Here is a 53,975-nt window from a genome sequence, read left to right on the forward strand (position 1 = left end):
CTGCTGGGGTCTTTTTGTTCTTTCTTGTATGGGTTGGCTTCTATCCAGTTTTCCCAACACCATTTATTGAAGAAACTGTCTTTACTCCATCTTACGTTCTTGTCCCATTTGTCAAACATTAATTGACTATAAAGGCATGGACTTACCGATGTTCACTTTAGGGTTCACTCTATAGTTAAAATATTTTGGAAGCATGCAGAGAATCAATAGTTTTAAAGGGAAAAATCCAATTAATTGAAGTGCTTTTTGTATATTATTCAGAAAAGCACAATCGTGTATTAATAAAGTTTCCAACGTTAAATCTAGTCTTTTAGAATTATATGTAGAATCTGAATTAATATTTTATTGAGTTACTATATAACTTGCAAATATAAATATTTGTTTATATACAGTGTCTCAGTTTAAATTGAAAATAAAATCATAATTTGGGTTTTATAATATTAATATGGACTTACTGGAAGAAAACTAAGCAAATATCATATAATTAATAAGTTGCATAGTTTGAACTATTGGAAGCATATCTAGGCATTTTGAGAACAATTACCCCATTCTATCAAAGCACTCATCCATAAATTGCTTTATCTTTACTCTGAGACAGCTAATGATTAGATTTGCAGCTGCTTCTGAATTAAGACTTTACCAATAGCCTTTCTAATCTGCTTAGTCTTCACACTGTAGATGATAGGGTTGAGCACTGGAGGGATGAGCAGGAAGATATTAGCCATGATGGTGTGGACAAATGGAGGTGCTGAATGTCCATAGCGATGAACAAGTGACAAGCTGATGAGAGGAATGTAGAAGATGGCAACAGCGCTGATGTGGGATATGCAGGTGTTGAAGGCTTTCCACCGCCCCTCTGAAGAAGTAATGTTGAGGACAGACTGGATGATCAGGACATAGGAAAGCAAGATGCAAGGGCAGTCAAATCCTGTCGTGGAGAAGAGTGCAAACAGACCAAGGATGCTGTTGATTCTGTTGTCTGTGCATGAGAGCTGAATGAGATCAACATGGTAGCAGTAAGAATGTGAAAGAACCACAGAACTGCAAAAGGACAACCTCCTGACAAAGAGCACAACAGGCAACATGACAGCAACATTCCTTATCAACATGCTCACCCCAATCTGGGCTATCCTGGCATTGGTGAGGATGACGGTGTATCTCAGTGGGTCACAGATGGCTACAAAACGATCAAAGGCCATGGCCAGCAGAACCCCAGACTCCATGAAGGTAAATGTATGGAGAAAGAACATCTGAGCAATGCAGGCATTTAAGCTGATCTCTCGAGCTTCAAACCAGAAGACACCAAGGGTAGTGGAAAGTGTGCAGAGGGACAAGCTCAGGTCTGTGGCTGACAGCATAGAGAGAAAATAATACATGGTCTCATGGAGGCTCTGCTCACGGAGGACCACAAAGAGGATCATGCTGTTCCCAGACAGGGCGATGACATACAGGACACAAAGAGGGATGGAGATCCAGGCCTGGACTCCTCTCAAGCCCGGGATACCCGTCAGGAGGAAGGTCAGAAGCTGAGCACCGGTATTGTTGAGGACCAACATAATGAAAGACTGAGAAGACAGCAATATTTGAATAATTGAATATGACATAATAAATATATAGATTATCACTTAGAACATCATAGTGGTACTCTGAGATTCACTTGTTAAGGAGAGAATTTCCATATTATACTACTTAAAATTTTCTTAAGTCTGTAATTCTTTTTGGTGAAATCAAACATTACAATTAAATTATCCCTGACTACAAAAGCCCAGATTACCTAAACAATATGATGAAAAATCTGGTTTCCAGTATTTTTTAAATAAATTATTAATCCTGGAATAAAGCACTAAAAAATCAAGTCACATTTATAATATAAATATTATTAGATTTTTCCTGGGGTAGTCCAGAAAAATGCCAAAGACATTCTCAAGACACACATATTTATATATGTGATAATAGAGTAGTCCAAAGAATCACCCTAAAAAAATATAGATACTCCATTCATAAACTTCTTTTTTCTGGTTTAATTTTATCCCCAAGAACCTTAAATATGAAATCATTTAAGAATCTGCCATTTGTCCACTCTCAAGACATTTAAATAATTATTTTTCCCATTTCCACAGTTTCATCTTTTACTTATTTAATGACAAAATTTTAAAAATATCTGAAAACTAGCTCTGGTTTCCAGGTTTCTGAAAATAGAACTTTCTTCTGTTCTTGCCATATGGATTTCTCATGAATAAATCAAATTCACTCTATTCAAAACCAAATTGGTCATTTTCCCCTATAATTGTTCTTACTCCTATAGATTCTATGCAAAGCTTATAATTTTCATAAAAATTAACCAATTATCTAAGTCAAAACTCTGGGAGTTTTGTACTCATATGTTTCTACTGGTGACCACGCCAATTAATTACCAAGTCTTTTCTAATATCTCTCTTTCTTATTCTACCAATTCTTATTTAAACACAAAATAATCTCTTTCAGATATTATACTGGACTATTAAATTAACCTACAAATAATATTAATTTATTATAAGTACAAAATAATAAGGGCTGCAAAGCAATAACAACATCCATTTATTAAAAATCTTCTCTATGCCAGAAAATATAAATGAGAAAAACAATCTTTTAAACTAAGTAAAAATGACAAAACCACATATCATAACTTGTGAGGCAACATATTGGAGTGCAGTGAATAGCATGAAAGATAGACATTTATTGGAAAACAATCATTCAAAATATTATTTTTGTAAGCTTTCAATATAAGATGCTAGGAAATATTTAAATAAATGTCAAAAAAAAGGCAAATAACAAAAATAAAAAGCACAAATAAATGAGTTAACAATTAAAACCAAAGTTAATTACTTAAAAAGAAAATATGTGAATTTCTTTTCCAGAATGGTCAAGAAAGCTAGAAAAAGCATGGTTAACTGTATGATAAGTTTTTTAAAGGTAAATATAATGGAATAGATGCATAAGTATAATACTTTATTTGCAAGAGATACAAAATGGATAATTTTATAGGAAAATCTCAATCATCAAACCAGTCCAAGAAATTAAATTCAGCAGAGAAAAAGTTACAATGACAGGAAAAGCCACCAATAATCCCAGAATAGTTTCAAAGAAAAATAGGTATAAATAAGGATAAAGAATTTGATGATGATAACACTAGAAAAAAAGAACTGATATGTGATAAAATGATGGTTAAGCAATTTGCTAAAGATCCCTATTTTCCACATTCCTGAATTTAGATTAAGAATTTCAAGGTAAAACACAGACCTTTATGACTCTTTTAGGGAATCCCTTTAGAAATAAGACAAAATTAAAGCCACTAAGTAAATGATTGGTATAGAAAACCACATCAAACTTAAATACTTACTAATTGCAAAAGATATTTGCAAAAGATATCTGTAACAAAATCAAAAGTGCAGCATGCTATGTACATGCATTAGAAGACCAAGACCAAACAATGCTGTTACATTTACTTTAAATAGATCGTGTCTGCTTTAGTTTGAGGACTGTATGTGGTTTGATAGAAGGAAGGGAGTTGGGAACAGGAAACAAAAATATCAAATAGGTTTCCGTGTCCAGAGGTTCTGGGCATGAAGGACATGGTGGCCTCCGGGAGGCGTTATTCTGGTCCAGCAGCTGAAAGTCACAGTCCTCACTCCCAACACTTGATAGGAGGTGGCCCATTCCCATCTAAGACTCCTCATCTATAAACCTTGAACTTTAAAATTATCTCTGCTCTGCCTATTTCCAGCTGTTTCTGTATTGGTCATATGCAAAGATGTATTTGAAGTCCTTCTTTCTAAATATAAATGGGTTCTAATAAGAAAGCTATCAGAGCTCTCAGACTGTGAGGATCCTGCAAAAGGTGGAGCTGATGCCGAGTGAAAGAACTAAAATAGTTTATAATTCTAGAAAATAGGGATATAAAAATCAGCCAAATTTAAAAGCTGAGTGAGACAACCATATATAAGAAATGTCAAATTGGGGTAACACAGAACCATAAAAATATACTCTACTTCCTTGACTTGATTGACTTTGACATTTTCTCCTGGAAAGAAATGTTTGTTTGCAAGCTGCTTATTGATCTTTCACTAATTCTCATCACCCTCAGCCTGTCACTGTGAATCCCTCTCGCCTATGTCTCTCCTCTTCTACCTCTGATTTACAGTCCTTTGCCACTAAGTTCCTGCCTCCCTCTTCCCATGCCTTGCTCCCCAGGTTAGCTCTCACCATTCCCTCTTCTTGGTCTGCTGTTTCTGGCCCTAGCATCTTACCTGGAGAGAGTTTCTTTCCACGATCTGCCAGCCAAGTACATATGTGGGACTCTTGGGTCTGGTTTTTTGCAGGGAGCCCAGAATTCACCCAGGCCTGCTGCCAAGAGACCCTTGGGGTTTGGAGATTTTATAATCAGATGAGCAGCATGATCCTAGTGTGAGAACTAGAATTTCCCTGGAGGTTCACCACACCAGACTAAAGCAGGTCTACATAATATGTTTACCAACTCACTTTGTCATTGTTTTTATTTTCTTTCTATTATTTTTAACGAATATAAACATTCTTTATTTTATCCATTAACTTTAGGTTTTTATTTACTGCTGTGGAGGGTGCAGGCAAGAAATGTCCTTACACTTTCCTCCTCTTCTTTTTCTATTCCCAATTTAGTCACCAAGAGCATAATATTTTCCTGGAAAAGATATATGAATTCATATAGAGCCTTAGAGCTGAGATTAAATAGTATATATTTGTATTTCAGTTGTTTGAACTGTAAAGCAAATACATTTTTATTGAAAAAGGCTTAAGCAAACATTACCCAGCACATATATCATCCTAAATCACTAAGCATATATCTCTATTAAAGGAAGCATTTATTCATTAAGATAAAATTGATTTTTTTTCCTTTGTACATGATTCAACTATTTTAACTTTACTTTTCATTTATAATGGATCATGGTTTTCTAAGACCACTTTCTGTTTTCTCTGGAATCCAGATTATCTTCCATTTTGCCTGCTAGCAGGATAAAGACAGACTTTCTTCATCGTCCCACTCATGACTCACTGTTATTTACTCAGACTGTGAGGACCCTATAAAAAGCTGGAGCTGCTGCCAACTGAAATAACTCAAAAAGTTTATTTTTCTAGAAAATAGGGCTATAGAAATTAGCCAAATTTAAAATCTGAGTGAAACAATAATAAAATCTACAATAGTAAAAGTGTAAATGCTAATTAGACAGGACATCCTTCCAGACAACCTCCCAGATGAAGCTAGGGCTTCGAGGGAAGTCCAGGTGCCTGCAGGCCGCTGGAGGAAGCCTGGGTCCCAGTTGCCAGAGGGAAGCTAGTGCTGGCAGCTGGGAGAAGGAAGACCTACTCTTGCATGAATTTTGTGCATTGGGCCTCTAGTATATAATAAATGCCAAACTTGAGTGACACAGAATCACTATTTACTCCACTTCCTTGGCTTGATTGACTCTGACATTTTCTCCTGTAACTAAAAAGGAATGTATGCATATCATCCTAAATCCCTAAGCCCATATCTCTATTAAAGGAAACATCTATTCATCAAAATAAAATGGGTTCTTTCCTTGTACATGATTCAATTATATCACTTTTTCATTTCATTTATAATGGATGGTGGATTTTTTTCTTTTTTAATATATTTTATTGATTTTTATTTATTTTATTTATTTATTTTTTTACAGAGAGGAAGGGAGACGGATAGAGTTAGAAATATCAATCAGCTGGGGATGTGCCCACAACCAAATTACATGCCCTTGACCGGAATCAAACCTGGGGCCCTTCAGTCCACAGGCCGATGCTCTATCCACTGAGCCAAATCGGTTGGGGCTAAATCGGGGATTTCTGAGACCACTTTCTGTTTTCTCTAAAATTCAAATTATCTTCCATTTTGCCTGCTAGCAGGATAAAGACAGGCTTTCTTCATCATCCCACTCATGACTTACTGCTATTTACTCAGAATGGTAGTTAAACGTTTGCAAAATTTAGTGACTACAAATAACTTCAAGACCTTATTAAAATGAAAATTCTAATTCATTATGTCTGGATGGAGTCTGAGTTCTGAATTTCTGAGTTCTGAATTACTTTACATGGCGCCCCTAAGTAATTTCCATTCATACTTGGTTAGCAATAGTTGAACTTCACGGATATCTGTTTCATTTTGTTGAAGCACACTTTTATTCAGAAGGAAAAAAAAATGGATGCAGAAAATGATAAATTTTCTGTGTTCCTGCTTGTCTCAAAGAATATATTTTCTTAGATCCTATACTTCATTGATAGATTGGCTTTGTATAGAATTGCTAGATTTTTAAATAATTTTCTTTGAACATGTTTTTTAATCTTCACCTGAGGATATGTTTATTGGTCTTAGAGAGAGGAAGAGAGAAAAAGAGAGAGGTATTTATTGATTTTTTTTAAATGTTTTTATTAATTTCAGAGAGGAAAGAAGAGGGAGAGAGAGAGAAATATTAATGGATAATCATTGGTCCACTGCCTCCTTGCATGCACCCTGACCAGAAACTAAACCGTGACCTCATGGTTCATAAATTGACGCTCAACCATTGAGCCACATCTGTTTATTGATTTTAAAGAGAGGAAGGAAGAGAGAGAGAAACACCAATGTGAGAGATAATCATGGATTGGTTGCCTCTTGTACACACCTCTCTGGGGATTGAACCCACAACCTGAGCCACTGGCCAGGGCTTTCTCTGAACATTTTAAGGTTTAGTTCAGTGGTTGGCAAACTCATTAGTCAACAGAGCCAAATATCAACAGTACAATTATTGAAATTTCTTTTGAGAGCCAAATTTTTTCAACTTAAACTATATACAATGTTATTAATTAGGGTACTCCTAAGCTGACCTTTGCTAAAAACTCAAGGGGCCAAAGAGCCACATGTGGCTCATGAGACACAGTTTGCCAACCACTGGTTTAGTTTAACATAACTAAAAAGATTACACAAATGTGAGTTATCTGTTTCTCTATCTGTGTCTTGCCTTTTCATATTTATTATGAAATTGTTAATGAAAAAAACATTGAAATCTGTAAAGAATTTTTGTGAGTTTATTTGAGCCAAACTGTCGAAATATGCTGGGAAGCAGAACCTCAATAAATTGAGATAATGCTCGGAAGAATGGCGAGTTACATTTCTATTTATACACTGCAATCAAAGGAGGGACATAGTTGGCTTACATGAAATTCATTGGTGGTGGAGTAAGGAGAAGGCGGGAGAAAGCAAAGTGGTGGGATACTTCTGGAATTGGATAAAAAGTAAAATGTTGAACGTGTACTTAGGTGAGTGCAGGAACAAATTAACATGATAATGAAGGAATTTAAGGCATCTTTCCTGGCGCCCACCACTTTTGGTTGTGCCCCAGGGGCTCCAGAGAAAGGGAAGTTACAACATCTTAGTGGCAGGAAGGCAAATGGGCTCAGTAAAGAAGATCTAAATTGATCTTTGTCAGGTGAAATATCGGTCTAGGAAATGACTGTCCACTATAACCTGTTTGTAGTTAGATATTTAATTTTCAAACCATCTTTTTGGTTATTTTAGGTCTCTGAGTTTGCAAAACTGCCATGCAGGCCTCCCCTGAGCTTGTTAGGTTAGCATGTGGCTCTTTTCCTTCACAAAATCATTGGAAGTAGACTCTTTAAAATAAGCTTTAATGTTAATTTTTTTTTCTTTTATGGCTAATGTGTTTTATGTCCTGCCTAAGAAATGTTTGCTATCCTCAAGCTTATGACAATATTATGATATTTTTCTTCTTTTAGAATCCTTAGTTTTAGCTTTCAAAAGTAGGTTTATATTACATTTCAAATAAAAAAAAAATCATATTAAAGTAATAGGAGTTCAAGTTCATTTTGTCTTTTTCATGCAGATATCCAGTTGTTCTAGTACCATAAAGACATTTTTTCTGTCACTGAATTGCATTGATATCTCTGCTGAAAATCAGTTATTTCTGATTTCTATCATCTTTTCAATCATGTATTGATCTATTCCTCTATAAACACAAGGCCATATGACATATCAATACACTTTCACATTGCACAAAATATTCCTTCACTTATAAGTGTACATAATTTGACTAACAATAATTACTTTCATAAACTCACATTCGTGTAATCTCAACAACACACCCTCTGACACATGCATTAAATCCCCTAGTTTTGTACTTGTGTACACAGAGGAGAGGGGGAAATTAGGGGTTAATGCTTCCAGCTTTAATGTCTAGTCTCAAAGGAAGCCAATGCATGAGGCCATGGGGCTCAGGAGGAGGAGGACGAGAACTAATGCTTGGGGGAAGGGAAAGGCCAGACTTCAGCAGACCTTTAAATAGATCCTAATCTGAGTTCTCTGCTAATGGCTGAATCTCAGGAGCCAGTAAGAGCTGCTCATGGTCATGAGAAGCTTGGTCAGAGATAAAACAGAGCTCAAGGTGAGTGGTTTTCTGTGCCCAGTTATCTCTGCCCCTCCCAGAGGAAAGTAGGACTCACCCAGGCTCCACGAGGCTGGAAGGCAAGATGTGTTCTGTGAAGAATGGCCTGTCTCACTGGGGGCTCCCAGTCCAGAGATCCATGACTGCTGAGCTTCCTTCTGAGAAGACTCTCTGCTCCAACTATCTCTCGGGGAAACTCCAGAAGGCTAGAAAGACCAGCTCCGTATGCAATCCTTGCACAAAGGTGGCTGGACCTGAACTCTGCTCTAGCACTGCTGTTCTGTGCTGTAGTTTTAGATATCCCAACATGAGAAAACAGAATCTAAATATCTTAGCAAAATCTCAGCCAATTTTATCTTTCATTCCTGTAGGCTTGAGCAACACCATTGAAGTAATGGACATAACTATTTCTACATAATGAGTGCAATCATGGAGGACCCACAGGGCCAGTGGGTACCGGAGCTGGATTAAACTCATACTCGAAGATGAAAAAGGAGCACTATCAGTATAAGAATTTAGTTATAATAACCATATTTCCTGAAACAAAACCCATGCCAAGTTCCCACAAGTTAGAAAAGATAAATTGAATCTGAAGTTCATTGTGTGATCACCCTAGCTAGAATGCTTGAAAAAGATGACTATTTCATCATTCAATGTGCACTATGCCCGTGGTCGGCAAACTGGAGCTTGTGAGCCACATGCAGCTCTTTGGCCCCTTGAGTGTGGCTCTTCCACAAAATACCATGGCCTGGGTGAGTCTATTTTGAAGAAGTGTCATTAGAAAAAGTTTATGTTTAAAAAATTTGGCTCTCAAAAGAAATTTTAATCGTTGTACTGTTGATATTTGGCTCTGTTGACTAATGAGTTTGCCAACCACTGCACTATGCTCATAAGCATTCTAGCCCATGGAAGGAAGGAAGGGAGGAAATATTTAAAATCAGGGAAAGGAAGAAAGAATACTGGGCAAAAAGGAAAAGTATGATACTCTTCCTTTAGAGAATGTATATTTTCATCCTTTAACCCAGATAACCTGTTCTCCACAGGAACACTTTTGAAAACCTCAGGCACTGCACAAAAATGATCCAAGATTATTAACTCCCTGTCCTCTCTCAGTGACTTATATATAACTCTGCTTGTGGAGTTCATAAGTCTGAGATTAAAAAATGATAAGGGAATTGCTGATTCCATGGGATAGCAGCAGAAAGTGCAGAGAGGAAAGAGAAACACCTGTCAAGGGCCCTCATGTTCCACTTCAGACTTGGGTCCTAGGTCAGTTCTACTGCTTTGTTGTTTGCCCAAGAAAGACAATCTTAGAGCAGAAAATCAGAGTCAATGGGATGAAAGCTGAGAAGCATCTCTTATGGGTGAGTTCTAGTCTATGAGGCCATTGGAGAGTCTGGAGTATAGATGCAGCAGAGGAGAGAAACTGGCTTGTAAAAGAGACTGCACGCTGTGAGTAGCTGAAAACAGGCTGAGAAGAGTCACCACTCCCCAAAAAAAGTATGTAGAACAGTTGCGTTTGCCTTTGAAGCTCATAGGCAGAAACTAATAAAGATGACATCTTAGAGAAAGCAGCCCATACCCAGAAGACCAACTTGGGGCATATTCTAGAGCCACTCTAGTGATATGGCAGAGATTCTGGGTTCAAATGAAGATCTGTCTATAATCCAGTATATAATTTTGCAAGTAACTTTCATATATGTCTTTGTTATAATAGGGCAACAATATATGCTTTATTCCACCAGGATGAGTGCCCTAATCAATCATTATCTAGCAGAGACAGTATATGACTAAAAGCACGGATGTGGAATCATGTACAAGGCACTGATTTATTGCATTTCCCAGCTGGCTTCCTACCCTGAAAGTTGTCAAGTGGCTTAAACAAAGGGATAAAAATGGACCTAGGGGAAAAGCTAAACAAATCAGTTGTTAGGTCTAAAGAATAAAAGGGTAATAATCACTATGACATTATTTGTCAATATAGTTTTCCCTTAGTAGATTCTACTTTCAAAAAAAATGTTCTTATAAAAAAGTTACACTTAACAGCTAATATGTTCTGACCCCATTTTGAATGGCATAAATATGAATAAAGAATCAAGAGAAGCATCACTTTATGTTATAAATTTTTATTTTATAAAATAGTTTAAATTATTCTAGTGTATCCTTAAATGCTATTGCCCTATTATTCAATTGCTCCTTCCAAGAGATTATAAATGGTAATTTACTTGACTTATTTGATTATCACCTGCAGAGAGTAGATTACCTTCCCAGTGGAGAGCAACTTAACCATCCTGTGATGTCGGCTTCAGGGAACAGCTCTTTTCATCCCTTGTCCTTCATCCTGTTGGGCATCCCAGGACTCGAGAATTCCCACTTTTGGATGGCCTTCCTATTTTGTGCCATGTATGTGGTGGCTGTAGTTGGCAATATCACTATTCTTCACATAATTCGAACTGACCCCACCCTGCATGAACCTATGTACCTCTTTCTGGCCATGCTGGCTGTTACTGATTTGGTCCTCTCCTCCTCCACCCAACCTAAAATGCTGGCTATTCTCTGGTTTCATGCTCATGAGATTGAATACCATGCCTGCCTCATCCAGGTGTTCTTCATCCATGCCTTTTCTTCCGTGGAGTCTGGGGTGCTCATGGCGATGGCCTTGGACCGTTATGTGGCTATCTGCTTCCCACTTCGTCACTCTAGTATCCTGACCCCGTCTGTAGTGGGCAAACTGGGGGCAGTTGTGATGATGAGAGGGCTGTTGTGGGTGAGCCCCTTCTGCTTTATGGTTTCCAGAATGCCCTTCTGCCCCAGCCAGATCATTCCTCAGTCATACTGTGAGCACATGGCTGTGTTGAAGTTGGTGTGTGCTGATACCAGCGTAAACCGTGCGTATGGACTCTTCGTGGCCTTCTCGATGGCCGGCTTTGATATAGCAGTCATCAGCATATCCTATGCAATGATCTTGAGGACTGTGCTGGGCTTGCCCGCTGGCGAAGCCCGACTCAAGGCGTTTGGTACCTGTGCTTCCCATGTCTGTGTCATCTTGGCTTTTTATATCCCAGCCCTCTTTACTTTCCTCACCCATCGCTTCGGACATCGTGTGCCCCGAGTGGTACATGTCATGTTTGCTAATCTCTATCTACTGGTGCCTCCCATGCTCAATCCCATCATCTATGGAGTTAGAACCAAACAAATCAGGGACAGGGTTATTCAAGGGTGTTGTGGAAAAGACCCCTGAGCCCAAGTGCACAGCATCACAGCCACCCCCATCACCCCACTACTCTGGGACATAAATGCAGAAAGTCTGCCAGGTCCATCATATCTCATCACTAAGTCATTTCTATGAACCACTGGCCCAGAGGTGGGCAACCTTCCAGAAGCAAAAGGAAACAATTTTCAGCATGCCCAGAAGAAGACTTCTCTGAGAAATGCTGTGTTGACCTATCTTCATCATCACAAGAAAACAGTAAAAATATGTTTATCTCCAAAATGAGCGAAGATTTTGGAAAGTATATCATCATCCATAGACCACTAAAGTAAAAATTATTTTTACATTGTTTGTAGAACACTGAGTTGGTATACCTTGTTTGAAAAAGAGTATAAAATTTCCACAAAACAGATTTTAAAAAAAGTACATATATTTTGGAATATTGGAAGCTCTTTATAGAAATAGAATGTTAGGGAAAAAAAGTACAAAGATGTGTATATTATTATATTTATTATTTATAAAAACAAAACCAGAAAAACGTTCCAACATTTATCTATAAGGAACCAGATGATGCAATGAGCAATTGAATAGCATGTGTCATTTAACTATTATATTTGCAAAGAGTGTCTAAGGGGGAAAAGAACAATTGCCCATTAGGTTGATGCCAATAGTAAAAAAAAAAAAAAAAAAAAAAAAAAAAAAAAAAAAAAGAATACATGTGCAAAGAAAAAGACTGGAAATTCATCCAAATGCTAATAGCAGCTACTCAGAGTAATAAGATTTGTGGTATTTTAATTATTTTTTGCTCATTTATGTATTTTTTAAAAATTATCCTCACTTGAGGAACTTTAATTTTAGTATGAAAAAGTAACTGAAACAACAAAAGTGTACAAAAGAGGTTAATTGAGTGCCAAAGTCTGGGGGAGTGGAGTGGGCAATCTGCAAGGATGAAGGACTCTGGAATAGATTAAGTTCCAATAAAACTTGAAAATCTAGATGCAAAATTTCCAAAATCACAAGTTCTTGAGACTGCTAACAGTTGGGATTAGATATTCTGAGTTGGTCTCTTTACAAAATTTCCTGACTTCCTGATGACAATGGTTATCAGAATGAAAAGTTTGGGAAAAGACTGAGGAAGGAGATTCTCTTATGTGATTAAAAATTAGTGGAAAAAGTCACTAGATATTATAATGATATTTATAAATATTCAATTTCCTTTAAAATTAAAACTTTAAGCTATTTTAGAAAACTATGTTCTTTTATTTTTTTCAACTTTATTGAAGTATACTTAACATGCAAAAAGTTGCATACATTAAATATATTTTTGATGAGTTTGGACAATTTCATACACCCATAATACCATCACCTCAAAAAAGGTAACATATTGGTTACAATCCTTACATTTGTGTTTTTATTTTCATTTACCACTCTCCTGTCAAAGTCAATAGTAAAGAAGGTTCTAAAATTCAGGCTTTTATATTACTAAAATCACCATCAGATAAAGGTGCTTTAAGAGGAATCAGCAATATGTTTGCTTCTCCGAAAAGAAATAGCTATTAAAGCCTTAAGTGCCCCTCAAAATTAATGAGTATTCTGCAGGATCCTTTTCATAATTCCAAAATTTAGAGTTGTAAAGGGTCTTTACTCCCTTATCAGCAAATCAGTTAATGATTGTGAGTCTCCCCCATTTTTTTTGTAAAATTGAAAAATTTGAGATGATAAAATGAAAATATTTTTATACATAGTTTGATGAGTTCTGAAACACTTAATGCCTATGTAACTACCAGCCCAATTAAAGTATAGAACATTTTCATTACTTCCATAAAGATTTCTTTTACTTCTTTGTAGCCAATCACTTCCTTCTACCCAAACAGGTAGACACTGATATGATTTCTTTCACTGTGGATTAATTTTTCTTTCAGTAGAACTTTATATATGTATATAAAAATAAATGATACATTTTTAGTGGAGTGTAACATTTTTTTCTCTGTATAAATTTTTACAGATCCATCTATACTGTTACATGTTTGAGTAGTTTATTTCCTATTATAGATGAGTAGTGTATGATATTTTTGCAACATACCTCAATTAGTATATTGTTACCGTTCTCCTTTGCTTCAGCCCCTCTAGTTATTTTTTAAAATATATTTTATTGATTTTTTTTACAAAGAGAGATAGAGAGTTAGAAACATCGATGAAAGAAACATCGATCAGCTGCCTCTTGCCTCCTACTGGGGAAATGCCCGCAACCAACCAACGTACATGCCCTTGACAGGAATTGAACCTGGGAACTTTCAGTCCGCAGGCCAATGCTCTATCCACTGAGCCAAACCAGTTAGGGCAGCCCCTCTAGTCTTTATTTACAAGCAAATCAACCACTTATCTGTCTTAGGGCTTTGCTCTTAATCATCCCATGTTGCCCCATTGTTCTTTTCTAGGACATTCTATCTTCCTCTAATAATTCTTAGGTCTCAATTAAAACCACCTTTTCAGTGAAATGTTTCTTAACCTTATATCTTGACTAGATCCTGCCCCCTTATAATTTTCTTTCAACATAAATACTTCATTTTCTCCCTATCTTGGTACAATATGTAATTATTTAAATTATTTATTTATTACCTGTTCCTCTGATTTGGATATAAATTCCATAAAAGCACAGTATACTTGTTCACTGTTCTATTCCCAAACCTAGTTTACTGCAAAAAACCCTAGTCAACATGAACAAGTGATTGAATCAAATGTGCCTGATATTATTATCCCATCAATTCCACTACTGACCACAAGGTGGTACTTGCGGGTTTATTTTTGTCTCATTTTTACAAAACTTCTTATACCAGACTTCTCAGTTCTAAGGTCTACTTTTATTATTTCCATGGAAATTTTGAAGGATATTTTTAGTCAAATAAGTCTGATATGTAAATAACAGAATATCATTTCAGACACTTGATAGGGGTTCAGGTAGAGCCATGGTGTTTGAATTTAACCTCTCACACTTTCTACTATTCAGAGTTCTTAAACAAGAAAGCATAGGAATAATAGCAAAATAGAAATTAAAGAAAAACAGCTAAATAAGAACCCCATTACTGGTCTTACTGACATCTAAGCCAATCCAAGACTCTCTCTGTCAATGTGGGACTTCTCTATGAAAGATAAACATAATGTTTGGGTGTTGGTCTTTTCCTTCTCCTATGAATCTATTATAGAATTGCTAGACCTATGAAGTAATCAGCATCCATACTCAACTGCTTACATTGACAAGGCTGAACAAATTCTCCCAAGAATCTGGACCGTTCCATTTATTATCACTGGAACATAACAAGTACCAGAGTAAGAACACGTGAGAACTCATTACTCATACACAGTGATGCCAGCCACTAGCAAAATGGGGCCTGATTCATATATCAGGAGCTGGTCCATTGGGGGGCGGGAGGGAGCTAGTGAGTGGCTAGTCAAAGATGGATTCGGGAGTGGATCGATCACCATCCCTATGGATCAATGCGGTAATAAAGAAACAGGGGCCTAGAGAGTGGTTTGCAAATTTCTCCACTCTTTATTGTCGCCATGATTGTCCCAGGAAACATTGGTTTGCTTTCCTATCTTCACAGCATATAGATAATACAGAGACAACAGCCTGCCCTTCTCTATTTATTCCCCAGTGAAAGAGCAGCAGCCATTTATATGTACAATTTGGTTTATGTGCACTTAAGGATCCCAGGAACACATGTCTCTTGAGTTAGTTGCTAAAAGTCTTCCGAAATTATACAACATTGTCCTGTATTAACAGATGGAGAGAGAAAAGCTTTTCAGTTTTTCTCTGTCTGTGACCCCAGGGAGATCTGCCTTTTGCCAATGGTCCCACAGCTCAATCCCACTTTGTATAAAGTCCTTGGATCCAGAACTGTAACTTGTTCCCTCCCTGCTAGTGAAGACAGAAAAGGCTCCTCTTTCCACCTGAAGCTGGTAAGGAGGTAGAGAAAGGTGTTTTATTGTGTTAACGTTGTGCTTTGATATGTGCCTGGTATTCACAAATGTTCATGTGAGCTTGTAGGAAAGTCAGAAAACTTACAGTCACCCCTGTCCTCGGGGATCCATATAACACACAGATTTCTGAACCCTACTAAATTATGGCTAACTATTGAAATGATTTTTCTCATTTCTGACTAGAAACTTGAAATAAAAAGCAACTGTAGAAATAAGCATAAAGGAAATAGTAACATGTATACTTATCACAAGGTATTTGCTCTCAGAAAATAAACTTTACCTAGTATTTTAAAATGTTTAATTAAAAACATATTATTATAATAATTAATATTGCTACTATTTGATTTTGTCTTCCTAGAATTGATTTTTAACAATGAAAGTGTATTCATTTAAATATTTTTAAAATATTAACTGAACAAGAGTTATTTGTAACATTTCTGTGTGGATTGATTCAACTGTCTTTCCTCTTTTCTGCATTGTCTACTGAAAACCTCTACCTTATCTTCAAACTGGCATCCATCACTTCATACTCCTAGCACATCAGTAAATATCACTCAAAACTCATGTGGGGCAAAGAGTAGGCATGCACTGGTTAAAAGGGAAGGAAATATTGACACATGCTACAGCATGCCTGAACCTTGAAAACATTATGCTAAGTAAATAAGCTATCACAAAATAACAAATACTGCATTATTCAATTTATCTGAGATATTTAGAATAATCAAAACATAGGGAGAAAGAGTAGAATGGTGGTTTTCAGAGACTAGCAGGAATTGGGAAATGGGGGGTACTGTTTAAATAGCTATGAGTTTCAGTTTTACAAGATGAGAAGAGATGAGGTAATTCATGGTAATGTTGCACTATGGATATATGAACTATCATTAAATTATACACCTAAAATGGTTATGATGATAAATTTAATGTTCGGTGTATTTGACTGCCATAAAAAAATTATTTTAAAGTAGCACTAGCACATAAGGCCCTCATATAACCCTCCACTAATCTACCTTTTTGCCACTTACTCTCTAGTGTCAGTGGAAATTATGATCATCACCTTTTTTAAATTAAATTTAATGGGTGACATTGGTTAATTAGATTATATAGACACATGATCTGTATATGGCATCATGTTGATTTATTTGATGGCTAATTACTATCATGTTCTAAATCAAACACCTGGTATTTTCTTTAAAATTTTTCTATACCATTGTATATTTTCAAGCTCTCATTATTTACTATATCTTTTAAAAAATGTTTTAATTGATTTTGAGAGAGAGAAGAAGGGCAGGAGAGAGAAACAGAAACATTAATGAAACATCGATTGGCTGCCTCCTGCCCTGATGGGGAATGAACCTCTTGGTGCATAGGACCATGCTCAGTCTTTACAATATTGCAAAAATCCTCCAGCTACCTTAGTCATGGCCTTTCCCTTTGCTCACACTAACAAGTTTCCAGAAATAGTATACACTGTGCCTCCACTGCTTCTTCTCCCATTTACTCCTCATGCTACTGTAGCAGGTTCTCAGCTTTCATTGGGGAACTTCAATTACTTTTTTAGGGTCACTAATATAACCATTACATGGGATATCATTTAAAATTTTTGACCCTAGCCGAAACCGGTTTAGCTCAGTGGATAGAGCCTCGGTCTGAAGACTGGAAGGTCCCAGGTTCGATTCCAGTCAAGGGCATGTACATTGGTTGAGGGCACATCCCTGGTAGGGGGCGTGCAGGAGGCAGCTGATCGATGATTCTCTCTCATCAATGTTTCTAACTCTCTATCCCTCTCTCTTCCTCTTTGTAAAAAATCAATAACATGTATTTTTTAAAATAAATAAATAAATAAAAATTTTTATCTTTAGTAAACTTGACTGCATTATCAATTCTATGCTATTGTTCATATAACACTGAGTCATGACACCATGCTCTTTTGGTTTTTATACTTCCTATAAATTGTTTAAACTCACCTGACTTTAGAATATAAACTTTTACAGTAAATCTGCAGAGTTCCATTGTCACTGGTTTTCACTTATAAGTCCATTCTTATAAATGAAAGAGATTGTTCTCTGAGATTGTTCACCCATAATGTTATATTAAAATGATTCACAACTTTCAAATATATAAAGAGCAAAAATCTGAGTTTTTATCTCCAGTTCAAATCTGGAAAGTTTTGCCTGGAGATTCACATCTCATGGACACTTCATATTTAAGGATACCTTTAAGTGGGTTTCTCTTAGTCATTTCATATATTATAGACTTAAAATTGAATGTAATTGTTTTTCTTGGCTATCTCTATTCTCAGAATCTAATGACCTAATGGAGCTTAAAATTATGTCAATATATAAATAATAATAATAAAATGAATAAAATTATACTAGCATCTTTTCCTTGAATTTAAGACTTAAGATGTTTATATATTTTGCTAAATATCTGATATGAGTGCAGATAAATGTCAGAGTTCAATTTAGAGTTTTCTCAATGGTAGAGCACTTATTTATGAACTTAGATACTTCTCCTAACCCAAAGAAAATTTATCTAGATATTTTTGTGTAACTATGTACTTTCTTATTTCTATAGGATATGAGCATGGTGAGGACAAATGCTACAAATCTATAAAACATGGAGATCTTCAGTAACTTCACTTCTAAGTTTCCAACTTTCTTGTTGACCGGCATTCCTGGCCTGGAGTCTGTCCATGCCTGGGTCTCCATCCCCTTCTGCTGTCTTTATGCCATTGCCCTCTCTGGGAACAGCATGATCCTGTTTGCCATCATCACCCAGCACAGCCTCCATGAGCCCATGTACTATTTCCTCTCCATGCTGTCAGCTGCTGACTTGGGCTTGACTATTTCTACAATGTCAACGACATTAGCTATCCTCTGGTTTAATGCAAGAGAAATCAGTCTAGATAGCTGCATTACCCAGATGTTTTTTCTTCATGGATTTGCTGTCATGGAATCTGGGGTGCTGGTGGCCATGGCTTTTGATCGCCTTGTGGCAATCTGTAACCCTCTAAGGTACACTACTCTTCTCACTAATTCCAGAATTATTCAAACAGGCTTCTTCATTATTTTACGCACTCTAGTAGTAATAGTGCCACTTCTCTTGCTCCTTAAGCCCCTCTCCTTCTGTGAAGCAAATATCCTTTCCCATTCTTACTGCTACCATCCAGATGTAATTAAATTAGCATGTTCAGATACTCGGGCCAACAACATCTATGGACTAATTGATCTCATTCTGACCACTGGAGTGGATACACCATGCATTGTCCTGTCTTATATCTTGATTATTCGCTCTGTGCTCAGAATGGCCTCCCCCAAAGAACGGCACAAGGTCTTTAGTACTTGTGTCTCTCACGTTGGGGCGGTTGCCATTTTCTACATTCCCATGATCAGCTTGTCCTTGGTGCATCGCTATGGCCGATCAGCCCCCAAAGTGGTCCATTCAATGATGGCCAATGTTTACTTGCTTTTGCCCCCTGTGCTCAACCCTATCATCTATAGTGTGAAAACAAAACCGATTCGCAAGGCTATACTTAGTCTCTTCTTACAAAATAAACAGAGATTATTAATTTTGAGAAAAATCTGATAAAAGTCACTTTCACTGTTAGGAATATATTAGACTGGCTATTACTTTTTCTCATTTTATTCATTTATTCAGCAAATATTTAGTAAGCTTTTTATATTTGCTAATTCATTAGATAAAATAAGATATACCTCAATTACTTGTGGTTCACCAAATAAGGGAAGCAGGAAAATAATAATAAAAATAATATACATAATAGTTAACATTTACTGAGTATTTATTTTATATTGTGTGGTCTACTAATAGCTTTTTTAAAATATACTGCTTTTATTTCTTTCAGAGACAAAAGGAGAGAGATAGAAACATCAATGATTACAGAGAATCATTGATCAGCTGCCTCCTGCATGAGCCCACAATGTAGGAATGTGCCCTGACCGGAATCAAACTGTGACCTCCTGGTTCATAGGTCAATGCTCAACCACTGAGCCATACTGGCCAGGCTCTACTAACAGCTTTTTAAGATCTATTCTATTTTATCCTACATTAGTTCAATGAGATATATAAAATTATTAATTATACAGGAGTGGGCAAAAGTAGGTTAAATTAGCAGCCATCATTTCCTAAAAAATAAATCATAAGTAAAGATATGAAATAATAACAGAAAGAATAATATGATAAATAATACAAATAGTACAATAATAAATAAATAACAATACAAGAATAAACTCTGTGTTTCACATGCTCACAACTATAAACCAACTTTTGCCAATCCCTGTATTTTAGAGATGAAGATGCTGAGGCCTAGAGACATTCAGTTCACCAAAGGCCAGACATCTAACAGAGAAGGACTGAGATTTTAATCCTTCTGCTGAAACCAGTTTGGCTCAGTGGATAGAGCATCGGCCTGCGGACTGAAAGGTCCCAGGTTCGATTCTGGTCAAGGGCATTATACTTTGGTTGTGAGCACAACCCCAGGAGAGGATGTGCAAGAGGCAGCTGATCAATGATTCTAACTCTCTATCCCTCTCTTTTCCTCTCTGTATAAATCAATAAAATATATTTTTTAAAAGAGATTTTAATCCTTCTGTATCTTACATACCATTCTCTTCACTAGTGTATTGCATACTATGCCCAGAGCATCTAGGAAAACTATTATAAGATCATTTGTAAGAACTTTATCTTTCTTAGTGTATATTTTAGCTAGTTTTCCTCATTCATAATTAATAGTACAAAAGATAGAAGGAAGCCGAAACTGGTTTGGCTCAGTGGATAGAGCGTCAACCTGAGACTGAAAGGTCCCAGGTTAGATTCTGGTCAAGGGCATGTACTTTGGTTGTGGGCACATCCCCAGTGGGGAGTGTGCAGGAGGCAGCTCTTCGATGTTTCTAACTCTCTCTCTCCCTACTTCTCTGTAAAAAAATCAATAAAATATATATATTTTTTTTAAAAAGATAGAAGGAATGGCAATACTATGTGTGAGCCATATTCGGTATCCAGTACTAGTTTGGAGCATTTGCTAATTCATTGGAGAAAATGGAAATTTGTGAGAACTGGAAAAAGTCATGAAGTAGAATGTAAGGACATTCGGGTCAATGGCTAGCTTTGGAATCTGAAGCCTTTTCCAAAGAAATATCACATATAAATACACACATTATTTTTCATAAATTTCACAAATTTCACAAATGTCATGAAGGATGATGCCATTCTCTTACCCAACCAAAGAATCGAGGTAAATAATTCATGGTGCTCAGCTACAAACAGCTCTACATAGTTAGATCTAAAATATTTGGTCTCTTAAAATAGACTCAAAGCAACTACATGAAACCTAACATTTGGTTTATAAAATGCTAGAAAACTGAGATGAAAACCTGGATTTTACTGTTGGAAAAGTGATTAAAAAGAATAAGAGATGCTTCATGTATCCCACTAACACTGGGAGAAGTAATAATCCATCTTTGAAAAGACCATTATGTGTATCTCTTTTAACTGTGTGTTCAATGATGTTATATTGGCAGCTCGAAATCCACACTGATACCATGAAAATAGGCACTGCAAAGGTACTCTTTTTCTTCAGTGAATTGGTTTACCAGAACACCATTGACTAGGAGCCTACCTTGTGTAGGCCTTGTGAGAAGTAATACAAATGAAAAGATCAATAAAACATATTTAAACCTAGCTGCTTTGGCTCAGTGGATAGAGCATTAGCCAGCAGAGAGATGAGTCCTGGGTTTGATTCTTGCCAAAGGCACATATCTCGGTTGCTGGATTGACCCTGGCCCTGGTTGGGCACATGCAGAAGGCAACTAATCAATGTGTCTCTCTCACATTGATGTTTCTCTATGTGTCTCTCCCACTCCTTTCCACTCTCTCTAAAAATCAATGGAAAAATATTCTTAGGTAAGAATTCACAAAACATATTTAAATTCAAAAAACATATTTAAATAAAACAATTATCAAAATACCTGACAGAGAGTACCTTTGACTCAATGAAATGTTTAATTATAGGAACTTACTGAAGGGGAGTGCTATTTTATGCAGGCACTGTGCTACCCATTGGTGACTCCAATCCCCCAACTTTCTTCGGCTGGAGTTATAGGACTAGCTTTTCACATCTGGTTTCCCATCCCTGTTTGCTGCCTTGTGTGGTTCACCTTTTGGAGAACAGCACAGATTCTACGTCATGATCACTGGCTCCAAATTCCACAAGCCCATTTGCTATTTCCTCTTCATACTCTCCACCACTGGCATGCATCACTATTTCTTTTCTTCCCACAACCCTAGGTGTCCACTGGTATAATGCCAGGACCATCAGCCTAGATGCCAGCATTATACAACTGTTCTTTCTGCATGGATTTACCCTTATGGAATCCTCTGTGCTTTTGGCCATGGATTTCAACTGGCTTGTTGCTATCTGCAACCCCCTAAAATATGGCATTTCACACAATGTTTCTTTCATAGTTCATTTTTGTTGTTGAAGTATCAGTCTGGACATTTGATAGGGGTTTCTGATAGAGTTATAAAACTTGAATTGAACACTCCACTCTGCCATTAAACATACTCATGCAAGGAAGCACAGGGAGAGAAAAAAAAGCCAAATATAAATTAAGGAAAAATAGCCAAATAGAGAACATTTTACTGTTTAATTGATATCTGAACAAATGCAAGACTCTTTGCCAACGTGAGACTTCCCTATAAAGGAAAACATAATATGTGGGTATGTATCTTGTCTTTTCATATGAATATAGAATTGCTAGGTCTATAAAGTAATCTGCACCTGTTACTCAATTACCCAAGGTACACACCTAACCGAAATCGGTTTGGCTCAGTGGATAGAGCATTGGTCTGCAGACTGAAAAGTCCCAGGTTCGATTCCGGCCAAGGGCATGTATCTTGGTTGTAGGCACATCCCCAGTAGGGGGTGTGCAAGAGGCAGCTGATCGATGATTCTCTCTCATCGATATTTCTAACTCTCTATCCCTCTTTCTTCCTCTCTGTAAAAAATCAATAAAATATATTTTTTTTTTTAAAAAAAAGGTACACACCCAACTTTTTGGACAAGATTGGCCAAAATCCCCCTTGTGTCCAGGATGTTACATTACCATAGGGAAACAGTAATTATGAGAGCAAGAACACTGGCATGAGAGAACTCATTATTCACCTTCAATGACCTCAGCCATGATGAAAATGGGTCCCATTTAATTGATTAGGGACTAATCCATTTCTTGGAGAAAAGCTAATGAGTTATTGAAAAGAGATGGATTCAGGAGTAGATGTCATCCTTCCTATGGGTCATTGTAGTAATGCAGACTGCAGTACATATTCCTTCCATCTTCATTGTCACCATAATTATTCCAGTTAATACTGGTTTGCTTTCTTATCTTCCCAGAACACTGATAATCCAGAGACTATGACATGCACTTCTCTATTCCCCAGTGACATAGCAAGATCCAAACATTGGTTTATTTGCTTTGCATTAAAGATCTCTAAGGGCCACTTGTCACTTGAGCTAGTAGCTAAAACCCTTCTGAGATTACACAACATTGTCCTGTATTTATAGATGAAGAGTAAAGGTTTACTCTTTTTATGACTCCAGGGAAATTTAAATTTGCCAAAGCCCCAGAGCTTAATACCTATTTATATTATAAAGTTCATGGCTCTAGAACTTAACTTGTTCTTGCTCTGCTAGTGAAGACAGAAAAGGTTCCTCTTCTCATATGAAGCTGGTAAGGAGGTGAGAAAGGTGTTAATTGTGGTTGCCAAGGGTTTGGAATGGGGAAAATAAGAAGTTATTGTTTTATACAATGAAAGATGTATGGAGATGAATTGTGGCAATGTTTGCACAACATTAAGAATGTGGGGGGGGGGGCGCACAATGGGGTGATAAGGTCAATATGTAATACCTTAATCAATAAAGAAAAAAAGAATGTATTTAATATCACTACACACCTAAAAATGGTTGATGGTAAAATATTTTTTGGTGTATTTGATCACAATAAAAACTTTTGTGGGGGGGGAAAATTGCATTTGGTGATATTTCCCTCCTCTAACCCTCCACCAACTACTCATTTAGCACTTACTAGAAATGAGAATCCTCATCTTTTTTAGAGCTAACTATCATCATGCTGCTTATTCAATTACCCACTACTGTCTTCAGTGATTTTCTACATCAATTAATCCCTAGCATTCCATATTTTCAGTTTCTTACTATGTATTGTTTGTATCTTTGACATCAGTTTATAAATATGTTCATTTGTCAAAAATCTTACAATCTTACAAAAATCTTACATTCCCCTTACAGTCTTCTTTGGTCATTGCTTATTTTTCTCCCTGCCTTCACTGATAAGTTTCAAAAATACTAGACACTGTGCCTCCACTACTTGTTTTTCTACTCATTCTTCAGGTCTCTGAGGCAGATCTTAGCATACAAATATATATGAGTGGCCAGATTATTATGATCTCTGAACACATAAAAATCTGGCCACTCAGTGTATATCCTATATAACAAAAGGCTAATATGCAAGTTGTCTCCTCGACCAGAAGTTAGACCAGCAGGCAGGCTGGCCAACTGCTCATATCCCCTCCCCCTGGCCAGGCTGGCCAGGCTGGCCAGACCTACCCATGCACGAATTCACGCACCGGGCCTCTAATATTTTATATATATATATATATATATATATATATATATATATATATGTGTGTGTGTGTGTGTGTGTGTGTGTGTGTGTGCACTGAGTGGCCATATTGTTATGTATTCAGAGTAGCCATATTATTATGTATTCAGAGATTATAATAATCTGGCCACTCAGTGTGTGTGTGTGTGTGTGTGTGTGTGTGTGTGTGTGTGTGTGTGTATGTATTGATTTCAGAGAGAGAGAGGGAGAGAGAGATAAAAACATCAATGATGAAAGAGAATCTTTGTTTGGCTGCCTTCTGCATGCCCCCAACTGGAGATCGAGCCCACAATGCAGGCATATGCCTTGACTGGAATCAAGAATCCTACAATCTCAGGCTTATGCTCTATCCACTGAGCCAAACCAACTAGGGCATGTCTTCAGCTTTCAATGCTGGACTTCAGCTATGTTCTTTCTAGGATCACTACTGTGTCTTCAGATGTATTTGAAGATTTTAATCTTTAGAAGACTTGACCTCTGAAGCAGTTTAACACTGATGTGCATGCAACACCCAGTCATGACACTCTGTCCTCCTGATTTTAATGTTCCTGTAGAGCTGCCTAGTTTCATCTTGATTTATAGTATATAGACCTTTCCAATAACTTTCTCATCTTCACCAGTTATTTCTTGTAAATCTAATTTTTGAGATTATTGATCTACCAGTGTTTCCCAAACTTTTGAATATGTGTACCCCTTCTATAATTTTCATAACGCTGAGTACCCCTTGTACTCATGAGAAGGTAGAATTAGGTGCAGCTAAGCACGGTGCAGTGCATATCCCCACCAAAGTCTTCCCGTACCCCTGGGGGTATGCGTACCACACTTTGGGAAACATTGATCTATACTGATTAAAATGGCACTTATACAATGATAGCTTCCAAATGTATATTACCAGCAAAAATCTGAGATTTGTATCCACAAGAGCACTGCCAACCCATAGGTATTTTTAAGTGGACTTCTATTAGTCATTTCATTCAAGTCATTAAAAATGAATGCACTGATTTTTTAACTAAGTCTCTAATCATTTAATATTGCCATTGAATGGAGCTATAAGTTCTGTCAATATAGAAAATAATTACATTTCAATATGTATAAAATTATCTATATTGACATATTGATCTTGAATGTAACAATAAACACATCTGTGTATGTATGTATAAAATAGTGTTTGATTTAGAGTATTCTCAATAAGTACTTACTGATATCTTGAGATAACTTTTCTTATTCAAAAGAAAATTTATCTAGATATTTTTGTGTAACTATGTACTTTCTTAGTTCTATAGGATATGAGCATGGTGAGGACAAATGCTACAAATCTATAAAACATGGAGATCTTCAGTAACTTCACTTCTACATTTCCAACTTTCTTGTTGACCGGCATTCCTGGCCTGGAGTCTGTCCATGCCTGGGTCTCCATCCCCTTCTGCTGTCTTTATGCCATTGCCCTCTCTGGGAACAGCATGATCCTGTTTGCCATCATCACCCAGCACAGCCTCCATGAGCCCATGTACTATTTCCTCTCCATGCTGTCAGCTGCTGACTTGGGCTTGACTATTTCTACAATGTCAACGACATTAGCTATCCTCTGGTTTAATGCAAGAGAAATCAGTCTAGATAGCTGCATTACCCAGATGTTTTTTCTTCATGGATTTACTTTCATAGAATCTGGGGTGCTTGTGGCCATGGCTTTTGATCGCCTTGTGGCAATCTGTAACCCTCTGAGGTACACTGCTATTCTCACTAATTCCAGAATTATTCAGATGGGCCTCTTCATTATTTCACGCACCGTAATATTAATAGTGCCACTACTCTTGCTCCTTAAGCCCCTCTCCTTCTGTAAAGCAAATATCCTTTCCCATTCTTACTGCTACCATCCAGATGTAATTAAATTAGCATGTTCAGATACTCGGGCCAACAACATCTGTGGACTAATTGATCTCATTCTGACCACTGGAGTGGATACACCATGCATTGTCCTGTCTTATATCTTGATCATTCGCTCTGTGCTCAGAATGGCCTCCCCCAAAGAACGGCACAAGGTCTTTAGTACTTGTGTCTCTCACGTTGGGGCGGTTGCCATTTTCTACATTCCCATGATCAGCTTGTCCTTGGTGCATCGCTATGGCCGATCAGCCCCCAAAGTGGTCCATTCAATGATGGCCAATGTATACTTGCTTTTGCCCCCTGTGCTCAACCCTGTCATCTATAGTGTGAAAGCAAAACAGATTCGCAAGGCTATACTTAGTCTTCTTCTTACAAAATAAACAGAGATTATTAATTTTGAGAAGAATCTGATAAAAGTTACTTTCACTGTAAAAAGCAACCCTGGTAAGTAACTGCCTGTCAGATACCTTTTCTCATTTCATTCATTGATTCAACATTTAATAAGCATTTTTGTATTTTCAGTTATCAAATATATATATATATGCTATACCTCAGAAATTTTGTAGTCCAATAATGGAAACAGGAAAATATAATAATAAAATAATGAAAATCACATCCCATTGTAATTAATATTTATTACGTTATATTCAGTCCCCTGTTAGCTGCTTTTGAGATATACAGGGGTGCACAGAAATAAGTTTGTAATTGTACATTTGAAAAAGACATGCAGGTTCAATAAATAATAATATTAAAGAAGTGTGGTGTTTTGTGTACTTACAACTGTAAACCTACTTTTGACCACCCCTGTATTCTATTTATTGTTTTAAATGACTCAATGAAATTAGTAATATTTTTAAAGATGAAGAAACTGGAGCCTAGAAACATTCATTTATTCATCAAAGTCCAGACATTCATAGAGCAGAGTATAATCTGAATCCACGCTTTCTGTGTCTTAGATGCCTGCATACTCTGACAAAAACATCTAGGAAACATGTTATGAGGTCAAAGGTAAACACTAGATCTTCAATTCTATAGATCATGGTTTAAAAAGTCATAATGGCTTCCTTAGTGTATTCCTTAGTTTTACTTCGTTAGTTAGTAAGAAAGCAAAATATAGGTTCATATATGCTCAAAAAGTAAGTAATCAATCAGTATCTAGTACTTGGTAGTCAATAGTTAAAGCTTCAAGAATTAGGGACATTTGGTAATTCATCACAGGTAATGGGAACTTTGGAGAACTGAACAGATAGTGTAGTAGTAAAATGTAAGGAAGTTAGGGGCATAAGCTCTTTACCATTTTCTGCACAACTTGGAATCTAATAAAACCCATTTGCCCTTTTCCACAGAAAAATCACATTCTATCTCCCTTGAAAGTCAGAGATTTTACAAATGCCATAGAGGACCTACATGGCTCTTCTAACCAGCCAAAGTAAAGAATTCATTGCTTTCAGCATATAAACAGTCATTCGTAGCTAGACTTACCGTATTTTTCGGACCATAAATCAGCATTTTGCATATACCATGGGAATCAGTAAACTGCATTTGTTTCTTTGTTTTCAGAGACATGGTTTACCAGCACACCAGTGTCTGGGCGTCTACCTTATGTTTGGCCTTGTGAAAAGCAATAGAAAATAAAAGTAAAAATGTATTCCTCTACACTCAAGGAGCTTAAAGTCTAATGTGTGAAATAGTGACATAGACAAGTTCTAAAATAATGCATTAAAAGTTTTGATAGTTTATAATACAAAATTATACCCCTTGTTTGCATTGCCATTTGAGTTGAAGTGGTTCCAAAGGTTATTGGAGAATAGCATTCTGGCAGTTCTGTGGAAGAATGTAAGTATTATGTCACCATTTTACTTTTCATGGAAAAATACTCTCATGAGTTTTAAAATTTATAGTCTTAACTAAATTTAGCACTGAAAAATATGACAACCAAATCTTTTGTTATTTTTTTGTTTGTTTTCTTTATCCATTAGTTTTTTCCAAGTGAATCAGATGACAATATTTGTATTGAATGCTTAAAAAATGTATTTTGCTTGAACAATACTATTTTATAAAGGAAGTGATTAGATTTGGTTTAGAAATGTAGTTGTGCTTCCTGAATTTTTATGTGGGAGACTTTGGTTCTGATAATTCTACATGCCTGTTAGCTCTTTGGAACTTCAAAAAGAAAAAACACAGAATATTAAAGAAGAGGGACTTTTTAAAAATATATATATTTTATTGATTTTTTTACAGAGAGGAAGAGAGAGGGATAGAGAATTAGAAACATGGATGATAGAGAACCATTAATCAGCTGCCTTTTGCACACCACCTACTGGGGATGTGCCCACAACTAAGGCACATGCTCCTGACAGGAATCAAACCTGGGACCTTTCAGTCTGCAGGCCAATGCTCTATCCACTGAGCAAAACTGTTTTCGGCAAGTTGAGGGACTTTTACTTTCAGATACTTAAAGAGCTATAATTGCAAAGTGTGTTCCTAGATAAATCACACTCACACAAAAGAAAGGAAAAAACTCTTAACTATCTATGGAGGACAATAGCTAGAACTGAGCAAGAGAACAAGATGATGGCAAAGGAGAAATCTTTTTGATATATTTGGGGACTCATAAAGTGCAAGCAAAATCTTGGATAATTTCACTTAGTGTGAATTGTACTGCTGGTTTACAAAATGTCTAGGATACTATGCAGACATGTCACTTGGTACAATTCTCAATGAGAATAAATTAGAGTTTAGCTTAGTAGGTAGAGTAGGCTTGAGGTAAAATTATTTAATTCATATTCTAATAAATTTCAGTAGCTCAAGGAGACACCATTAAAAAGATATTCATAATAGAGTCTTGAGAATCAGAGTAGCTCATTCCATAGGTCACAAGTAGAAATGAAAAAGAGCGACAAGAAAGAAAAAAAGCATGTGTGTGCATGTGAAGGCATAGCATTGTTTTCACTATATTTTTCATATACTATATAAGTCTTGATTCTTTCATTTATATTTCTGTTGTGTTCTCTGTCTGTTCTATCTTTTTAACTGTTCCATCTAGTACCCTGCCATCTAATCAATTTATGGAAAAATGAACTTAAATGTTTTCTCTAAAAGGATGGACCTACTGAAATCTCTCAGCCTTGAAGTCAGTTACTTTCGTATTTCCTTCATGACCCAGGTTTCCAACCAGGCTTGTATTCTCACCATTTCTTTCATACCAGAGCTTAACTTGACTCGTGCTGTTTTCCACTCTAAGATACCACATGCCTGCCCCTTTTGCTTTTAGTCTACTCTGTATTTGTAGTTCCACTCCTTTTATGAACCATTATTTTACCCATTGACTAAAATGTCTGAGGAAAATGAGCAAGCTGGGATGGGTAAATTATATAAGGCAAGAATCAGCCTTAGGGTGTGTCCCATGAGAGGCCCAGAGGACACCACCATTCATCAAAGCCATAAGGAATGAGCTGTGAAAGTGATACCAGCATCACTAAGAAGTTGAGAAGTGGCTCTTTTCTGTTGACCAGGAATGACAGGCAGAGTGCAATCCCAGAACCAGACTCATGAATATGGATGTATATGATGAGGCCTTGACATAATAGAAACCAGATAGCAGTGGTTAATCAGCAAAAATCAGGAGGGGCTGCAATTATCATAAGGACCTACAAGGTCCAAAAGGCAGACAGGAAAGCTTAATGTGCAAATAGTTGTGAAGGTGATTAATAGAGCAGACATCATTGGGGCAAAATAGATAAGTAGCCAACAAGGCGATAAGTAGCATTTACTTACAAAAAAGAAGACAAATGGGCAAAAAGAAGGAGACTGGAAGAACTATCATACCTTGATGTAAACTTTGTGTTACGTAAAGACGGCAAAAAATAGTTTTGGTAGAAAGTATCTTACTCTGAAGCGTAATTCTTTACAGGTTAGTAAAAGCCATTGGGTATCCTCAAGTCAAAGTCACCCGCAGACAAGTCCAGTGCCCTCCGGGAACGGGCCTGCCTTAGTTTCCCTGCCACTCAATCGCTGTCTGGAGAAGCTCATGGGAAATGTGGCCATCTTCGAATGTGATCATGGATTTAAGAGCTCAGTCATTAAGATTGTTTTTCTCCATTCGTCTAAGGTGTGAAGGGCTCATTTTAATAACCTCCTCATCTCAAATCAAAAGAAAAATACTTAGGGCAAAACAAACAGAAGCAAAACAACTGATTCTTGAGACAGAGAAGCCAGAGCAGCTAAGCTGCTCAGGAGAAGTTTAGGAGTATGTCATTTTCCGAGTATTCATGCATCTCCCTTGAAGTTTCTGATGCTCAGGAAATAAAATAGCAGGGTGAAGAATACATGAGTGTTCCTTTTGCAGCTTTTCTGTAACTCAGAAACTATCTTGAAATATAGTGTTAAAAATTCTCATGAGAGAGCTTCTGATTGGCCCTGCTTGGATCTGGTGTCTAAGGCCCCAGTGTTGATCAATCAGGTTCATGTGTGCAGGGGTACTGCCTTGGGCCGCCCCTGTAAGTTTGTGGCTTATATCTAACTGCTACACTGTATACCTGAAACTAAGGTAATATTGAATGTTGACTGTAATTGGAAAATTTAAAAATGTTTTTAAAGAAAAAAAGGGGAAATAATTTTGCCATAGAACCATCCAACACCATTCTAATACCCACTCTTTATTCACCAACAGAGTGCATTAAGAACATGTGATTAGTGACAAATGTCTTCAACTCAATAGGCATGATCCTGGGGATTAAATATAATAAATGACTAAACAGAAGAATATTTTCAACTTTAAGTTTCCCTTTTAGCACAACAGCTCAAGGCAAAAGTACCAAGGATTACAAAATCAGTGATTAGATGAATAACAGAACAGTCATATGAAATTGCAAAGTGTAAAGACATTATTAACATGTCGTATCTTTCCTGCAGGCCTACAGAGATAAATTCAGATAATTTTGAAGCAAATATTTAAAATTCTTACTTTGTTAGGCATAGAAATGATAAACTGTCCCTCATGTATAATTTAGGCTCTTCATAAAATTTTCCTGTTTTTATATTAAATAATTACTTATTCTGACAATTACTGTTTTATAAATTTAATTTAATACTGATACTTTGTTACTAAGTACAAACAGTGCTATATATCATTAAAAGTTTAAAAAACTAATAATTCTCAATCTGAGGCAACTTATGAGAATTAAACAAAATATACAAAAATAATTGCATCATATCTATGGTAACTTAAATCTATGTTTCTGTATTCATTGCCCCATTTTGCTTTAGTCCAAGAAGAAATCCATTATTCAAAACTAATTTTATAAAATTATACATTTGTTTTTCATTATTTATTCATTCAATGAATATTTGCCAATACCTGCTCTGTAAAAATAAATAAAACATGCTCTCAAAGGACATGTACTCTCACACAGCATTTCTAACTGTGTCTTTTCTATCAAAATAAACCACATGGCTCATCAGTACCTCAAAGTCAGCAATTTTATTTTCTTTCATTTATAAACAATCGAATCTGTCTGTATATGAGTGAAATTATTTCTGACAATGAAAGATGTAGGTGATTAAAAGATATCCTTCATTGAAAAAACTAGACCAAGTGCTCCTCTGACCCGCAGCAACATGTTTAAATGTCTAGGTGATCCAAAATAAAATTTTTTTGTCTTCCTTTGTAATGCCACCCTCTTTTCAGTCAACCAAGTCTAATTTATTGATGTCACCTTTGGCCTTTATCTCTGTCTTTAACATCAGAATTATTACCATATAAATTTATCACTTCTTTGATGCTGCACCTTACTAAACTTTCTCATTCCCAACTCCACAATTCTGTGCCTTTAGAATCTCTCTATGCTATCAGCACATCCTACCTGCTGGGGTCCTACTCCAGGATCCCCTCATTGCAATTTATCTTCTATGCAATTGTCAGGTTAATCTTATAATGTAATCACAACATTGCTTAAAATAACCTTCAATAGCTCCTCCTGCTGTCCAAATTATAAACAAATTCCATCAGCCAAGAAAACACTAAATCTTGCCGAAACCGGTTTGGCTTAGTGGTAAAGCGTCGGTCTGCGGACTGAAAGGTCCCAGGCTGGATTTCGGTCAAAGGCATGTACATTGGTTGCGGGCACATTCCTGGTAGGGGGTGTGCAAGAGACAGCTGGTCGATGTTTCTCTCTCATCGACGTTTCTAACTCTCTATCTCTCTCCCTTCCTCTCTGTAAAAAAATCAATAAAATATATTTTTTTTAAAAAGAAAAAAGAAAACACTAAATCTTAATCTTATGTATTTTCCTTAACATTTTTAAAATATGTTTTTATTGATTTCAGAGAGGAAGAGAAAGGGGAAAGAGAGAACGAAAGATATGAAAGAGAATCCTTGATGACCTGCCTCCTGCATACTTCACACTGGGGGTTGAGCTGGCTGGCAACCCAGGCTTATGCCCTGACCAACCAGTAAGCGAACCATGGCCTCCTGGTTCATAGATCGATGCTCAACCTCTGAGCTACACCAGCCCCTTACATTTTAAGAAATGATCTAGTTCCATGGTTGGCAAACTGTGGCTCTCAAGCCACATGTGGCTCTTTGGCCCATTTAATGTGGCTCTTCCACAAAATAGTGTGGCCTGGGCGAGTCTATTTTGAAGAAGTGGTATAGAGGAAGTTTAAGTTTAAAAAATTGGGCTCTCAAAAGAAATTTCAATCGTACTGTTGATATTTGGCTCTGTTGACTAATGAGTTTGCCGACCACTGATCTAGTTCATCATTCTATTTTTCAGATAAAGAAACTTATGCCCTTAGCTATAGTGTCTTTTCTTTGAGCCACACAGTTGGCAGAGCAGTTTTCTGATTGTATAATGGAAGATTCTTAGAACTCTACTATGTACTTCTCAATGATGGAAATGCTTAAATTATATGCTGCCATCTTTGTTGAGTCTCTTATCCACTTATGTAAAAATGTACACTAAAATTATAAATATATTTGCAGTAAACCTAGGGATGCAGGTATCTCTTAGAGATTCTGATTTCAATTTCGCAGAGGTGAAATATTGGATCACATGGTATGGTAATTCTACTTTTAATTTTCAAGAAACCCTCATACTGTTTATTATAATGGCTGTACCAATTTAAATTCTCACCAACGTTATACCAGAATTCTGTAATCTCCATATGCTCAGCAATATTTGTCACCTTTTCTTTTTTTAATAATAGGCACTTTAACAAGTGTGAGGTAATATTATGATTTTGATCTCCATTTCTCTGATAGTGAGCACCTTTACATGTATCTGTTGGCCTATAGTTAACAATACTATTGTATATAATTAAATTTGATAAGAAGGTAGTTACCACAACATAATAATAGTAGAGGCTCAGTGCATGAATTCATTCACCAGTGGGGTCCCTAGGCCTAACCTGCAGGATTGGGCCAAAACTGTCTCTCCAACATCCCCCGAGGGGTCCCAGACTGTGAGAGGGTGCAGGATAAGCCAACTAGGGAGGGACCTCAGGAGGACTCCAGGGCATTTCGGCCCATCTTGCTCAGTCCCGATTGTTCAGACCCCAGCAGCAAGCTAACCTATCAGTTGGAGCATCTGCCCTCTGGGGGTCAGTGCATATCATAGCGAGCAGTTGAGCAGCCTTAGCATATCATTAGCATATTATGTTTTGGTTGAACAACCAACTGGACACTCAGCATATTAGGCTTTTATTATATAGGATAATTATAAACATAATAATAGAAGGGTAGGAAGAAACTGAGAAGTGATGGATATGTTTATGGCCTTGATGTTTACATGGTTGTACATTTATCCCCAAACTCATCAAGTTGTGTACACTATATACACTGTTTTTATATGTCAATCAAACCACAATAAAATAGTTAAGGTAAGATTTCTACGCAAGTTCTACAAAATAAGCTTTCTAAACTCATCAGCAATATTTACCCCACCCCCACCCGTAATACTGACTGATGTGTTAGTAGCTACTTTAATACTCATAGCTCATTCTCTGTGTCCTCAGTGCCCCCAGTAAGTGAACTGTAGGCTACTTGTTTTTTTCTCAATCATTATAATTATTGTAATGGAAATGTATACAGTTTATTAAAATATGGTTTATGAAAGGAAGATAATATGGAATTCAAGTTTACAGAACTACATTAAAAGGCCCTAACTCTACATCAAATTATTACAAATAAATCACATATATAAATTTTAGGTTGGAAGAAAATGTTCAGTGTAGGTTAAAATTATTTTTATGACTTGTATATGTAACTAACTTTATTAACTAATATCCTAACCATCAAGCAAATAGAGTTGAATAAAATTACTTAGGTTTTGCTTATCTATATGATTCTCTTTTCTAAAGCATGAAACAGATCTTCAAGAGTAAGAAATAAATAACTCAATTAACCACTGACTTTGTGCTTTAGCCTCAACAGCCAAGACTAAATAAGATAATGTACCTGAAATTACTTGGCAAACATTAATCACTATACAGATGTTAATTAAGGTAATCCTTGAGAACCAACCTGGAAGTTGTTTCCACTTGACCTCCCATCCTGTTTGATTTTCCTTCTTCTATTATAGTAAAAAGGGAACCCCCATGCAGCCCCTTGACTTTTCATTTCTATTTTACTGCTTGTTTCTGATTGTTAATATCCATTTGCTCATGTTAACAAACATTTAATGCATATATTCTAGATACCTAAAATTATGCTACTACCTAGAGATACTTTCAAAGCATCTGCCATTCCACATAGTTGCGTGCACACACACACACACACACACACACACAAAAAAAAAAAAAAAAAAAAAAAAAAAAAAAAAACAACCTATTCAATAGATAATTTACATGAGACATAGTAGAATAAAATTCAGAACTAAATTCTGGGACTTCTTCTTGAACGTTGTGTATCAGGTTTAAAATAATGATTCAGTTTTATTTTTAATTAAAACATGTAAGCATGGAGTCACAGTGTCATTATGGTTTTTTCTTTGTTTCCCCCCCACTTATCTGAGCACCCACATTTCCTGGTGCTGGCTAACTCACCCAGGAGGAGCAGACAGGTGAAGCACAACAGAACGGTGCATAAATCCCAAGGGTATTTTTATTTCATTAGGTAAATGGCAACATCATCATGGTCCCTTATAAAAATTTTCCATTCATAGTGGTAAATGGGTAACGTTTGTTTAACTCACTCTAAATAAAGACAAGAGAAGTCCAAAGGCCAAGGCAAGTAGCTGCTTTCAGATCAGAAATGGCACTTGTTTGTGTATAGAATAAGATGTGTTTGGTGACTTTAAGCTGTACCATGAGTAATTTAGCTTAGGTAAACAAGAGAAATAATTTTGGGGGGAGTAAAGTTAATGACAATAATTCACCTTGTTGTCTGGCTTTGTTCTTTCAACATCTATATTTTTATCCCTCTAATTCTCCACATCTTGAAAGGTAAGACCTTCCCTCCCCTCCTATCCCTGGTCTCTGATGCTTCTGATTATACTTACTCGCCACTGTTTTTGTTCACTTCCATGAGCGTGATACATATTAAGAAATTCCAAATGCCAAAAATCTACAATTTGTCAGTCACAAAATAGCCCTGGAAATGTAAAGTACAGCATAGGGAATATAGTCAATAATATAATAACTATGTACAGTATCAGGTATGTACTGGAAATACTGGCAGGACCACTTTGTAAAGTATATGATGATCTAATCACTATGTTGTACAATAGAAACTAATACAAAAATATTAAATGTAAACTGTAATTAAAATTAAAAAAAGAAATTCCAAATCCCATATAAATGTTTTGTTTTCATCTATTTAGCTAATTATAACAAAAACTGTTCTTCTTGTCAAAGGAACTAATAAATTGAAAACATAAATGTTATTTATCTCTAATAACCATAGGATATAGCAATTTGCTCTAGGCTTTTTTTTAGTACAATAAGAAATAAGGTCAATTTTAAATTTAAAGAATTTAGCACAATATCTCATATGTACTATAATAATCTGCCTATAGTTATCTATTACCTTGAAAATAAAAGGTTATTTTGAGGGTTATGTACATAAAATTTACACTTATTGTTTAATTATTGAAATAAGAAATTATTGAAGAAATTTATAGATATACACACACATATCATATGCACACTAGCAGTAGTGGCTGTTATTATCACTTTTAGTAATTTCTGAGAAATTAAATTGTTAATTTGAAGGAAAACAAGTCTTTTGTATTTGAATAAATAATGGTAAATGAACCTTTTACCTAATCACTCTCCACCATGTAAGAGTGCAGTTTTCTTTTAAATCAACAATCTTTACTAATCTTTGTTATTTAATTGATTAAAAACAATTGTTTTAATTAATATTCCTTTGGCTGATAGTAAAAATCAAATATTCTTCTTGTATTCCTAGCAGTTCTTCTTTGGGGAATTCCATTTTTAATATATTTTACTTATTTTTTATTTTTATTTTTCTGTTTTACAGTAAACACTTTATTCAACTGAGTGTTCTATGTGCTTTAATTTTGTCTCCCAGTTCATAATTATTCTTTTAATTCTGTGGAATTAAAGGTTTTTTTAAACAATAAAATAATTCTTTGTATTTTATCAAATCAAATATATCAGTCTGTACCTCTATGGTTTATATCTTTCATGTTATCATTAGAAAATTCTTTCTCACTCAAGGATTATATAAATAGTTCCCCAATTTTTAAAAAAAATTTTCACCTGAGGAATATGTCTTCACTGATTTTAAAGAGGGAGGAAGGGAGAGAGAGAAACAAACATCAATGTGAGAGAGAAACATTGATGGCTTGCCTCCCATATGCGAGCAAACTGGGAATTAAATCCAAAACCTAGATATGAGCCCTGACTGAAATCTAACCTTTAGGTATAGGGACAATGCTTCAACCAAATGAGCTACCCAGCCACAGTTTACCTGATTTTAATTTAAGTTACATGTGGTCTATACATGAGTAAATATTTAACCACCAGGAAATAATTTAAATACATATTGTGCTGTATGCTTTATTATATTTTTCCAAATGGAATTTACCCAACCCCATTTATTCAATAACTTACTGTATTACTACTGGTTTATAAAGCTTCCTTTATATTCCACTAAATGTTTATGTAGGCCTCTCCCTGTACTTTTAATTCTGTCCCAGGTTGTATTTGTTTCCAAAAAGGTACTAAATGATTGTAATTCTATTGGGAATAAATTCTTAAGTATGTAGTCTCTGAGAAGAGATGGTTCCCTGCTAAGTGAAAATGAATTTTCACTTCAAATCTAAGTTTAATTGTCCTAAAATTCCAAAAAAAAATTAGTGAATTATTTATTTAGATCAAGTCATACTCCTGGTTAAATAGAATATTCCAGGAAAAGCAAATAAAATGTAAGCCAATTAGCAAGAACATATTCAATATCTATGAAAAGCAAAAAATTCTACTAAGTCATTAGCTAAAAATAACCCCTTCTTCTCATGAGACCATATTAATAAGTACAAACTTATAATCTAATTGAAGTATAAAAGTAAAACAAAATATTGATGAATACAAGATATTAAGTGATAAGCACCAAATGTAGCTAAGTAAATTGAACTTAATTAAATCTTATTTCAGTGATGAATCTCACAGATACAATATTAAGTGTAAGAAGCAAGATACAAATAATATATATATATATATATATATATATATATATATATATATATATCAAGATAGATAGTTAGAAACATATATGAGAGAGGAAAATCGACCAGGTGCCTCCTGCATATTTCCCACTGGGGATGTGCCCACAACCAAGGTACTTCCCCTTAACGGGAATGGAACCAGGGACCTTTCAGTCCACAGGCCGACACTCTATCCACTGAGCCAAACTGGTTAAGACTGGTAGTAATATTTTACCAGTTGATCTTGGAAGGTATTCCAAAAGTGTATACAGATGTCAAACTTCATTGAGCTGTACTCTAAAGTTCTGTGAACTAAATGTATATCAACTAAAAATAATTTTGAAATTCTAAATTTAGAAAGTCAAGATCTTATAAGAGAATTCTGCCTCTTCAGACCATAATGTCATTCTACCATAACTCTACTCTCCCTACTTTCCTCTTGACTGGAGTTCCTGGACTTGAATGGGCCCATGCCTGGATTTCCATCCCCTTCTGCTGCCTCTATTTTACTGCCCTCTCTGGGAATGCCTTGATCCTGTTTGTAGTCCTCACTGAGCCAAGCCTCCATGAGCCTATGTACTACTTCCTCTCCATGCTGTCCACCACTGACATTGGCTTATGCATCTCTACACTGGTAACAGTACTGGGAATATTCTGGGTGAATGCACGGGAAATCAGCTTTAGTGCTTGCTTATCACAGATGTTCTTCATTCACCTCTTCACCTTCATGGAATCCTCAGTGCTCCTGGCTATGGCCTTTGATCGTTTTGTGGCCATTTCTAACCCCTTGAGATACGCTACCATTCTAACTCATGCAAGGATTGCACAGATTGGCATGGCAGTCATTACCAGGGGGACTGTCATTCTGACACCGCTAGTCCTACTTCTTAAGCGTCTATCATTCTGCCACAGCCACGTGCTCCATCACTCCTACTGCTTCCACCCTGATGTGATGAAGCTCTCGTGTTCAGATACAAAGATCAATAGTGCATTTGGACTATTTGCAATTATCTCTACTGCTGGAGTGGATTCTATCTTTATCCTGCTTTCCTATGTCTTGATCATTCACTCAGTTCTCAACATTGCATCCCCAGAGGAGAGGAAAAAGGCCTTCAGCACCTGCATTTCTCATATCACTGCTGTGGCCATATTCTACATCCCTTTGATCAGCCTATCTTTTGTTCACAGATTTGGAAAACATGCTCCACCCTTTGTGCCCACACTCATTGCCAATTTATACTTGCTTATTCCCCCTGTGATGAATCCCATCATCTACAGTGTGAAAACAAAGCAGATTCAAAAAGCTATGCTCAAACTTCTCTGTTCCAAGAGAACTCATATTTAACAGTCATTGCTCCCTTAAAAACCCATCTCAAAGTCAATGAAAATTTATCACAAATCAGAATTATAAACCTATGCAACTTTAGAGTTGTATGGAACTAGAAATTATCCATATTAAACATATCTACAATGTAGCTAATCCTACTTAAAGGTAATCATTTTCTGGACCAAAATACTAACTCAGATTCTCACTACCTCTCAGTTACCCTATTCCCATAAATGACTAACCGACCTCCCATCTCTATGCTGTTTCTACGCAAAAACTACCTGTCATTTATTTTGAATTAACTTTCCAAATATCCAGCTCAAATAAAATTTAAAAACAAACCAATAAGCATCTCTTCCATGTTTATTTCTCATCCAACAATTAAATAAAGCATTAACTTTTGCCTGTGATAAAGTCCTCCATAATTTAGGCTCAACGTTTCTTTATTTTATTTTTTTCAACCACTTTTTAAAAAAATATATTTTATTGATTTTTTTACAAAGAGAAAGAGAGAGGGATAGAGTTAGAAACATCGATGAGAGAGAATCATCGATCAGCTGCCTCTTTCACATCCCCTACTGGCGATGTGCCCACAATCAACATATATGTCCTTGACTGGAATCGAACCCAGGATCTTTTAATCTGCAGGCCAACACTCTATCCTAGGGGTGTCGAACTCAATCAGAGAAGGGGCCAAAATCTAAAATCCAGCCTAAATCGCGGGCCGAATGGTTTACTGAACAGTCATAAACTGACAATGTTAACCAGAAATGTGAATTTAAAATGAGTGGAACAATCTTTTCCTTAACAGTGCTGTTAACCAACTCACATGCTATCAAGCAAAACAGTAATATTGGTATCAAGCAAAACAGTAATATTGGAATGTACCTAAAATGCTCATTGTTTTGTTTTCTGGCTAGATGTCTGACACTGTTTTTCCCGGATCAATGAGTCAATGTTCGGTTTTATTTCTTGGGCTGTAGCAACCCGCAAAACAGCATGGAGGTTGTCATCGGTAATGCGTGATCTGTGCTTGTTTTTGTTCAGATTCATTATTGAAAACATCTGTTCACAAAGATAGGTGCTCCCGAACATGGATAGAATACCGGCAGCATGAAGTCGGAGCTCTGGCATTGAGTCAGGGAGCAGTAGAGGGTAGAAGTCCTCAATTTCAACATCCTGAAACCTTGATTTCAGGCCACTGTCAGACTGAAGCTCGATTATCTCCATCTGAAGGTGATGGGGCACATTGTTGACATCAACTGTAAAAGGATTGGCAAAGATGTCAAAGCCTGAGTGCTGTGTTCTAAAGTCAGAGAAGCGCCGCTCAAATTCACTTAGTAAACGGCTAACTTTGGTAGCCAGCCGACTGCAAGGCAAAGTACCAGAAATAGTGGTTGAGATACTCAAACAAACAGGAAAGTGGGCAAGATTGTCCTGTTCCAGTTGGGACTTCCATAGTTGAAGTTTACTCTGGAATGCTGTGATCATGTCAGACATCTTCGTGATGACTTGTTTGCGTCCCTGCAGTTTCAGATTCAATTGGGCGAGATGCTCGCATATGTCACACATCATAGCAAAATCACATAGCCAGGCGGGATCCGACAGTTCAGGCAAGGGCTTTCCTTTACTTTCCATGAAAAGAGCAATTTGTTCTCTGAGCTCAAAAAATCTTTTGAGGACTGCGCTCTTGCTCAGCCATCTTACTTCTGTGTGGTATGGCACGTCTCCATGCTCTGCACCCACCTCCTGTAAAAACTGCTGGAACTGGCGATGATTCAGGCCACGTGCCCGTATAAAGTTAATAGTTTTAATGACTGTGGTCATTATGTCATTCATGTCCAGAACTTTTCCACACATAGCCTCTTGGTGGATAATGCAATGATAAGTAATCAAGGGTGTGTGGCAGTGACTTTTTTGCATTCTTTCCTTCATTAGTCCAACCAAGCCTTTCTTTTCTCCGCACATTGAAGGTGCGCCATCGGTAGTTTAGCCCCACCAACTTTTCCCAGGGTAATTTAAAATTATTTATAGATTTCTCCACAGCCTCAAATATATCTCTACCAGTCGTCGTCCCATGCATGGCAGCTACATCCAAAAGTTCCTCAGTGACAGAGAGGTCGGTCTTCGTAGCACGTATAAAGATGGACAGCTGCGCTGTATCAGTGTTGTCTGTGCTTTCATCGATAGCAAGTGAAAAAGCGAGATAACTGCATGCCTGTTCGGCCAGCTGTGATGATAGATTTCCTGAGAGTTCTTGAACTCTATCTGTAATGGTGTTTCTTGACAAACTGACATTTTGAAAACTCTGTATCTGGTCTGGGCATACTTGCTCACACACTTTTAGCATGCATTGCTTCAAAAAGGCACCCTCTGAAAAACACCTTGAAGTACGGGCAATTTCTTCAGCCACTATAAAGCTTGCTTTCACTGCAGCATCATTTTTCGCTGTAGCCTTTGTAAACATTTGCTGCTGTGATTGTAGTTTGCCTTTTAATTCTTTAACAATTTTATGCTTTTCTTCCAAAGTATATTTGCCATACTTAACATTATGTTTGGTGTCAAAATGACGACGTATATTGTACTCTTTCATCACCGACACTGTCTCATAACACAATATACACACTGGTTTGCCCTCTCTAAGCACAAACATGTATTCATTTTCCCATTTGTCATTAAATTGTCTGCCTTCACTGTCAACTTTTCTTTTCCTGGACATTTTGGGATCAATATTGGCAGTAAAAGATGTAGTTTATTGGAAATCTGCGTTAGAAGGAAAAAGTTGAAAACTGCACAGGGATAGCTTGATTTGGCAGATGGAGTGGAGAAAAAAAAAGTCAGTCAATAAATGCCTGGCTGGGTACAGATAGCAGATTCTGTTGCGATTTTTATGCCTGCACTTTATGCCAGGAACTGGCAGCTTCTGCTGTGTATGTTTTATGCCCGCACACTCACTCTCTCCTCTGCTCTGCCACCCGCACAACCACATCGGATGCCGGACTATAGGTCACGCCTCCTGAATCTCACGTGACTTGTTATCTATGCGCATGCGTAATAGATAGCAAGTACGGCGGCCGGCGAGATCACAAGCCTCCTATGTCACGGCGCGTCATTGTGATGGAACGCAGCGGAGTGCAGTGATGACAGCGCGGTGCGGGCCACATTGCAAGGCCTGGCAGGCCGGATTTGGCCCGCGGGCCTTGTGTTTGACATGTGTGCTCTATCCACTGAGCCAAATCGGTTTTGGCTCAACATTCCTTTGAAGTTTATCTCCCTCTTTCTTTTTTCACATACTCTGCAGTCTAAGAAAACCAGTCTGCTAACTGCTTCTTCATGCAGCTTTCCTAATAGTGGGCTTTCCTCTTGACATCAACCCTGACACCCACTCCTTCACCTTGAAATACTAAAAGTGCCAAGACTCATCTTTTGATATCTTCTTCATTAAATTTTCATAACTGCTTCAATTATATCTGATCTTTCCTTCTCATAATTTGCCTGTTATGGTGATTTCTCTGTATCTATTTTTTTCCTTTTCTGTGTTTTTGACTATATGTTGTTTATACCTACTAGTAGTAGTTCTGGTATTATTTCCATAAAGCTGTCAATTCCCTAAATTAAAAAATGTCTGTATTTTCTCTGATGCTGCTACGATACCTAAAAGTATATCTTCCACATAGCAGATAGTCAAAGATAGTTGTTAAATTGAATTGAACTAAAAGACTATCAAATAGCCAGCCATCTGAATAATTTTAGTGATAAGTAATTCAACTCAATGTTTGGCATGTGAAACATAAGAAATTTTTCTTACAACCTATTTCAGCTTTTCTGTCTATATTATCTAGCAATTGATCACAGCTCTGACCATATAGGCAAAGGCCAATTTTGTGGCCTGAGATCTCAATCTCAGGAATTTATTTATCCCTGTTTGCATAAAGCCCAATTTGTCTAAGAATAATTGAACTCATTTTTTCATGAATAAAGGTTTTTCAGAGCTATTGTGTAATTTTAATTTTTTTTCAGATGCCAAAGATAAAAACTAATGATTACTCACTCTTTGCTCCTGCATCCAATAAATTTGTATTTTCTTTCTATTATAACAACAAAATATATCTTCCTCTCCATTCTTACACCTAGTCTAGGCCACAAAATCTTTCAACAGTTTTCTTATTGGTTTCTTCTTTCCAATCTTGTCCCTTTTCCTCCTTCTATTCTTTCATAAAAACAATCAGAAAAAAAGGTTTTCAAATTAAATTTTAGTTATATTAGAAATAATAAATATACTCTCATTAATAAGAGAATTTATAGAAAAGACCAAAGTCCTCCTTGATATATTCTCTCAAGTCCAATCTTTCTAACTTTTCCATAGCAAGTCACTTCATAAGTTTGATTTTTATCCCACCTTTTTATGCATTTATATCCATAGGTATGGGAAATATAAAATTTAAAGCAAAATTTATCAATTGTATTTCAAACAATAACAAAATTCCTTAGGCATACTTTGCATATTATTTCAAGAACTACATTAAAACCAACAAGAGAGACTTGCTCATTACTCAAAATTCCTACATATCTCACTCTTAATTCATATTTTCTAGTCAATATCTTCCTCAGAATTAGACCCATGTAGTTCCCAACTGCATTGGCTAGTTCTCTTCTTACATCTATTGTATCTATTTGGTAAGCTACTTCTGAACTGCTACTTTATACAGATATAGAAATATGGTAGAATACTATCTCTAAGAATTACTTCCAGAAACTCAACAGACAACAACTGAGACTAAATACCCTACCACAATTTAGCTCACTGCCCATCAAATGCTCTGGATTTTGGTAGTCATACTTCACACACTCACTTCTTTACAAAGAATGATAAGACTGTGTAACACTTTACCACATAAGACATCACCAGCTCAGAGTTTTGTGGCCATTAAAGTAGAACTAATAAAACCAAGCACATACTCCCAAATCATATTCTTATTCATCTTCCAACACAACAAATATTGAGCATCTACAATAAGCCAGGTATTATTAGGACAGATATGAATGGCAATGGCTAAAATGAACACTTTGCCCATTAGACCAAGCTTCCAAATATATACTTCCAAGAACTGTTATCTCTCTGTCCTGATTTGTGTTCTTAAAGTATACATAATAAAGAATTAAGTTTTGTTTAATTTTAGAATAAATTAGATGGTGTTATCTAGGATTCTTATATACTAGAGGCCCAGTACATGAAATTCGTGCACTGGTAAAGTTCCTAAGAGCTGGTGGCTGCCTGCTAGGTACTCCCTCCCTCCTCCCATTCTCCTACCACCTCCACCAGCCAGGGCCTCCCTCCCTTCCCCCGGTTGGCCCCATTGGTCAAACTCTTTGATGAATTCCCAAGTTGCATACTACACTCTTACTATATAGGATAATTTAATTACCATTGATTCATTCTTTTATTTACTGAGTGTCTAGTTTTGCCAAACATTGCACAATATGTTAGTGTGGAAGAGACAAATAAGATATTGTCATAATTAGTGAAATAAAATATGTAGATTAGAAAGTAACCAATCAAAATCTGAAGTATTTTTGTGATGTATTACAATATATACAATATAAGCAGGGGTAATAAGGATATATAATAAGAATGTATAATTCAACCTGGAATGATCAGGAAACAATTGCACTGTGTGTTGTTTGAATTATAAAGTCAAGAATTGAAGAGATCAATTTTCAAAATGGCAGCAAGAGGAGACCTGTGAACATGCTCCCCAGGGAAAGTACTATAACTAGCAAAAAATCATATAGATACAAGTATATACATTTAAATTCTCTGGAAATCACCCTAAGATCATATAGCAAATGAAAAACCATTTATTTAAGAATATCTGTTAAATCACTAAAAGGACAGTCATTTTTAAATAATCTAAAAACTCAGAAAATTCACTCTTAACAATTTCAAATTTTACTACAAAGCTATAGTCATCCAGACAATGTGGTTCTGAACAAAATAGATATAGAGATCAATGGAATAGAATTGAGAATACGAACTTAAACTTTCACATTTCTTGTTGAGTTTTTAAATTTTTTTTTTTTTATTTCAGAGAGGAAGTGAGAGTGAGAGAGAGATAGAAACATCAATGATGAGAAAGAATCATTTATTGGTTGTCTCCTACATGCCCCCTACAGAGGATCGAGCCCCCAAACCAGGCCATGAGCCCTGAATGGGAATTGAATTGTGACCTCCTGATTCATTGGTTGATGCTCAACCACTCAGTCACACGACTGGGATCTTGTTGAGTTTTGACATGGGTGCCAAGACACTTCAATGAGGAAAAAATATCTTTGGGGAAAAGGATAAATTAATAGTAACACTAGAATATAAATAAAAATATAATCAGCAATCTATAAATTTGGGTAAGCATAAGACTCAACATTTTAACTCCTGAAAAATGGCATTTTACTCATCTACTTAATGACCAGAAATAGAAAATTAAAAAATCCATCTAGTTCTTTGCTGCACTGGCATGGACAATTTTCAGCACAGCCCTGCGTATCTGTTTGGTCTTCACACTGTAGATAATGGGATTCATTACAGGGGGGATCAGGAGATAGGCATTGGCAATCATAGTATGTACATATGGTGGGGCCTGTTTCCCAAATCTGTGAACAAAGGACAAACTGATCAATGGGATATAGAATGCAGCAACAGCCCCAATATGGGAGATACATGTGTTGAAGGCTTTCTTCCTTTCTTTTGAGGATGCAATGCTGAGGACCGTCTTAATGATCAAAACATAAGAAATGATAATCAAGACGGAGTCTACTCCAGCAGTGGTGATCAGGGCAGTCAATCCAACCGCACTATTAATTCTGGTGTCTGTGCATGAGAGCTTCATCACATCTGGGTGGAAACAATAGGAGTGGTGGAGTACGTGGTTGCGACAGTAGGAAAGTCTTTTCAGAAGCAACACCATAGGAGTCAGTATTAGGGTCCCTCTGGTGATGATTGCTACTCCAATCTGTGCTATTTTAAGATCAGTTAAGATAGAGGCATATCTAAGAGGTTTAGAAATGGCCACAAAACGATCAAAAGCCATGGCCAACAGCACTGAAGATTCCATGACAGTGAAAAGTTGAATGAAAAACATCTGTGACAAGCAGGCATTAAAGCTGATCTTCCGGGCATTGAACCAGAATATACCCAACATGGTGACTAGGGTGGATATGGACAAGCCGAGGTCAGTGGTGGACAGCATGGAGAGGAAATAATACATGGGTTCGTGGAGGCTTGGCTGAGTGACAATGGCAAAGAGAATCAGGCTGTTTCCCGAGATGGCTGTTATATAGAGAAAGCAGAAGGGGATGGAGATCCAGATGTGGAAGGCTTCCAGCCCAGGAACACCAGTTAGCAGGAAAATGATGGAAGAGGATGTGGTATTCTGGAACATTGACATGTTGAACTCAAACTGCAGAATCTTAATCTGGTTATCCTGCAATGATATATCATATTTCTCTAAAATGCAGTCAACTTGAAATTATTTCACCAGATAAACATTTATAAAAGACAACCTCTCTATTATATAAAAAGCTCATGAAGATTGGTTTAAAAAAAAGAAAACTAAGACTACATCTAATCAAGGAGCATAAAATAGGAAATGAACAATTATGCGAGGATACAGTCTTTGTAACAAACAAATTAAACCGTGGCCTACTTTATTTAGATTCACATGTCTATTCAGGGAGGTTTACCCATTCACTTCCTGATTTCACTTGGTCAGCAACATATTTGTAGAAATATGTCTATAGAGTTGTACAAAATTTTAGATGAACAGCAAACAATATATGCAGTGATTCAACTTAGTCAATAAAGTAAGTTAACTTCCAGTGACCCAAAAAGTAATCCTATCTTTATCACCTGAGTACTTTCTGTCAATCAGGTTGATTGTATCTAATCATAATGAAGAGCTGACATTTGTTGAGCCCCTACTATCTGTTAGTAGTTGTGATAATATCCTGTGTGAACATACATCCTATTTACAATCCCTTAACTTTGAACTGTACCTAATTAACTTTCATACCACATAACAAGTATAAACAATCAAGACAATGACAATCAGGACTATTCGAGTATAGAGAGTCTCAAAGGTCAATATTACGGATATTTTGATGTTATGAACTTTTAATTGGCATCCCAAATTAATTTTTTAGGATTACATATTCTAAACTGATGGGAAACATGGACTGATTTATATATATCAACTGAACAACCTATAGGATGTGTTACTAAACAGTGTGTGTCTGGAATTCTCTATCTCTAAAGTAATGATAATATCAATATATATATTGCATAGAATTATTGTGATGATTAAATTAGTTAATATATGTGAAAAACTTGGCTATCTCACTATAATGTAAAAAAAATCACTAAATATTAGGTATTGTCACTTTTAAAAATTAAAGTTAACACTATAAAATAATTTCTTTCACTTCATTTTCCACTTTTATTTGCATGTCCCTTATATTTATCCACATGCCTTATCATCTGATAGTAGAGAGAAAATATATATTATCAGTCTGACTTAGTGTCCCTGATTAATATTTTCTTTATGTGTTCCCTTATTTCTCCACATCTTTGATTTTCTCAGCGTTTCTTAATCCCTTCCTTAATGAGAAGAACTCTATGTTTCATCTCAAACAACACTACTACCCGCCTTCTCAATCACTTTTGGAATATGTTTAGTTTAACATTAAATTACTGAGTACATGTTATAATCCATACAAAAGGGATATAGAAGCAAATTAGACATGGCACCTGTCCTCAAGGATATTAGTCAAAGGGTAAGATAATGAAGAAAACAAATGTGTAAACAAACAAGTAAAATGCAGTATGGTATACACACTAAAGGGCTTGAGTTTAAAATACAGAATATTCAGATTAAAATTCTGCAGTTTGTATACATGAAAAAGTTGTGTAGGGAAAGATCAAGAAAGGCTTTCTTGGGGACATGAAGATAACTTGTGCAGGAGATGATAGGTAAGAACCACCTTGAAGATATTCTAAGCATGTCCAAGGTATGTGGATTTCAGTATTCTAGAATGCCACTATTGTGTGAGATACAACATATTAAAGATCATATTTGAAGGTAACAGGGATCCAATATGGAATTATCTTTAAGATAGTAAGGAATGTGGAAATTATTTAAACACTGAAAAAAGGATGAATATAAAATCTCTTTCTACTCTGGGAAGTAACTCCAACATTTGTTTATTTTTTCCTTTGATTTATATTCCCTTTCCAATCTCACATTAGCATAGTTTGTAAACATGCCAACTTTATTTTCACCTTAAACACAATGTAAAACAAAAAACAAACACAAACACACAAGAAAAAAACTAATAATCCTCTCTTATTAACCCTGCTTCCCTGTAGCATGAATTTCCTTCTTTGAACCAACAATTTATTGAACATTTGTTCATCCTCATTTCCCTCTTTAATGGTTCACACCTATAGTTGAAATCTGGCTTCTTTTTAGACTGAAAAATACTCTGTCGCATTAGTTCTCTGTTGCATTAGTTCTCTGTTGCTGCATAAAAATTAGCACAAATGCATGAGACACATCCATTATCTCACATTTCAGTAAATCAGACATCTGAGTACAGCATAAATAAGATCTCTGCTCAGAGTCTCACATTGAGCTCCTTGTGGTGTAGAACTGAGGTCTCCGTTTTTTTGCTGCTGTGGTCAGGGGGTAGCTCTTAGCTCCCAACCAAGTAGATCTGTCACATGATATTTGCATCTTCTAACCCAGTAGAGGAATCTCTCTTCCGTTTCTTATCTCTTTTAAAGGCTCAAATGATTAGGTCAGTCTAATCCAGCATAATATCTTTTTTATTAACTCAAAGTCAAATAATCAGGGACCTTATTTACAAGTGTAAAAACTCCCTTTGCTATACAATATAACACAATCACAGATATGATACCTCATCACATTCATAGGTTCACTCACACTCAAGTTGTGGGTTTTATACTGGACAAGGACATAGCGGGCAGGAACCTTGAGGGCCCTTTTAGAATTCTGCCTACACAACTGTCTAGTATTCAATCTCCAAACTACTATATATTCAGATCTTGCATAGCTTTTGATTGACCATCCTTATCCTCCAGTTACATCACCTCCACTTTATATAAAACTCTCATTAAAAAACTACCACAATATTCTCATAAGTAATTTCCTTGTCCTGAGTGCGAGTGTTTCCAAATTTTCCATATTGACATGAACATAATCTCAAAAGCACATCTTCACATCACTCCTTATACAGAGCTCTTCACTGCCTTCAGCAAAAAGTTAAAATTCTTTATCTCTTTACTACAGCAGCCAAAGATCTTTCCAATCTCACCAAAACCTACTATTACTGCTACCTAACCTCTTCCCAAACCCATATAGTCAACCTGGGATTTTCCTTCTTCAGCAAACTATCAAATGTAGCAACTTCTTTCACAATGCTATCATTTGCTTTGTTCACATATTTCCCACTCTTCTTTGAATGAGCCTAAATTCTAAATTCTAAAGACTCATTATTTTCTCCTTTCATCCATTTATCAATTCAACATTAATTTACTTCTGGAAGCTTTTTGTGGCATCACCTTCTCTATGTCAAGTCAGAAGGAAATACTCCTTCCACTGAAGCTATATTCTTTTTTATGTATACATCTGGAATAGTAGTTGTTCCATTGTATGATCATAGTTTTTGGTTTTTTTAAATATGCCTCTTCCACTAACATAAGGTACTGGCAGGTAGATAATTGCTTATTTATCATTTATTCCCAGTACCTTTGCACTGTATTCTGCAGTGTGAGAAGATAATAGATACTTTTTTATATAATTTAAATCCAAGACTCATTATTTGTTCCATTGGTTCATTTATCAAGTCAACATTAATTTGAACTGACCAAGAACTCTAGAAATATATCAGGATCTCAACAAATTTCAGCTTTGATCATTTAATTCATGTCATATAGCCTAAATTCATGCATGTGACTATTGGAAGAATCTCATTGAACTCTCTTTCATTCTCACAAAATAAGTACTGTGTGTTGATTTGGTTTTTCTTTGGTTTTTAATATATTTTTAATTTATTTCAGAGAAGAAGGAAGAGGGAGAGAGAGGTAGAAACATCATTGAGAGAATCATCTTCAATTGGCTGCCTTTTGCACACCCCCTACTGGGGATCAAGCTGGCAACCTGGGCATGTACCCTGACCAGGTATCGAACCATGATCTTCTGATTCATAAGTCAATACTCAACCACCAAGCTCCAACAGCCTGGCTGTGTTGATTTTGACAGCCAATTATGCCTTAATATTTTAAGGTAAACTTTTATGTGCCTTCTTTCATTTTTTTTTAATCATTATCCTCTCCTTATATGAAGATAATATGATATTCCCACTGTAGGAACATGCTGCAGGTTCTGTGCAGGAATACTTTGAGTTGTCTCTCTTCCCTAAACATAGAAAGCCATTATTATGGTTATAGGGTCAGCAAACCTAGATTCAAATGCTGGCTCTGCCACCAATTTTAGCTGTGGTTCTCCAAATAAAAACTAGTTCTGTGGAATTGGAAGCTTACCAAAAGCATTAATGTTTAAGAATTAAATAAGATAGCATTCATAAAGCATTTAACCTGCTAACCAATACATGGGAGGCATGTAATAGTGGTATGAATGATATGGGGGGTAGTAAAACCACTGCTCTTAGGTGATGATTTTGAAATGTGGCACAACTATCCAGAAAACTCACAATTGCAAGGGCAGGCTGGGGACTTTCCAAACATCAAGACATATGGCACACAGACCAAAGAAACCCAGTCAGTTAGACAATAGTGTCCCCAAATTCAGATTTCAGGAAAAAGCTTTCTACAGTTTTCTCTAGGCACTCAGGAGAGCTCATTGCCGTTAACACATCTTTCCCATTCTTAAAGGAAACCAGTATGTGGGAAGTCTGGTGTTTTCCCTGAATGCAGCAGTTTTACTTACAAAGCATGAAGACGTGGCCTTTCCTGCCCTGTTTGCCAGGAAGGGGCTCCGGAGCGGGGGAGCTGTTTTCTTCAGGGATGTATGGTCTATATAAGCACCATGACCCAGGCTGCCTGAAATATTTTAATCAGAAAACTCCTGGGAATAGTAGAACTATTCTAATGCAGGGATCTCTATTAGCAAAGTTTAGGAACAAGGGTAGCTTTCCTTTTATGTTTTGCTTTTCCTTTTCACAGTATCCCAGTCTCTTTCTTTTGCCATATGTGTGTTTGTATGTGTGTGTGCATCTTCGCAGATTGCCTGAGAATGCGCTTAAGTTTTGTTTGTTTGTGTTTTGTTTTTGTTTTTTGTTTTGTGGTTTTTTTTTGATTGGCAAAAAAAATCTTCATGTAGATGATTATTTTTAAAAATTGCAAAATTTTAAAGTACATTAAAATTAATAGGCAGTGTCAATTTTAGATATAGAAATAATCATAATGAAAATGTGTAAATATCCCCTACTTAATTTTTATTGTTGACTTTATTTTTTAGAGCAGTTTCAAGTTCACAGCAAAATTAAAAGGAAAATACAAAGAATGCCCAAATACACTTTGCCCCCACACATATGTAGCTTTCCCCATTAGCACCACCCCCCACTACATGGTACATTTGTTACAACTGATGAACCTATATGGATACATCATTATCACTCCAAGTCCACAGGTCACCTGAGAGTTCCCTTTTCTTAAATTCTGACTCTTAAACTACCCCTGGGTTTCTTGCACTGAAATTACTGAGCCAATATAAATAACTATTTTTGGAAAAATATATTTATTTAAATGTCTCTTTCCTCTCTTTGGGAATTCTTTTCTATAACCAGACCACCAGGAACATATAAATAGACAGCTCCCAGGACTAAGTCTCATATCCATTGCTATCACAACATGCATTGGATCTCAGTTCTTTTTTAAGGTGAAAGAACTAAGGCTAAGATTAGAAAACTGAGGCTCAGAGGAATCATGTTCTCACATTCACCCCAACTGGTCAATAGCAGATTTAGGAACTGAATTTTCTCCTGACTCCAAATGCCATGTTTTCTACCAGTCCTTACTTTAAAAAAATTTAATTTTTTAAAAATTGTGGAATGAATGAACATGTGCTCATGACTGTTTTCTATATTTGTAAAAACTTTTAAACATTGCAGCAATTATTTTTAAGTTAACATAATAAAGGAATCTCTTGAATATATACTACTGAGTTAATCAATTTCTGAGCTGTTGGTTGCATAATAATCCAATTAAAAAATGGGCAATGGACCTAAATAGAACATTTTCAAAAGAAGACAGAAGGAAGGCCAAAAGGCACATGAAAACATGCTCAAAGTCACTAAATGTCCGAGAGATGCAAATCAAAACAACAATGCGGTACCATCTCACACCTGTCAGAATGGCCATCAACAAATCAACAAACGACAAGTGTTGGCGAGGTTGCGGAGAAAAAGGAACCCTCGTGCACTGCTGGTGGGAATGCAGACTGGTGCAACCACTGTGGAGAACAGTGTGGAGTTTCCTCAAAAAACTGAAAATGGAACTCCCATTTGACCCAGTAATCCCACTCCTAGGAATATATCCCAAGAAACTAGAAACACCAATCAGAAAGGATATATGCACCCCTATGTTCATAGCAGCACAATCTACAATAGCCAGAATTTGGAAACAGCCTAGGTGCCCATGAGCAGATGATTGGATCCAAAAACTATGGTACATCTACACAATGGAATACTATGCTGCCGTAAAAAAGAAGGAATTCTCATCATTTGCAGCAACCTGGATGGAATTGGAAAACATCATGCTGAGTGAAATAAGCCAATCAATGAAAGAGAAACACCACATGACCTCACTCATTTGAGGATGATAGAGAACATTATAAACTGATGAACCAAAAGATAGATATAGAGACAGTATATCAACAAGTAGACTGTCAAATTACAGCGGGGAGGGGAGGAAGATCTGGGGGAGATAATAGATCAACCGAAGGACTTTTATACATGCATATAAGTACAACCAATGGATACAAAACTCTGGGGAGGGAGGGGATGTGTGGGAGGGAGGGAAGCAAAAAAAAAAAAAATCAATAAAATATATTTTAAAAAAAAGAAAAAGAAAAAGAAAAAGGTTTAGCCAACTGAATAAATAAACTTAACTTATTCTAAATCTTAAAAAAAAAAAAAAAAAAAAAAAAAAAAAAGAATACTGAAAGGAAAGCGGCAGCTATTAACAGGGACGTTCCACGTACTGATTGGAGAACTCCATTTAAATATCTGTGGAGTCCAATGAACGAAATATGTGGAATCTAATTTAAGGAACAAAATAAACTGATAAACAGAGTAGAAACAGAGGCATGGATACATAGAACAGACTGACAGCTGTCAGAGGGGTGATGGGTTGAGTGGCTGGATGAAAGAAGGTGAAGAGATTGGTAAATTACCAGTTCCTCACAATAGAGGGGAAGCATATAAAAACATGTTTCTTCAACGTACAGTTGTAACTCATATTGGTAGATGATAAAATATGAGTTAGAGAAGACTTAGTAAAGACATGGTAATCTAAAACCTTCCTAAATTAGCTTAGAAAGAAATATTTTGAGCACAGCCTTACGAATTTGCTTGGTCTTCACACTGTAGATTATGGGATTCATTACAGGAGGGATAAGTAGATAAACATTGGCAATGAGAGTGTGCACAAGGGGA

The 53,975-nt window shown here is 36.3% G+C and overlaps 7 protein-coding genes across 7 annotated transcripts in view; 4 read left to right on the top strand and 3 right to left on the bottom strand.

The window, feature by feature from the left end:
• Positions 1-605: 605 nt before the first annotated feature.
• LOC118712936 (olfactory receptor 51F2) lies at positions 606-1,574 on the bottom strand. Its single transcript, XM_036427212.1, has one exon. It carries the CDS (start codon positions 1,554-1,556, stop codon positions 606-608), a length of 951 nt encoding a protein of 316 aa, XP_036283105.1. The 5' UTR covers positions 1,557-1,574.
• Positions 1,575-10,749: 9,175 nt separating this feature from the next.
• On the top strand, positions 10,750-11,703 carry LOC118713536 (olfactory receptor 52R1). Its single transcript, XM_036428214.1, has one exon. It carries the CDS (start codon positions 10,759-10,761, stop codon positions 11,701-11,703), a length of 945 nt encoding a protein of 314 aa, XP_036284107.1. The 5' UTR covers positions 10,750-10,758.
• A 6,567-nt stretch (positions 11,704-18,270) lies between these two features.
• On the top strand, positions 18,271-19,239 carry LOC118713246 (olfactory receptor 51F1-like). Its single transcript, XM_036427656.1, has one exon. It carries the CDS (start codon positions 18,271-18,273, stop codon positions 19,237-19,239), a length of 969 nt encoding a protein of 322 aa, XP_036283549.1.
• Positions 19,240-25,672: 6,433 nt separating this feature from the next.
• LOC118713190 (olfactory receptor 51F1) lies at positions 25,673-26,611 on the top strand. Its single transcript, XM_036427589.1, has one exon. The coding sequence runs from the start codon at positions 25,673-25,675 to the stop codon at positions 26,609-26,611; it is 939 nt and encodes a 312-aa protein (XP_036283482.1).
• Positions 26,612-38,300: 11,689 nt separating this feature from the next.
• On the top strand, positions 38,301-39,245 carry LOC118713115 (olfactory receptor 51F2-like). Its single transcript, XM_036427502.1, has one exon. The coding sequence runs from the start codon at positions 38,301-38,303 to the stop codon at positions 39,243-39,245; it is 945 nt and encodes a 314-aa protein (XP_036283395.1).
• Positions 39,246-45,718: 6,473 nt separating this feature from the next.
• Positions 45,719-46,669, bottom strand: LOC118712972 (olfactory receptor 51F2-like). Its single transcript, XM_036427275.1, has one exon. The coding sequence runs from the start codon at positions 46,667-46,669 to the stop codon at positions 45,719-45,721; it is 951 nt and encodes a 316-aa protein (XP_036283168.1).
• Positions 46,670-53,842: 7,173 nt separating this feature from the next.
• The window catches only part of LOC118712918 (olfactory receptor 51F2-like), a 945-nt gene continuing 812 nt past the window's right edge, over positions 53,843-53,975 (bottom strand). The window contains exon 1 of the mRNA XM_036427175.1: positions 53,843-53,975. This exon is cut by the window's right edge and continues 812 nt beyond it. Coding sequence (XP_036283068.1) covers positions 53,843-53,975 — 133 coding nt within the window.

Source organism: Pipistrellus kuhlii, unplaced genomic scaffold, assembly GCF_014108245.1.
Source record: "Pipistrellus kuhlii isolate mPipKuh1 unplaced genomic scaffold, mPipKuh1.p scaffold_m20_p_9, whole genome shotgun sequence".
Classification (NCBI taxonomy): domain Eukaryota; kingdom Metazoa; phylum Chordata; class Mammalia; order Chiroptera; family Vespertilionidae; genus Pipistrellus; species Pipistrellus kuhlii.

Coding starts and splice junctions, on each gene's coding strand:
- LOC118712936 (XM_036427212.1), bottom strand. CDS start 1,556: ATGTTGGTCCTCAACAATACCGGTGCTCAGCTTCTGACCTTCCTCCTG.
- LOC118713536 (XM_036428214.1), top strand. CDS start 10,759: ATGTCGGCTTCAGGGAACAGCTCTTTTCATCCCTTGTCCTTCATCCTG.
- LOC118713246 (XM_036427656.1), top strand. CDS start 18,271: ATGGAGATCTTCAGTAACTTCACTTCTAAGTTTCCAACTTTCTTGTTG.
- LOC118713190 (XM_036427589.1), top strand. CDS start 25,673: ATGGAGATCTTCAGTAACTTCACTTCTACATTTCCAACTTTCTTGTTG.
- LOC118713115 (XM_036427502.1), top strand. CDS start 38,301: ATGTCATTCTACCATAACTCTACTCTCCCTACTTTCCTCTTGACTGGA.
- LOC118712972 (XM_036427275.1), bottom strand. CDS start 46,669: ATGTCAATGTTCCAGAATACCACATCCTCTTCCATCATTTTCCTGCTA.